The sequence below is a fragment of the Natrix helvetica genome (genome assembly GCF_964273705.1).
Source record: "Natrix helvetica genome assembly, chromosome: 5".
Classification (NCBI taxonomy): Eukaryota; Metazoa; Chordata; class Lepidosauria; order Squamata; family Natricidae; genus Natrix; species Natrix helvetica.
Genome location: NC_138551.1, coordinates 34,211,635 through 34,263,777, shown reverse-complemented (window position 1 = coordinate 34,263,777; position 52,143 = coordinate 34,211,635). Strand labels below are relative to the sequence as shown.

At 37.1% G+C, this 52,143-nt stretch overlaps 1 protein-coding gene across 3 annotated transcripts; it reads left to right on the top strand.

The window, feature by feature from the left end:
* The first annotated feature begins 17,859 nt into the window (after positions 1 to 17,859).
* ZBTB38 (zinc finger and BTB domain containing 38) lies at positions 17,860 to 51,923 on the top strand. 3 transcript variants are annotated; one of them, XM_081954770.1, is made up of 3 exons: positions 17,860 to 18,229; positions 26,669 to 26,809; positions 44,971 to 51,923. In XM_081954770.1, the coding sequence occupies exons 2-3, from the start codon at positions 26,762 to 26,764 to the stop codon at positions 48,544 to 48,546; spliced, it is 3,624 nt and encodes a 1,207-aa protein (XP_081810896.1). In that variant the 5' UTR covers positions 17,860 to 18,229; positions 26,669 to 26,761; the 3' UTR covers positions 48,547 to 51,923. The 3 variants fall into 3 exon arrangements, with proteins under 3 accessions (XP_081810896.1, XP_081810897.1, XP_081810898.1); XM_081954771.1 differs by lacking the exon at positions 17,860 to 18,229 and adding an exon at positions 23,143 to 23,494; XM_081954772.1 differs by lacking the exons at positions 17,860 to 18,229; positions 26,669 to 26,809 and adding an exon at positions 23,143 to 23,494.
* Positions 51,924 to 52,143: the final 220 nt, after the last annotated feature.

Genomic DNA, 52,143 nt, shown 5'->3' with positions numbered 1-52,143 from the left:
GGTGTAACTCACAAGCCTAATAGATATATCCTGAGAGATTCTAGGGTGTGGCTACTCTGAACTTCTTCCCCACTCCCTCATCTACTCTGGACTGTGCAGTCTCTTAATCTGGGCCTCTTTCTGATGTGATCTACTGCCTCTTCCCTGGGAAAGCTTTGTGTTGCCGAAACTGCTCTCTCCTGATTCTCCAGGTACATATTCCATCACAACTTGATTACCAACTAGGGATAACCCATGACCCTAGGCATTGTTTCAAATATATTCCTAAACTCATAATGTAAATAACTATGGGTTGGCAAAAAAAAAAAAACAATCCAATGAGAGTAGAGTGAGTTCTGACTTCCTGTTTGCTTCCTTATTGACTTTGCTTGTGGGCAGCTGGCAGGGAACATCGGAAATCACAGTGCCACATGGTGCTGCTGCAATGGCCACAATTTTGCCAACACAATCTTTCTGAAGATCCTTAGAATTCCAATCCCACTGGAGTAATGGCTCCTGGATTTTGGATACATTAAGGTGGCCCATTTGCGATACCAAAAGGTTTTGCCCTATAATGCACTGTTTCACCCAATTAAAGGTTACAAACCACAAACAGGAAACTTTTAGTTACATATAGATTGATGATTCATTTTATAGAATGAAAAGGAGGAAAAGTTGATAAGCCATTATATAATAAATACATAGAAACATGAGAGTCAGGACAGTGTGGTAGTTGCAGTGTTAGATTAGATTTAGGGACATTCAACTTTAAGTGTACCTTCACCCATGGAACTTATTAAGTGACTGAAGCTTAGACACTTTTTTTAGACCAACCTACTTCTTGCACTTTTCTGGGGATAAAAAGAGTGGAGATTGTCATGTAATCACCTTCATTTCCTGAGGCAATGGTGGCATATATTTTCAACAAACAAATAAAATGAGCAGCAATGGATGTGTATTATAATCCTATTATTTTATCTCACTTGTTTGACATGGGACTACATAGAAATAGCTGATTTTGATGCTATTAATAATCTAACCCTTATGTACTTTCAGGGGACAACATTTCTATTCACTATGAATTCATCCAACTATTCTTCACGGAACAAATCTGATTTAATACGAACACTAATAGCAGTAAAAACAGGCCTTTATTTCATTAATTTCACCTTCACTACCACTATGAGTATATTGATAATTAATATTATAAGACAGAATTACGAAATGAGGAAAGAAGTCAGATACTTCTTTCTTTGCCATCATCTCATTGGCTGTACTTTATTCTGTGCTTTTGGTGTTATAAGCAATGCAATACAAATATCCCAAGTGAAAACTCTCTGGATCTGGATCATCTTCAGGATACAAGCAGCAACTGCAGAATCAGTCCTCATCACTTTAGCTTTGATGGCCCTCAATACTTGCCTTGCAGTTTGCTGGCCTTTGAGATACTTGGCATTTGTGCACTCAGTGAAAAACAAAGTGACAGCTTCTATTTGGATTGGGACTATATTCAAATCTACATTATTGATCATTATTGAAGGTACAGACCAGAATCCAGAGCAAATTTTTGAAGAGGAACCCTCTTGCCCTACTATGCTTGGTGGCAATTTCGCAAAAATATCTGGTCTTCTTCTCATATCACTTCTTACAGCTGCCATAATGATTGGTTACATCTTATTGTGCAGAGAAGGAAAAGTTTCTGGTCATTTTAATTCTTCAAATAAGAAAGCCAAAAAAACAATTATTATTCATGGTTTGCAGATGAGTTTTCATATTCTTCCACCTTTGATTATTGGAGCCATTGGAAAAGGAAAAGAACACACAGAAATAAAATTTGGAGCTTTTGTGGTTTTTTCCTTTGCACAAAGTTTTAGTCCTGTGGTTTACGGACTTCGTAATAAGGAAATGCTGGAGAAACTATGCATCAAAAAAGAAGGAACTCAAGACAATAACTACTTGGTAAATAATAATAGCAACCCACTGCAGCTTCAAATGACTGAAAACCCAGTAAATGGAAGAACAACTTCTCTATGTAATGTATAAATGTCTCAAAGGATAGTAATATTGTAGCTAATAAATTGGGTGTTTATGTTTCTGAATGTGTTTCTGGATTATAACTCTTGGATACTTCAGAATTATATAAAACACATGCAATGATTCAACTCAATTGAATATACAGAGTTAAAAGGTTATATTGGGCATTTCAAGGCCAGTGAAATAGCCTATGCACAGCTCGGTAAAGATTCATGACCGACTTGGGAAAACAACAGTCATCTGCAGATTCCTCACTTATCTGAGAAGAGGGCAGACAATTTGTTGGTTCCCAGAAACACTATTACTAAGAAACTAGAAAAGTCTCCGTCTTAATCAAATTGGTTTCTAAAGTGAAAGTAATTCTGTTAATGAATATTCTCTATTCTTATCTCATTTCATTTCAATGGAGTATACTTTTAATCAAAAGCTTGGCTGACATACCCACTTGGGATCTTGGAGTGCTACATTTTTACTTTAAAGAAGGGTTGAGCAAAAATCCAGGTCCATGTAGAGCAGTGGTGGGTTTCCATTTTTTTTTACTACCCGTTCATTTATATGCCCTTGCTCGCTTGTGCATGCCATGCTTTTGCGCAGGCTCAGAAGTGTCCGGGCAGGTGGGCAGAGCCTCATACCGCCGCCACTACTGGTTCGCCTAATCCAGGCCAAACCGGAGCAACCCACCTCTGATGTAGAGTCCCAAGTCTCTCTTTTTTTTCAGCGTCAAAATATTGCCAGATCACACTGCTCAAATGTGATGGTATTTGATATACAATATTTTTCATATTGCAACTGGAGCAATATATTCTTTCTTTGGACAGTTTATACATTCAGCCTTCTAATCTGATGCTTGCAAATATCAATGCACCCAGGGGTACCTATAGTTAGTTGGTATCTACTTTTTTACTCCATTATGAGTTGCTTTAGGGCTGCTAACTCCCTTTCCTGCTTTTTCTTCTATTTTTTCTGGGCTTTTACATTGTACATTAATTGTACAAATCTACCATCATTGGAAAATTTAGGGAGTCATAAGTCTGAGGATCTCAATCTTGTCCTATTTGTATTGCTACATATTGGCTAATTAAAAATAACCGGGTAATTGCCATGTTACAAAATAATTGCATCTAATACTTTTTAATTTTCAAGGTTGCTTCTGAATCCTATAAGTTCCAGCAAGTAAGAATGGCAACGGGGTGTATCCTGATAGTTTGTTTCAAAGCACATCAGATATCTGGGCTTTGGAGTGGGAGAAAAGAAAGAGAGATAAAATAAAAATTATGCTGGAAACATCCTGAGGAAACTGAGTAGTAGAAAGCATCCTTGAGGATATTTTGTCTGTGTTGTCATGCTTTTGATTTATATTTGTCCTTGTTTTGCTTAATAAAATATTTGCTTAAAATACAAATGTTTCCTTTGGTTGCTCTGCTGTATGTTTTTCTCTCTCTCTCTCGGTATGTGTGTCACCTGATCTGGCTTTATGAAGTGTTTGAGCAGAGCAGGTATGTGTTTGCTTGTGGGATGGATGTTGTTCTAAATACCATCAGTTACTTTTTTGTCAACTATTGTTTTCTTCATTGAAACAGAAAATGTTTTATTTCATTTTATTAAGATCCTAATTCTTAGACAAGCTACTTTTATGCGGCCTCGTCAATTTGCTTTTCTTTTTAAATCTGCTTTTTATTGATAGGCCATGTGTCTCATGGCGGGTATTTTGGGAAAGCACTTGGAGTATACCCATCATTCCAGATGTGTTTAGGCCTCAAAGGTTTGGGAACTAGGCATCCAAAAGTCATGCACTTTCAGAAAGTATTCGGAATTGATATTTATATAATTAATTGTAACATTAAGGTAAAATTGAAACACTTGGTATAATTATGGATGAGAGACTGGTTAGAATGCAATATTGCAGACTGACTCTGCCCACTGCCAGGAGTTCAATCCTCAAGGTTGACTCAGCCTTCCATCCCTCTGAGGTCGATAAAATTAGGACACAGATTGTTGGGGGCTGTGTTCTGACCCAGCCTTCACAAGTAGCAATAAGACATTTACTCATGAGTACAACAAACCTCTTTTAATAACAGGACGGTCATAGTCTTTTATTCACAGGGATAAACAAATATAGCAAATGTAATTAGTCCCCCAAAACCTGGGTTTATCCAAGAAATCCAATTTGCTTGTATACTAGAAACAAATAGTTGTCTGCAACAACCGGCCACTCCCAAACCCCTCCTATTTATTTCCCAGCCAGGGAGGAGCTGGCTATCGTCTGCCTCTCCCTGAGGGCCTGTTTACTGCTTTCCTTTGCTCAACTCTCTTTTCCTCTCTGCACATATGCGCATCTGTGATGGGCCCCATCTGTTCCTCCCCCTCACTCAACTCAGGTCCCAAAGAGAACTGCCTCTCCACCTGGGGGACGAAGCAAGGTCCTGGCTCAGCCTCTGATGCTGTTTCCTTATCAGATCCTTCCAAAGTCTCCGAAGCTGGCCCAGGTTCTCCCCCCACCTCTTCCTCATCTGACTCTGCAGCTATTTTTGCTGGCAGCCGACAGGCCATGACACTCTTTAAGCCACCTAGAGCAGGGGCGTCCAAACTTGGCAACTTTAAGACTTGTGGACTTCAACTCCCAGAATTGAAGTCCACAAGTCTTAAAGTTGCCAAGTTTGGACACCCCTGACCTAGTGAGTGCTGTAAAGCATTATGAAGTGGTATATAAATCTAAGTGCTATTGCTATTTATTGACAAATCAGTTTTGTTCCTCTCTCATAAAATCTAAGTCCAATATTTGTAGCCACATTTGTAGTCACTACTGAGAAGGAAACTAAGAAAGATAATAAGAGTTTTTGCATCACACACAGCCTTGTCTAAAAGAAGAAGCTGCATGTGGTTAGCTTGCCTGCTGCTTATCTTCTTGCAGAGCAGGTATTATCTGAGATTCACTTGGAAGTGTATTGCTGAAATGTAACAAACACAAGCTGTTTGCATAGTATAAGTATAATTAGGAGAAAGGATGTAAATCACCCCATTCAGATCAAGTTTACCTAAGCCATGAAGATCCTGAGAGTTCAGGTTTTCTTCTCTGTGTGCTGATAAATAAATAAAGGGAGACTAGCATAGATCTATGCTCCCTCCCATATTTGGGCATACCAGGTGCTTTGACATAACACATACATACACACACACACACACACACACACACACACACAGGCACACACACACACAAAGGCACACACAGGCACACACACATATATACATATACATACACACACACATATATATACGCACACACATATTCATATACACATACACATACAGAGTTTTTTCTTTTGTCAAAGCAGCTAGTATGCCCAAATATTGGGGGGGGGGGAGCATACTGCTTCCCTTTGCCTTTCAGCCCCACTCCAGGAGCCTTCAGGCATAAAAACCATTTTATGTTGCATTTTGACAAAAGAAAAACCACTTAATGATTCCCCTGGCTCAGCTGATAAGGAAGGAGAGCTTGTAGCTTAGCGGTTCATATAACTGCCTAATATGTAAAAAGATAGATGATAGATAGATAGATAGATAGATAGATAGATAGATAGATAGATGATAGATAGATAGATAGATAGATAGATAGATAGATAGATAGATAGATAGATAGATAGATAGACCGGTGGTGGGATACCAGAGCCCACCCGCTTCGGGTTTCCATGCATGCGCACGGAGCGTATGGTGCCTGCACGACACTCTGGCAAGCAGCTGGAGCATCGCAGATGGGAAGTATGCATGCGTGCATGCATGTGATAGATCTGGGTCCCATTGCAACCGGTACAGTGCAACGGGGCTGATTATCCACCACATGCACGCGCACAGCACGCATGCAGCATGCACATGCGTAGTTACCTCCCGCAATGTTCCAGCTGCTTGCCAGAGCGTTGCGTAGGTGCCATACCTCCGTGTGCGTGTTTGCAAGCCCCGATCAGCTCAAATACTGGTAAGGAGGATGGGCGGGAGAGTGGGCCCTCCGGAGCATCGTACCGAAACGGTACCGGAATAGACAAAAACTGCACTAGTCCTTCTGGTGAATGGCTTCCATCCTGCCCAGAATGCAGTGCACTCCTGTTGGTCTTGCTAGATCATCTGGGCGTATTCAGAACATATGGGTATATACACACATAAATATATTTGATCAACCATAAAGAGTTGGGCCGCAAAATTATGTAACAATAGCGGACCAGAATGAAATGTAATAAAATTATATTAAAATAGTATAACAGAATAAAGTTGTTAAACATATGTAAAATTCTACTGAATGTGACGTAACTCATCCTGAGCATAATGTTTACTCCTCATTATTGCAAATCGTATTGTTGTAATTTGAGTGCATTAATAGTTGTGACACAACATTTTGCCACATTATGGGAAATGTTAGTCTTATTGTCTTACAAGAAAAAAGCAAGATAAAATTTATCTCAACATCCTTGCATATGTTCCAAACAGGGAGAGGTACAATTATCTTGATAATTGCAGAACAAAACATATTGATGATTTCTGTGGAATTAGAACTGCTGAGACAAGTTCTTCTGGAAAAAGGAATTTTGGCAAATTACCATTCAGAAAGGCTGAAGGAAAACACCATGTCTGGCTTTTTAAAAGGTTGACTGCTGAGCAGGGAATGTGTGTGGTTAATCATCTACTTGGTTCCCATCCAAATGCTCCTTGATATGATGTGAAAATAAACTAACTTCATTGTGTTTTCTGCCTCAAGAAACCCAATCTTAATCATTTGAAACAGGACAATATCTGGTCAAGAGGGAGACAAAGAAAGGCAATTTGTTGTATCTCTAGGAGATACCTAGAACATTGAAATTTATCCATCAAGACTAGAGGGATCAATCCAGTTGGGAAAACATGGCACAAAATCTCAGATAGGATTCTATAGTCACTAGCATTTTAAATATAGTAAGGCTCTTAAAAATTCAAGCAGAGATTTTAGCCACAAGTTCAAGTCAAAAGATAATATTTAATTATAGTTTCTATTTTATCTCTACTTGATTGTCTAAGCTGCACTCTGTATAGTAATTTGCCACATCTGAGTGCCAGGCCTAAAGACTGGCTTGACCAAGAGTATGTAACAGCTAAGTAAGATATTATAGTACAAAGCCACCAATAATCAACAAAATCTTAGCCAGACGTTTAATCATAAATTAACGGAACATTTAAAAACAATGTATAAAACTTTATTGATAACCTTCACTTCATTATAACCAGTCACTTCATGCTAAGAATTCTCTCTCTTTTTTTTTTTGCAATTTCCAAACATAAGAATTGGAGCCCATTTCCTTAAGATAACTATGTTCCTATTGACAATATATGTTCAGGTCCTTTATAATGCATATAAGGAGCAACAGAGCCTATTAAGCCCTAGAAGAACCCATGATACTCTTTCTGATTGGCTCTGTGACAGCATCAGAAATTCAAAAATGTTCACCGAAATTTATCAAAGCCCCCAGAGGGGACTTTATTTGCTCTGAAGCTCCTAAATAGAATATAGACCGGTAGAGACTTATTTTGACTTCAATTTTTGCAAATATAGTTCATACAGGATGTATGAACTGCAAGACTGGGATTAGGTCCATAATTTAAAAAGGTAAAGAAAAGATCTGGCTAATTATAAATGTATTACACTTTTAAACATAACTTTGTTGGAAAATACAGGGCTGGGTAAAGAATCTATAATAAATAGCAAACGCACATTTCAATACCATTAGTTATGATATCTTCCTGGGCTGTTTTCAGGAGACATGAATAATGCTTTATTGTTCACACCAATGTGAGTAGTTCCAAACTATAATTATAGGGGAAGATTGACCAAGTCTATGTTTGGTCCTAACGGGAGTATTATAGAACTCACCACTATAATATTTAACTATATAGAACTATCAGAATATATTTTCTATCAGTCTGGAGTGAGGTATCCTCAAAAGAGAAGATTCAATTATACAACATCACCCTACCTAGGCTGGAGATGCTGTGGAAAACTTGTCCCAGTGCTTGGAAGTTATGAGATTTGGAATGGCATCTTTAAAAACCCACAAAGAATGCTAGCAAAATATAATTTTTGATTAATCAGAAACACTCTGATCACCTTTCCCTCTAATGATTGTTTGATGGGAGCATGCCTCTTGTAAGCAAGTAGGTCCATGACATACAGTAAGTGGTCATCCTGGGCTTACGATATCTGCTAAGATTATGGCCAGGTAAACTGTTGCCCAGTTATATTTATGCATCAGTTGCAGTTCTTCATGGATTATGAGTTCCTATCAACTATGACAATAATACATTTATTACCAAAATAATATAATTTCACACAGAAGTCTTAGGCTGTTTGTTCCCCATGCTGATACTGGCTCTAAATGAAATTGAGCCGCCGTGGTGCAGTGGTTAGAGTGCAGTACTGCAGGCTACTTCTGCTGAGCACCAGCTACCAGCAATTTGGCAGATTGAATGTCACCGGGCTCAAGGTTGACTCAGCTTTCCATCCTTCCGGGGTGGGTAAAATGAGGACCCAGATTGTTGGGGGTGATATGCTGACTCTGTAAACTGCTTAGAGAGGGCTATAAAGCATGGTGAAGTGGTATATGTCTAAATGCTACTGCTAAGTGCTATTACTAGACCTGGTCTGGGGCAATTGGGAAAGAAGGAGGGCATTGGTTTATCACTTGTGAAGAAAAGATGTGAGATGTACTTGCAAGTGTATAGACAAGACACAATTCCTCTGTTTTCCAATCTTCCAGCAGAAGGGAAGACATTGCCTACAATGAAATGAAGCACAGCAGACAGCTTGCACAGCACTGTTTGTTCCAGATGAGTCTGAAAAACATTACTTTTGACACAGAACAAGGAAAAAGGAGGGGTGAATTCACAGCAGGTCAGGAGTAGGTTGAAGATAATGACATATATTCATGACTTCCAGAATTAGTAACTGGGCCATCCTTGAGCTAGGAGAAGCAGATGAAACCTTAAACTATTATAAGATACTCGGTGTGAGGCTGCCTTTGAAAATGACCCAAAAACCACAGTTGGTAATAATGTAGCTTGCTCATAGTCTTCTGATTCCTAGCCCTGGTTTCTAGCCACTGGACCAAACTGGCTCGGTAATTTAAAATTTTATACTTCTCTTTGAAGCTTAGGAAACAATGAAGAAGTAACTTTGAATATTGTGGTCAAGACTTCAGAGAAACAACTCTGCTGTAGGGTGTACATGAGAGATAGGATTGATAAGCAAATTCAAAGTAGGAAAAAGGCTATGGAGGAAAAATTGTGAAGATAGACCTGGGACTTCTCATTCTAGTAATCTAGACTGAGAATCTTATCTGCTCACATTTTCATGCTTTCAAACTGTTAGGTTTAGACTTTAGACACTGGGACAGGTAACAAGAGCTCACCCTGTTGCATGGTGCTTGAGTCTTGAACCTGGGCTGTTAGCTTTACAGCCCACAAGCCCAACATCTTAACTGCTGAGCCATTGTGCCCCTTAATTGAATTAATGTTTTAACAACTGTAATTATACACATAATTAAAATGTTTATTTCCCATAGATTTAGTAATTTATCCCTTTTGACAAACAAAGGAATATAGGTCAGCAGCGATTTTGGTAGGAGGATTTAGATCCCCAGTTTGAGAGTTTGTGTGCTGGAAGTTCTAACATATGGCATACAGACATAGTAATTTAGAAAGTCTGTACATTTGTAGATAGGCCGTCCAATTTCATATACTTGTAGTGATGATAGAGAATATAATGAAAGAAAAATGTGGAAATATAAGCATAGTAAAACACTGAACCTATTTCAAAATGGCCTTTTGTTACTTGTGGTATTAAATATTTCTGATATTAAAATGAATTAGGCAAGTCACACAGGTATAGCATTACAAGGGAGTGTTTAAGGGAGAGACGAGAGGAAGAAGTAAAACGAATATAAAAGCTTTTGAAGGCCTGGTATTTTAACATAAGTTTATGCATTATATATTGAGTTTATGCATTATGCATTATATATTGAATATATATTACATATAATACATATTATATATTCAGTCAAGGTTATGCCTAAGTTACTCCATGTTAAATCATCCTATTTGTGCCGAGACTCAGCAATTTAAATCAGATAAACATAAATACTTGTCAACCGAAGCTGAGGTATTGGCCACATATAGAAAGTGGTAGTTTAGTGATGCAGTTGAGTAACATTACTAAGAAACGTTTCAAAAGAACCCATTACTGGAATAAAGGAAATTGATGTGATCTGCACTTGAGCTGTAGGCAAGGCATCCAGACAAGGGTCCAAAGGTGAACAAAGTTTATCATTAGCATGCTAAAAGCACAAATCCTGAATATTTAGATCAGCATTATACAGATTGTGCTTAGACTACTATGGGATGGAAGCTGTTACATAGGATGGCATGCATAGTAGGTAAAACTAGGAAGTGGCAACTAACCAATGAATGGAATTATAATCTTAGGCTTCAGCAAACCGTACAAATAGCTTGGTGTAAAAAAAAATGTCTTGGGGCTCCTCTTTTGCTGAAGCTATCAACGAGATGCCGCAGTGCTTCTGCGCAGAAATAAAATGTTTGAATTCCACTTTCTTTGTGTCTGTGCGATTCATTGGCCCATTTACCCAGGTGAATGAACCCAGTGTTGGCACTGGGCCAATACTGTGGAGATGTCTCCTTCTGTTCTAGGTTTTAATGCTTAAATGTCTTAACCAAAAGAATCAAGTTAAAAGAAGGTAAACAGACCTTTTTGTTCCTTTTTTTACTTTATACAACTCAAATAATATACATAATTCTCTCTCTACTGTTTTTCCACTTCAGTCTGATGATGTGGGTTGGGCTGAAAGAGGACTGGTTCAAAATTCACAATTTTTATTTCATTCTAATCTTCCTTTAGATTAGAATTCAGGCTTCCACTTTCTGTTAAGTGCCTTAACCACTGTACTAAACTGGCTCTCACCTTGTTAATGACAAAAAGACTCAGATGTTATGCAAATGTATCCTAAAAACCACACATGCTGTGCCTTAAAATAAGGTGACCAACCGTCCTCCTTTAGGGAGGACAGTCCTTCTTTTGTAAGTTCTGTCCTCCCTCGAAAAGTGTCCTCCTACATGTCCTCCTTTTTGATATTTGAAGGCTAATCTGTTGCGCGTTATGTGACGTATTTTATTAAACAGTTTTTAATGGTGTTTTTTTTTACTTCATCTCAAGTATATTGAACAGATATTGAATCTTGTGTTGAATTTTTATCTAAAGAAATGCTAGACATTAAAATAGACGACAATTGTCTCTTTGAAGAAATTAGAAGACTGAATGTATATTTAAATTCTGAAAAATTAATACAATGGGAAAATCAACATGTTGAAATTGATAAAAGATGGGTGGATATTTTCAGCCATTTCAAAAATGAACATATTCCATGTGAACATTTATTTATACTTGTTCAATTTACGTTGTGCTGCCCTGGAACTAATGCAGCAGTTGAAAGAGTTTTTTTCAATTGCCAATGATTTTTCGACAAGTGAGAAATCGAGATTGAATGTTGATACTCTAGCTGCAGCACTTGCCGTAAAATTCAATATGAAGGATATTTCTTGTTCAGATATTTCCAATATATTGTTAGAAGATGATACATTGACAAAAAATATTAATTCAATGGAAAAGTACTCATTTAAATAATAATTAACAGGCATGTAAGCATAATTACAATATAAAATGTTGCAAATGTTTTTATTATGCATATATCATATTTTAGTGTATTATTGTTGCAATGAATAAAATATTTCTTTTATTTACGATATATTTTTTCCAATTTATTTGTCCTCCTTTTCATTGTAAAAAAGTTGGTCACCTTACTTAAAAGCCATCTGGAAGCTGTCTGAATCCCACTCTCTCATGTTGCTGTTTCTTTTCTATTTTCATGTGGCTATTTTGCTAGAGAGAAAAGGTTCTTGACGAACCCATTTCTTCAAGCGGGGCCTGGCTCTGACAAGGCTCTGCATAAAGAACTCTCTGACAAATTGAAAGACAAAAAAGATAAGTATAAAAAGTGGAAAGGGGGGACATAACTAAGGCAGAATATCAGCAAATAGCCCGAGCATGTAAAGATGAAGTGAGGAAAGCTAAGGCTCACAATGAAGAAAGGCTTGCCACAAAAGTAAAAAATAACAAAAAAAAGCTTCTTTCAACATGTTAAAAACAAGAAAAAAGTTAAGGAAACAATTGGTCCATTGCTGGGAGAAAGTGGCAAGAAGGTGACAAGCAACAGGGAGAAAGCAGAACTATTTAACTCATGTTTTGTATCTGTCTTTACACAAAGGGATAAAACAGTCCAACCTATCAAAAACAGCACCACAAAAATCAGATTAGGAACACAAGTTGAAATAGGGAAGAAAATGGTAAGTGAGCACCTGACTACCCTAGACGAGTTCAAATCACCAGGACCGGATGGATTACACCCATGGATTACACCCAGGGTTCTGAAGGAACTGGCAGACGAGATCTCAGAATCACTGAACTACAGACCTCTCAGCCTGACCTCAATACCAGGAAAGATTCTGGAAAAGATAATCAAGCAATGAATTAGCGAACACCTAGAAGCAAACAAAGTAATAGCCAAAAGCCAAAATGGGTTTGTCAAAAACAGATCATGCCAGAATAATCTTATTGCATTCTTTGATAATGTGACAAAATTAGTGGACCAGAGGAATGCCGTCAATATAGTTTACTTGGACTTCAGTAAGGCATTTGGTAACACAGACCATAACCTACTACTAGATGAAGTAGAAGAATGTGGGTTAGACAGCATCACCACCAGATGGATTCGTAACTGGCTGACCAAGCACACTCAACGTGTAGTCCTCAATGGAACTGCATCTTCATGGAGGGAAGTATGCAATGGAGTACCCCAAAGCTCTGTTTTGGGCCCAGTACTCTTCAACATCTTCATCAATCATTTGGATGAGGGAATAAATGGGGAACTCATCAAATTTGCAGATGACACCAAGCTGGCAGGAATAGCCAACACTCCAGAAGATAGGCTTAAGATACAGAAGGATCTTGCCAAACTTGAACATTGGGCACTATCTAATAAAATGAAATTCAATGGTGAAAAGAGTAAGGTTCTACATTTAGGCAACAAAAACAAAATGTACAGGTACAGTATAGGTGGTACCTTGCTCAGTAGTAGTAACTGTGAAAGGGATCTTGGAGTCCTAGTGGACAACCATTTAAATATAAGCCAACAGTGTGCAGCAGCTGCCAAAAAAGCCAACACAGTTCTAGGCTGCATCAACAGAGAGAGAGAGAATGAAGATCACATGAAGTGTTAATACCACTTTATAATGCCTTGGCAAGGCCACACTTGGAATACTGCATTCAGTTTTGGTCACCACGATGTAGAAAAGATGTGGAGACTCTAGAAAGAGTGCAGAGAAGAGCAACAAAGATGATTAGGGGACTGGAGACTAAAACATATGAAGAACGGTTGCAGGAACTGGGTATGTCTAGTTTAATAGAAAGAAAGACTAGGGGAGACATGATAGCAGTGTTCCAATATCTCAGGGGTTGCCACAAAGAAGAGGGAGTCAAACTATTCTCCAAGGCACCTGAGGGTAGAACAAGAAGCAATGGGTGGAAACTAATCAAGGAGAGAAGCAACTTAGAACTGAGGAGAAATTTCCTGACAGTTAGAACAATCAGTGGAACAGCTTGCCTCCAGAAGTTGTGAATGCCCCAACACTGGAAGTCTTTAAGCAGATGTTGGATAGCCATTTATCTGAAACAGTATAGGGTTTCCTGCCTAGGCAGGGGGTTGGACTAGAAGACCTCCAAGGTCCCTTCCAACTCTGCTATTGTATTGTATTGTAAGGATTAAAAGTAGTCCTGTCTGGTCCCAACGCCCCCTTGGCTGGGGTTGAGCCTGGCCTCCAATCCCCGGTGTCAGCACTGATAACAGAAAGATGAAAGGCAAGAGTAAAATCATACTGTATGTTTATTCCTTTTCTGCTGACACTGCAACAGAAATTACCTTGAGATATATGAGGGTGTAGGCAAAAAAAAATTGGACGGCCACTAGATAACCAAGTGGATAAGTTTTCTGTACTGCTGCTTATGCCCTCCAATGCTTTGAATTCCAACAGTCCAGCTATGAAGGAGAAGCAGCACTTGCTGGGGAAGCTGTCATGGCTCCCAAGGATTCTGCTTTCAATGCATATGGTGCTGTTCAAGGATTGGCTGACCTAGCAGTGCCATCAGAACTAGAAATAGTAACAGGAGAAGCAGTGGTTCCTAATAGAGTAACAGAGTTGGAAGGGACCTTGGAAGTCTTCTAGTCCAACCCCTTGCTTAGACAGGAAACCCAACACCACGTCAGACAAATGGTTATCCAGCATCTTCTTAAAATCTTCCAATGTTGGAGCATTCACAACTTCTGGAGGCAAGCTGTTCCACTGACTAATTGTTCTAACTGTCAGGAGATTTCTCCTTAGTTCTAGGTTGCTTCTCTCCTTGATTAGTTTCCACCCATTGCTTCTTGTTCTACCCTCAGGTGTTTTGGAGAATAGCTTGACTTCCTCTTCTTTGTGGAAGCCCCCGAGCTATTGAAGCACTCCTATCGTGTCACCCCTAGTGCTTTTTTTTGGTTGCTCTTCTCTCCCTCATACTCTCTTTTGTACTGGGCACAATTGCTTCTTTTGGGATCCCATCACTACTGGTAGTAAGCTACCAGGTTGAAAAAAAATCAGGTATAACTGCTAGACAAGCTACAGAAAAACTGTCTTGCTGCCATCTAGTGGTAATGTAGAGTTTGCAGCCAAGGGACGCCAAGTGTGGTTGGCATTCTTGTGCATGCAAGTCTTACGCCTATGCTCTTCATTTATTTGTTTATAAAATTTATCGGCAACCCATTTTACCACACATAAATTTTAAATCTTATATATTTACTTATATTAAAAAACATAAATAAGTTACAACCATTAAAATCCTTAAAAACGGGGGGAGGGCAGGAGCAGGAGGGGGAGGTGGGGATCTGTTGTTAATTAACCACTACCACCACTATGCTGTTCTCCTTTGGGGCTACAAGTGAACTTCCAGAGCCAGATCTTGAGGCCTTACGAAAGGATAGGAAGGTTGAGGCCAATCCCACATCGAGGGGCAAGGTGTTCCGGAGGACAGGAGCAACATCAGAGAGGCTCAATTGTTGTCCAAGTTGAGGACTACCTAATACATCCAATTTTCCCCACAACAATCCTTTGAGCTAGGTTGGGCTGAGAAAGAGCAACTGGTCCGAAGTCACCCCAGTGGTTTGTAGCACCTTAACCACTATATTGTTTTAAATTGAAAATAATTGTATAACACCATCCCACCATCTCAGTAGGCCTTACTAAAGACTACATCTGTCAGGCGTGGCTCTATCAATAACCAAGAAAGAAAACTCCATTGTTTGTGGAATTAGAATACTTTTACTGGTTATGAAAAGATAGCAGCAAAAGTATTCTAATTCCACCGAACAATGGAGTTAGTAGTTTTCTTTCTTGGTTATTGATGGAGGCATGCCTGACACATTAGTGATAATCATGCTAGAAAATAATCACTTTCGATTTAGGCAGCCACCAAAGAGCCTGACACCATGCAGAAAAAAATGTAGAAAGGAAGGAGGGGTCAAGTTCACAGGAACTAAGAGACTAATTTTGTTTTCAGAGTACAAAAATCAGATGTGAAGAATATACACAAATAAGGTGTAAAGAATACGAATTCACAAATGCAAAAGGCATCTTCTAGTCTAAGAGCAGAAGAATGTCTAAGTTGAAAAGTAGAAGATATTATTTTTAATTAAATGTTAGGGATGCCTGTTGTTTATAACATACTCTGACAAACTACATAACTAAACAGATGCATTTGAGTTTATTTTTATAGCCATCAACCTCCAGGTCTGCCAAATAAATTTCAGTATATCTGTTCTCACAAGAATAACCAATGAGATGTCACACATCCTGCTAAGAGAGGCTTTAAAAAAATATTTTAAGAATTATGTTGCTATCCAAAAAAAATTATCATGTCTTTAACTGTATTTGATTATTTTGCAAACAGCAAGCAGAAAAACTAAGTCCTTTTTTAAAATCTGATTTTAAAAACATTATTTTCATTAAAAATAAATAAGTTGATATGTTGCAAAGCAACAATGATCCATTAGCATTTATTTATATAAAATAATGCTGTTGTATTTTACAAAGGTTCTCTAAATATTCTTAGAAAACAAATTTATGCCCCACACATGCCCAGAAAATGGGTTGAAGATACTGGTGGTGAGCAATCTTACTTGTTTGCCTTGTGCAAATGGAACTTATCATCGACCACACCATTCATAGCAGTAGTTTTGCAACAGCAGCCATGATCTGCTTTCAAAATTCCTTATGTACTTCCCAAATTTTTCTTACTTCTGGTTTGAATCTCTTGTTACCCAACACCATGATCTATTCTCATGACCAAGGTTTGCGCTATGTGATGGCAAATCTATGGAATGTGTGCCAGAAGTGGCACCCAGAGCCAACTCTCCAGGCACGCCAGCATCACCCGTTGCTGTTCTGGGTTCCGGCGCACCAGCCAGCTGGTTCTTCATGCAGACGGGCGTGCCGGAAACTGGAAGAGCAGCCGCCAGTGCGTATGCGCATGCTGGGAAGATGATCTGCCAGTTTCTAGTGTGTGCATGCATACAGGTCTTCAGGTTTCTGGCATTAATGCGCATGCAAAGACCAGCTGGCCGGTGCTCCTGTGCATGTCAGAAATCATATTCCATGCACAGGTGCACCAGGCAGCTGCACTTTCAGTTTCTGGCACTCGATGCCAAAAAGATTCACCAACACTGGACTAGAGGAAAACTCTTCTGTTTTTATTTTCTGTCTTGAGAGGTCTTATTGCCTGACAAAAGCATCTTGAAATCTTTTCTTCTGAAAATGTTCTCTTTCCCTTTTCAGATATAGAATCTAACCAGATTTGAAGTTGACTTTTATTAAGGGAAAAAGGCAGACATGTGTTATAATCCATACTGGGGAGTGGATATTTTCTTCCACTGTATCTAAAGGCAGCAAGCTAGCTGAGGGGTAAAGCACATTCTGTGTGACCCATACAATCGTGTCCTCTAAAACGTTATTCTTCTAAGGTAACTGCCTCACTATGTGCAACCCTGTAAGTCTCTGAGCCAATTCAGCAATGGAGATTTCTACAGGTGGTCCTCAATTTGCAACCATTCATTTGTGACTGTTCAAAGTTACAATAGCACTGAAAATAGTGACCAGTTTTTACACTAAGACCATTGCAGCATTTCCATGGTCCAGAGGTGGGTTGCTCCCGGTTTGGCTGAACTAGTACTGTATTTTGGCCTGGGTCACAGAACTGACAGCGACCCAGGCTTGCCACCCCGCCACCCTGAACTGGTTCCCCTGTTGCCACTGCCATTGCCAGCATTTTGTTTAATAGTGCGCAGTTCACTGTCAATTGTTGTGCGCATTGCGAAGCATGCACGAAACGAACCGGTAATAAAACCGGGAGCAACCCACCTCTGCCATGGTCACGTAATCAAAATTAGGGTGCTTGACAACAGGCATTTATTTGTGACAGTTGTACTGTCCCTGAGTTCTGTGATCCACATTCGTAACCTTCCCAATTGGCAAAGTCAACGGGGGAAATCAGATCTGCTAAACAACTGCATGATTGGCTTAATAACTGTGGCAAAAATGTTCATGAAATGGGACACAACTCACTTATATTTTCAAAACTTTGAAAATGTTAGGCTTACAGATGTGGCATATTTCCTTTAAAACTTTTTATTCCATGAGTATTAACTTCATTCACTATATCAATATCTCATCGAGTTGAAATGATTAATTAAAGAAATAGAAATAAAGCAAATTTAATGGGGTTAAACTATTACATTCAAACAACTTTTGGAGCTCTATTTTGACGTTTTTAGTAAGAGTTTATAGACATGACAGTTTGTTAGCAGGCAATTCCCTTGGCTTGTTTAAGAAGGAAAATGAAAGCACTTAATATAGCAACTGCTTCTATAATACTGCTAGTTGGTGGTCTTCTGACTGTAACAACCAAGTAGGAAAGCCTTTCAATGGCGCTGCTTATGACTTGATTTTTCTGGAAAGAAAGAAAAGAAATACTGTTATTATTCAGAGACAAGTAAGTGTTTTGCTCCTTTAAGGTGTTCGTGGCGTAATTTTTGCTTTGCTGCTATTTGCTTTCCCTAAATTTATTCCACTAGGTCTGTTTTGATACTTAATATTAGCAAACAATTGTATTGTTTTCATGTCCCTGCAAGTTTTACATGATATTGCAGTACTGTATTATTTTAATTTTTGAAATCTACTTGCATCTTCTACTTTTCTTTAATTAAAAACATGACTTGATATGGCTTTAATAATAAATATATTTAATTTGAATTTGTAAAGGGGTGAAACATACCATGCTAGAAACTCAGAGATTGAATATTCTGGTCCTGTCATAGACAAATCTATTCAAATGACTTTGGCCTAGCCCCTTTCTCTTAACGCTAGTAAGACTAGTTACTGCATAACTTTTAGGCTTTCTTTTTAACAATAATGGTATTGAAGAATTTAAAAAGTAATTGCCAGTGCCAGATTCAGGCATAAACTAAATAATCTACAGTTTAGGGCCCCACAATCCTTCAAAATTTCAGTTTGGGGTTTGTTTGTTTGTTCTTTCTTTCTTTTTTGCTTTTAAATTTTTATGTGACTTTTCATGTGTACCATAGTTTGTAAAATCTTATGTAACAAGTTTTTATTTGTAGTTTAAAAGCCTTTAATGTAATTAATTTAATGTTCCCGGAAAGTGATAAACTGTGTAGCATATCACAAGCAGATAATCCATGGTTTGCTTTTGAGAAATCAAGAAATGAAATGTTTTAAATGAAACATTATATCAGTTTTCTGATTTTGCAAACGAATTCATTATTTCTTATATTAACAAAAGGGTTTGCGATTACTTGTTTTGTCAGAAAAATAGAATTCTTTATTGGTCAAGTGTGATTGAACAAACAAGGAATGGTGCATCTGCTCTCAGTGTACATAAAAGACATTGTATCTTGTATCTAAACAAGTAATAATTATTTGCATTGCAATTAAATGCATTCACTTGAAAATAACTTGCATTTTTCACCTTAAGTACCATGTTATTAAATAAATAAAAAGCATATACACATTTTCAATTTTTTGTGGTGTCTTTGGTTTGGTGTGAACCTCTGTGATATATTTCTGCATCTTGTATCATGTACGGTAAGTTTGTAATAAGAGACCTCTGAGCTTCATGTAGCTTAGGGCCTTACCAAGTGTAAATCTGACCTGGTAACGACTGATTTTAGACTCTTTAAGAAAAATACGTTCAAAGGATATTATAAAAATATACAACACAAATGGCTAGTTAACTGTAGTTTCATAATGTGTTTGATGATCTCATGTAATTGATACCTGTGTTGGCCCATCCCAATGCTGGTTTGTGTTACCCAGAGTGATGGGCCAATACATTCAAGCAGGGTAGACGAAAGAGGAATTTAAGTGGTACTATGTCTGCAGTGGTTAACATGATATGAAATTAAAAAGGTTTATTGTGATACAGAAATTCTGTTGCTGCAAGTTATATGTAGTTTTATTTTTCTCAACCCATTTAATTTTGACACTGTCCCTGGAATAAATGTCCTCATTTTATAACATTAAATATCTGCTGTGCTAAGTCTGCAGTTGTCAAAATGACCCTGGGAAAATTTTATCTATTCTACATACGGTAATACATTGGTGTCGTCAGATTATGAGTTACGCATCTCAATTCTTCCTCGTATTCTTGAAATGCTTCCAGTGGTGATGTCAGAATCTGTAAATGGAAATAGTATATAATTAAAATACTGGATTTTGTAGAGTTTGATATTCAAATCATGAAGCTGAGGACAATAACGAAGTTCAGAGCTTCTTAAAAGAGGCAGGGAATCGGAAATTTATAAGACAACCCCACATTAGACTTTTCTATAATATTGGAGAACATATTGTAAGCAAGGCCTCAAACTTTATATGACTATGCTATCATTTCTATTTTAAGCAGCAATAAAGAAAAAAGGGCTTTAAGATTATTACTTTTCTGTGCATTGCAATCTTTACTTGTTTAAGTAGAATTCTTCATTTATAGTATAAATGGAAAGCTTAGGCTATTCTTAGTTAATTCATGAACAATTATGTTGAGCAAATATTTAATGTTAATTATTGTTGTTGTTGTTATTATTATTATATAGTTTATTCATTAAACATGAAACTCAGTCAACCATACATTCAAAAATGCATCACAAATACCATTGACTGGTGTTAATGGTTGATACAGGTTGCTATCAATGTCCTAGGTATCAACCAAGTACCTTCTTAAAATGTACAATGTTCTGAGAAGCAGAGTTTTTTGCAGTTCCGCTGTGTTATTGCAGGAAGCTGCAGTTTCTTGATGTATTTTATAAAGTTCTTGGACATGGTACCATGTGCCCTAATGACAATGGGTATCACTGTTACATGTTTCAACCATAATCATGTAGTTTTGATGGCCAGATCGTGATATTTTGTGATTTTTTCCAATTCTTTTTCTTCAACTTTGGCTCTATCAATAAATTGCATGTTTCTTGATATCACGGTACCAAGAGACGCCAGAGTCAAAGAAAAAGAACTGGAAAAAATCACAAAATATCACAACCTGGCCATCAAAACTATGCGATTGTGGATGAAACATGTTGATGTTGTTGTTCTTGTTGTTGTTCTTGTTGTTGTTGTTATTATTTTGGAAATAGGCATTTGTACCAAAAGGGATTTCCAGATTAACTATACTAGTGTCATAAACACATTGATGTTTGATATAAGATTCAATGGATCTCAAACATTCAAAAATTATTTTGTAGAGAGTTAGAAATAAGAGCACTTTTGAAAGATTCCAGTAGACTTCTGTTTTGTGAGTTGAAAGAGAATAAAGCCTATAACCCTTTGTAATCCTTAGTAATAGAAAGGATTTCATTCTTCTCTAGTCAGGTAGAATTTTTCTCCCCTTCTATTAACTGTTTAGTCTTAGTGGTCATCATAAGCTGTTCCACTCCTCCCTATTCCCCCCCCCCCCGAGAGGAAATTCTGGAAATATATAGAAAGCAAGACATTTTATTATTCCAGACAGTTTTTTAAAAATACTTATTTTTTGCTCCTCTATTTCCACCATATATATTTTATGCCATGTATATGCTTCTTAAAAAAAAAACAAATTTATTTGTAAGATCCTGTCTTTATTTTAAAAAAAATCTTATCCTGCTGCCATTCGGTGCCTCTAATGCAGTGAAACAAGATAATATGCTATTAATTTCAAAAGCCAGAGAAAAGCTGTTTCAACAGTGTGTGTGACAGCGATTGGCTTTAGTTTTTGTGGTTTAATTATTTTTTAAAGCGTTAGATCTGGATTGTTAAAACTGAGAGTACTTCAATGGCTGTGTTACTTCCATGATGCCAAAATGTCAACGTACCACAATAGCAGAGATAAGCTTATGAATAAAAAGAATGTCAAAAACAACAACAAATAAGAAGCAGCATCTTAGTTTAAGAAGCGGGCATGCAGTTTGGAATTCTACTGTGAATTCAGCCTGATTCTGACCAATCTGCTTTTTTTTCCTTTTCTGCTACAAGGAGCATGTATATCACTTAAGTCGTCTTAGTATTTTATAGGTCACTATTTTTTTCAGGAGTAGCGTTTATGGTCATTCTCCATGGCATAGAACAATAAAGAAGACTGATTCTTCATTTTCTAGCAGCCGCTGATTTTCGGAACTCTTTAAAGATGGAAAGGCGTTTTGAAGAATAAGCTGTATTGCAAAATAGCTTCCGTTTATGCCTTGCAGATATATTTAGCTGTAACCTTGCTTGTGGTTAAGCAGGTTGCAACACAGATGTAAACAGCTGATTCTGCAGCCGGACCTGATGTGCCTGTGATTTTGTCAATAGGCTCAGCATTTCAGTAATCCACTGCAGAATTAGTGCTTCGGGAAAGGTGGTCTTGCCTCTTACACATGCCTAACAACAGCAACAGTGTAAATTATTTGTCATAAAGAAAATATCAAAACAGAACAATAGTATTACAGAGCTAGGACCTAATACGTACTATGTGAAATCTTCATTCATCAAGAAGGGTATTGTGGCGGATTTTCTTTCCGATCCTTTTTTCTTTTTCTTTAAAAAAAGGAATCTTCTGTTTTTCTCAGTAGGAGATGGCTGTGGTCAGTAGAAAGGGATCTGCAGACAGGTTTTTGCCAGAAAATCTGCCATATTTCAAGGCTGCATTGATGAAGAAACTGGAGCTTTGCTGAACACAGCATAGTAACAATTTACCTTGCATCATCAGTTGATGGCAGGGTCCGCCCCCCCCCTTCTTCTCCTTTGTTCCCTGCCACACGGTTGCTCTAAGACAGAGCATATTTGCAATGTCACTTAGCAATATTAATTAGATACTGCGTTTAAGGTGAGCTGTCCCTTGCCTTTTCTCCTAGTGGATCTGTGCTGCTGTAGCTGTCTCCGTCTCATTCTGTTGCAAGCCTAAAATGGCAGGCAGGATTAATGCAGCTTACACTGCCTGCATGGTCTCGAGACTGAATTCATTACACTATGCCTAGTATTTCTAAAGGGAGCATGTAAATGCTCTGCGTGCCATCTCATGCCATAGCAAGGGCTTGTTCTTCCTAATGGAGATGGCTGTATAAGTAGGCGTTTTCAGAATGTCATTTTTTGCACGGTTAGTTGATAGCTCATTTCAAAACCAGCATTGGTTCTATTGTTATTATGATTATTTTAAAAAAGAATAAAGCGGATGCTGCTTCCAGTTGGTGTCACCCTTTGCCTTGGCTGCTCTTTAAATAATGTATGCTGTATTGCTAATTAATGGCAATATCAAATTAAACCCTTCGAAACTGACATGTTTCTTATAAAGCCCGTGCAATCTATTTTTAACTCTTACTGCGTAAGAGGTGTGCATAGGGTTGCTGAGTTTTTCTTTTCAGCAAGGGCAATCATCCTGGGCTGATGTTCAAGCAGATGTGACAAGGGGCCTTTGCAGTCAGTGGTCATCTTCAAGACTCGAACCTTCAGAAAAGGAGAGGAAAGTCCTGTGCTGCAGCTTTAAAAACAAACTAGCACCTTTTCATCACCACCTTGGATGAGAAGATCTCTCTGCATTCCACATCTCTCCTTCCCATTGATAAACTCAGCTATCTTGGTCACAGTCGGTTCAAGCAAGGTGTTTTTTAAAACAGCATCTTTTTTCCTTTAGGGTCGTTTTTTTTTAGTAGTTAAGCTTTCACGGTCTCTCCATTGCTTTAAGCAAGAATTGCTGAGTGCACTACCATGCTAAGACTTAACTAAACCACATAAACAGGTAGGTGAAGATTTGCATGTTTTCTTTTACCAATTGTTATTCCACAAAGGAAGAATATGGAAATATAGACAACTGAGCTGATAAGCTATTAAATAAGTATATTTGGTAATGAGGTAATTCTAAAATATTTTCTTTGCAATTATTTGAGAGATAGTTTTGTCAGTTTAAAACATACTTCTTCCAAAATTGAAAATAGCATTTCTGCTAGGTAATCGGGGCGTGGCACCGCTTATGCAATAAAATACTTTTTAAAAAGCTGGACAATTTTAAAAGATTTGAAAGTCAACTATGAAAATGAATAGGCTTTTTGCTAAGATACAAACGTCTAAGTTGTGAATATAGCTGTGATAAAAATTAAAAATATTCAAATTTTGTACTAAAAAAGCGGTCTTTTGGCATTTATCATGAAAACTAACTTAATATTTATTGTTCTTTTATAAAGATTGCTGACATAAAGTAAGGATAATTTTAAATACAGTATTTTTTCTTTTTGAGATGTCAGCTATTTTTAAAAAGATTAGCACTTATATGTATTCCTTTGAAATGAATGCGAATTAGAACTGGACATACTTAGCAAATTAAAACAAAATATGTAGATATCCTAATCTGTAAGTTAATTTTTAAGTCATTTTATAGACATTATAACGTACACTAACATAGCTGCTTTATAATATAGTTGCTTCACATCAATATTGGGCCAACCTGTTACCTTGGTAACCGAATTCTGATAAAGGATGCAATAACAGAGCTGCAGAGGCATTTATTATTGTTTATTATTCCTCACTGCAAATGATTATTTCATAACATTTTTACATGGCTATGATTTTTAACTGATAGATTTTAGCCAGTAACTAATATTTTCTGTCATCTTAACGATTACTTAAGCAATGCAACAACGCTAGTTATATTCTCACAAAAACAAACACCATAGTATGAAGGAATTCACTGTGACACAAATGTAGAATATTTATTTATATTTAAAACAGATTCAGTACTGTAGAAGCAGAACTAAATTTAAAAATAGCTCAAAACTATAAATTGGTTTAAAGCTTTCTTCTCTCATTATTTGTCTTAGCAACAATTTTACAGATTTTTATTACCTACCCGTAACTTAATCTGACATTTTAACCAAGCTGAACATCTTGTACAATGAAATATATGAGGTGAAAGCTGTGATGATGCAGTTTGTAATTTATTGTAACACTAATGCAAGATGAAATTGACAACAATACAACACGTAATGAATAACATTTTTAATAGTATCTGTAAAATTAAACCTAAAGGTGAAAGGTATTACTTTTAGTATAAATATTTCTCCACTTTTGATATAGATACTTTAGAACATGTACTTTAAATGAAGCACAGCTCTTAGTAAAGATATTTTCAGCATAGAAGCCATCTTTTCAAATGCTTAACTTCAAAATAATCAAAGATTATCACATTCAGCACTCAGTAGAGATGTTTAGTGGCAGTATTAAGAAATACAGTTCCATCAAGCACAGATATTTACAGAAAATATAAACAGTAAATGACAATATTAATTTGGTAAGATAGCTCACAATGAACATAATATTTTTGTTTCAGAAAAATACTAATATACCTGTTTAAAATGAAGCCATAGAATATGCATATTACAGTACTCAAAAGGATGTAAATGGATGCATGCACTAAAATCAGGCATCTTTATTCACTTTTTAATAATTCTTTCAAATGCTAACTTTCAGTACTAAGATTGTGATAGGATTGATTACATTTTTTCAGGATGGATTATTTTGATCGTTTACTTTAGAAAATACAATGTAATTAACAGGTCTTTGATAGTGTTAAGAACATTATTATTCGTTTTATGCGTAGATTTTTTCCCTTTTAATAAATCTTAGACAACATTCTATGTTATTGTATTACACATTTCTAAAGGAGAGCAGGAAAATAAGGATTTATGAAACACTTCTTGATTTTCATTTCATTTCATCTTTGAAGAATAAATGATGGTGCCAGAAAAAATGCAGCTCTCTTTAGATATGAAGTTTTCATAGGGCTACTAGCTCTAAACTACAGAAATCCAGATAACCATTAGATGGCAGCGAGAGTTTTCTGTACCTTTATGCTGCCATATCTAATGTTTATCCTGATTTTGCAGCCCAGATAGGTTTGTTGACATGCATTGCTGAGTCTCATTTTTTTAAATATTACCAACCAGTTACTATCCATTCCCTATCCATCCCTTTTTTTTCCCCTCAGCCATTTTAGCCCACAGTAGTACTAATGACAGTGTTAAATCATGCAGTAACGTGATTTGTTTATTTATGTCTTTGGATGCTATTTATGTGAACCCAGTTACCAAAGTTTATAAACCACAGCTTATGACTTAGTATGAGATGCGAATTATGTAGCTTAGACAGACCGTGATAAACAAAATTGTGGCAAAGTATCGGTATGATAAGTGAGGCAAAATATTGGCATGAACTATTTTCATCCAAAAGGCTGTAAATGTCTATTCATTTTCTAAATAGCCATTTAGTGTTGGATGGATCATCCCCATCTACCAAAGTTATTTCCTTTAAGATCCAGACAAAAGGAGAGATTGGATGATGTCCCAGTTTCTATCTCCATGCTATATGTACATGCTATTTCTTGTACAAAAAAGGGTTAAAGATGGAATAATCCAAAGCTTTGGAATCATCCATGCTAATTATTCCCAGTATTGTTTCAGTAGCTCTGGAAGCTTCTATCCTATGTGATATTTCATATAGACAATGCTGACAGTTTGATTACATCTGTCTCTTCCTGATTTTTTTCTACATTTTATCCAGTTACTAAATGGTAACTATTTTAGATGTTTGCTAATGTTTAATGTCAAGATAGATATTTTTGCTGGCTGCTGGCAGATGTGCTTGCTTTGATCTGAATATAGGAATTGACGGGCAGTGTGCTGGTGCAAACTAAACTGGAAATTACCCATCATAATTTTCCAACAGAAGAGTTACGGGCCTAGTATGAAGTTCGAACTACACACTGAGCACTCAAGAGTACTCAAAGGACCTCAGTCACAAAAACATTCCAAATTATTTCTGGTCCAGCATATATCTGAAACAACGTTCAGAGACATGTATCATGGATGTTCACTGGGAATTAACACATCCTAATTGAGGAACATTTCTTTCGTACTGTCAGAGCTTGAAAAAATGGACTGGATTGGAAAAATCTCATGAAGATGGGAAAGAATATAGCAATGAAGCATAGAAATAGAGGCATTATTTGAAAAAGATGAACAACTCAGAATATTTGAAGATGCCATGTCCAAAAGAAGTCCAGGTGAGGACAGCTTGGGTAAATACATATATATAGATAGATAATCTATATCAAATAATCAAGCAACGAATTTGCGAACACCTAGAAGCAAACAAAGTAATAGCCAAAAGCCAACATGGATTTGTCAAAAACAGATCATGCCAGACTAATCTTATTGCATTCTTTGATAATGTGACAAAATTAGTGGACCAGAGGAATGCCGTTGATATAGTTTACTTGGACTTCAGTAAGGCTTTTGATAAGGTAGACCATAACCTACTACTAGATAAAGTAGAAGAATGTGGGTTAGACAGCATCACCACCAGATGGATTGGTAACTGGCTGACCAACCGCACTCAACATGTAGTTCTCAATGGAACTGCATCTACATGGAGGGAAGTATGCAGTGGAGTACCCCAAGGCTCTGTTTTAGGCCCAATACTCTTCAACATCTTCATCAATGATTTGGATGAGGGAATAAATGGGGAGCTCATCAAATTTGCAGATGATACCAAGCTGGCAGGAATAGCCAACACTCCAGAAGATAGGCTTAAGATACAGAAGGATCTTGACAAACTTGAACATTGGGCACTATCTAATAAAATGAAATTCAATGGTGAAAAGAGTAAGGTTCTACATTTAGGCAACAAAAACGGAATGCACAGGTACAGTATAGGTGATACCTTACTCAGTAGTAGTAACTGTGAAAGGGATCTTGGAGTCCTAGTGGACAACCATTTAAATATGAGCCAGCAGTGTGCAGTAGCTGCCAAAAAAGCCAACACAGTTCTAGGCTGCATCAACAGAGGGATAGAATCAAGATCACGTGAAGTGTTAATACCACTTTATAATGCCTTGGTAAGGCCACACTTGGAATACTGCATTCAGTTCTGGTCGCCACGATGTAAAAAAGATGTGGAGACTCTAGAAAGAGTGCAGAGAAGAGCAACAAAGATGATTAGGGGACTGGAGACTAAAACATATGAAGAACGGTTGCAGGAACTGGGTATGTTTAGCTTAAGAGAAAGAAGGACTAGGGGAGACATGATAGCATTATTCCAATATCTCAGAGGTTGCCACAAAGAAGAGGGAGTCAAACTATTCTCCAAAGCACCTGAGGGTAGAACAAGAAGCAATGGGTGGAAACTAATCAAGGAGAGAAGCAAATTAGAACTGAGGAGAAATTTCCTGACAGTGAGAACAATTAATCAGTGGAACAGCTTGCCTCCAGAAGTTGTGAATGCCCCAACACTGGAAGTCTTTAAGAAGATGTTGGATAGCTATTTGTCTGAAACGGTATAGGGTTTCCTGCCTAGGCAGGGGGTTGGACTAGAAGACCTCCAAGGTCCCTTCCAACTCTACTATTGTATTGTATTGTATTGTATTGATTACCAAAATCTGAAATAATTAACTCAACAAACTAAAATAAGTTGATTGAAAACTGGTTTAGAAAAAGAGATTTAGAACAAGCTAAGGAAGATATGCACATCCTTAGGAAGGAACAATTGGTACATTATTTTATGTGTTTGTTTAGCATATTTAAGAACTGTCAGTCTTCCTCACAGAGGGACGCTGAGCAATGTATAATAAATATTAAAAGCATAAAAACCATATATAACATTTAAAATGTTAATTTTCAGAAAGCTAGTACATCTGAAATTATCAGAGTATGAAGTTTAATGGAAGATATGTTTAAGTAGTTTTCTATTCAGAACTAAATAAAACAAAATATAGGTAGTCCTCGACTTATGACCACAATTGAGCCCAACATTTCTGTTGCTAACTGAGACATTTGTTAAGTGAGTTTTGCCCCATTTTGGGACCTTTCTTGCCACAGTTGTTAAGGGAATCACTACAGTTGATAAATTAGTAATCCAGTTGTTAAGTGAATCTGGCTTCCCCCTTGACCTTGCTTGTCAGAAGGTTGCAAAAGGTGATCATGTAACCTTGAGACACAGCAACGGTAATAGATATGAACCAGTCGCCAAGCATCTGAATTTTGATCACGTGATCATGGAGACTTATGGAGACTTACTTATATTAGCAAATATAAATTGCTTATTTGAAATTAGACAAGGCTCAGTGACTAAGACGCTGAGCTTGTTGATCAGAAAGGTAGGCAGTTTGGCGGTTCAAATCCCTAGTATAGGTCTCCTGCATGAGCAGGGGATTGGACTAGATCAGAGGTGGGTTGCTCCCAGTTCGGCCCGGGTCAGGCAAACCAGTAGTGGTGGCAGTGGGAGGCTCCGCTCGCCTGCCCGGAAACTTCTGCGCAGAAGCATCACACATGCATATATGGGCAAACCACTAGTAAAAAAATGGAAACCCACCACTGCACTAGATGACCTCCAAGGTCCCTTCCAAATCTTTTTCTGTTACTTTGTTACTGTTACTGATATATAGTGGTCAAATCAATAAATCTGATGGATGAATCTTATGAGAAAAAGATTAATACATGCATTAGTACATGCTGAAAAAGCTGTATTAAACTGAAATGACCAGTAAATCATAATAAAATGAGGAGTATATTTCATGAAGCCTATTATGCAATTGAGTTGGGTGCAATTGCATTAAGTCTATGTTGTCTTATGCAATATAGCTGTAAAATTCTACTTAAAATTTTTTGTAGTGTTGCAGTGTTTGCAGTGTTGCAGTGTAATACTTTGCAGTGTTACAATAAACTACCAAGTAGAAAGTACAACAAGGCTAATGTCAGGGTTCCAAGTAACACCCCCAATGAAAGAAGACTCCAAGGCTTGAGTTTCCTCAAAGTTCCATTTTATTAGAGATGGCACATCTGGGAAAACCCGAATCCAAAAGCTTCCAGGTTTTCCCACCCAGTTAAAAGTTCAAAATCCTGCCCCCAACACTCACAAGTCTATCATATGGTCCAATCAATCATTGCCACAAAGAAAAATTCCAGCCATTCACATCCATTCAGATGCAGGGACAAGGCGATCTTGACTTTCTGAGAAGCAATGTTATTATGGCTACATATCACCCATACTATGAATAATCCCCCCCCTCCCATTTTCCCACAGTAGAAAATGTGGCAGGCCTGAAATCCAGAAGGCAAAAGATGGCTTCCAGGTCTGACAGCTAATTTGCTGGATCTTATGCTAGGGAGAGAAAAGCAGTTTAATTCCAGAACCCAGTTAGAAATAATGCAGGTTTATAAAATAAGAACGAAAGGCTACATGGCTTTGGACTTAAAAACTGAAAAAGTAAACACCCACAATATTGCTCCCTTCAATAAAGGATAAATGACTTCCAGTAAAATACAAACCAACCTACTTTTACCAATAGCATCTCTGTCTAGGCAATTAGCAAAGGGAAGCAGCAAATAAAATCCAGAATTAGAGGTAAGAAGATGTGAAATATCTAATAAAGAAATCAAGAGAAGCTGCTGCACCAGGGATGGGCCCAATCCATGGGGGAAAAAAGTATAGTGTTAGCCAGCAGCACAGAAGGCATAAAGATGGAGGGAAGCTACATGAGATGAAACATGGATTTTCACACAGCTACTAAAGGGAAAGAAACCCATAGACTGTAAGCATTCTTTCAGAACAAAGTATGATGCTCATGAAATATCCAAACCATAAAGCTAGGTTTAATAGTTAAGGAATACAGACCAGAATATGGCAAGGTTTCTTATGTTTTTGCATTACTAGTTAAGCATGCAAGTATTAGAATTCTAAGCTTAGAAGTATTTCAAATACTGCACAGGAAAAACTTAAGACAACCTTTGTGCGTGGTGATCTGAAAAAGAAGACAGACCAATCACCAAATTTTAAAGAGCCAAATAAAAACTGGTGTGTAAATTGCAAAAAAATCCACATACAGGCTAAAGCTAGCAGCCAAAGCATGGTCTGATAATCCTAATCAAATGTTGAAAACATGAACTTTGATTAAGGAAATGCTGGTTCATATTTACATATGAGCCATGGAAAGATACATACTCGACATTGCAAGACAAGATAGATAAGACCTGCACATGGATTAGAGAACAAACAAAAGTATACGATGCCATCAAGAGAGTAAAAGAATTTAAATGGAAATGGACTGGTCACACAACAAGAAGAACTGATGGCAGGTGGACCAAGGTAGGTATCCATTATTTTCAACTGAAATAAGAAAGGACAAAAGCACAGAAAGCTTGCTTAGTCAAAAACAAAGATAATGTGGCTAATTAGGTTGCTAAGTCTCAGTGAAACTAAGAAGTATCCCCATGAAAGTTGGATGCCTAAACATAGATGGAAAGCAAAACAAGTTGTCATGTATACGACGGCCAAAGGAAAACTATTATGCATTGTAACTTTGAGTAAACCTGATCTAGCCAGTGCAGTTGGACTGCTACATAGAAAGGTCAGTGAGCCAACACGAGTGGACTGGACAGTAGTAAAATAGGCATATACTTAAAAGGAATATTTCATCTTTATTTAAAAATGCCTATATCTAACAATATAACATTTATTAGCTATATAAATTCAGATCGGTTGGAAAATCTGACAGGAACTCGAGAACACTTATTCTTTTATAGGGGTATGCTCACCACAAAGTATTGTAGCCCTTTAATGGCTACATAGATGATTAATACTGTGCTGTGGAACAAGCACGTAGGCAATTTATGCGACTATACAAAGTATTGCTAAACTTCAAAAATAAAAGAACCAACCTTGTTATCTGGGATGTATCAAAATTGCAAACACAGAGGCCCCATATCATGCACATAGACATTAAATCTATTACATGAAGGACATGCGAGAAAAAGGGCAAATAAAACTGATATACAGTCCTCAACGCGACTACAACAGAGCCCAAAATTTCCATTGCTAAGCAAGACAGTTGTTAAGTGAGTTTGCCCCTTTTACGATCTTTCTTACCACAGTTGTTAAGTGAATCACTGCTATTGCTAAGTTAGTATCACGGTTGTTAAGTGAATCTGGTTTCCCCATTGACTTTGTTTGTCAGAAGGTTGTAAAAGATGATCACATGACCCTGGGGTGCTGCAACTGTTATAAATACATGCCAGTTGTTAAGTTGTTAAGTAGAAGCCCTCCAAATGTTTTGGGTTACAGCTTCTGGAGCCTGGCCAATGTAACCAATGGTAAGAATTGAGGAAAATATAAGATAGATACAGTGGTGGGTTCCGGATCCCGTTGCAACTGGTATGATTGCAACGGGCCCCGGCATCCACCACATGAATGCGTGCAGTGTGCACCTGCGGCCTTACCTCTTGCAATGCCTCCGTTTGTTTGTTTGTTTGTTTGTTTGTTTGTTTGGATTTATATGCCACCCTTCTCCAAAAGGACTCAGGGCGGCGTACAACATTAAAAAACATATATCCCAAAAGTTAAAAAAAAATTAAATCCATATCCAAAAACAAACCGAATTAAAAGACAATACATTTAAAATAAGTTAAAATTAACAGGCCAGGCCGGCTTGCTGGAAAAGCCAACTTTTTAGGGAGCGTCGGAAGGACCGGAGGTCAGGGATTATGCGAAGCTCCGGGGGCAGCTCATTCCAGAGGGAAGGCACTCCCACAGAGAAGGCTCTCCCCCTGGAGATCACCAGCCGACACTGTCTGGCCGACGGGACCCTGAGGCATTTTATGTGAACCTTCGTGATTCTCCAGCTGCTTGGTGGAGCATCGCGCAAGCGCAGTGCGCTCTGTGCACGTGCACAGAAGCGCAGAAGAGCTCAAATACAGGTAAGGAGCTCGGACGGACCCTCCGGAGCATCATACCAGAACCCAGGCAGGGTGTATCAGGGTGTACCGCCTGCAAGGCAGGGTGTATCAGGGTGTACCGCCTGCAACCCACCACTGGATAGATAGATAGATTGATAGATAATCTGGCTAATTTAGCTTCTGGCTAGTCATTTGTATTATACTTTGTAAGCAATGGGTACAGTTTACTTTGATATGCCAATCGGATTTCTATAGTTTGCTCAACAAAGCTATGGTTAGGACAAATCATTATTTTCTGCTATGTGCAAACCCACATCCCTTATTACCTGGTAAGGGCAATGGCTTTGGTAGTCTTCTGCACTATTATGGTATGTTCTGTCTCTTTATTTGTGAACAAATAAAAATATTATAAAACGCCAATCATCTTCCATTGGCCTCCTTCCAAATGAAGTTATATCGAGTTTGCAGTCAAACTCCTGAAAATGTAGTGCAATAGCAATAATAATGATACAGATAATTTCTCCCAATGTATCTCAGTAGATGGAAGAGCCCTCATTGAGCCATACAATCTCAGAATAAGCCGGCATCATTTATGCCATCACTCAACATATTCTTTGCTGCAAGAAACCAATTTAAAGCATCCCCAAAAGGTGCCTGTTACTTGAATACATCAAACAGGAAGACATTTTTTTCTGGAGGCAATTGGTTCTATTCTCAAACTGGTCTTCCTATTTGGAAGTTTGTCCTGATCATCAAGTAAAATCTGCCTCCCTCAACAACCTATTATTAATAACTGATGGTTATTATAATAATAATAACAGCAGCTCAGAATACAAGATTGTAACCTATCTAGTGGTGAGATTCAATTTTTTTTGCTACCGGTTCTGTGGGTGTGGCGTGGTGGGCGTGGTGTGGCTTGGTGGGCGTGGTGTGGCTTGGTGGGCGTGGCGTGGCTTGGTGGGCATGGCGTGGCTTGGTGAGTGTGGCAGGGGAAGGATACTGTAAAATCTCCATTCCCACCCCACTCCAGGGGTAGGATACTGTAAAATCTCCATTCCCTCCCGATCAGCTGGGACTCATGAGGCAGAGAATAGATAGGGGCGGGACTAGTCAGAGGTGATATGTACCAGTTCTCCAAACTACTCAAAATTTCCATTACCGTTTTTCCAGAACTGGTCAGAACCTGCTGAATACCACTTCTGAACCTTTCCCTATATGGTTATATGACATTTAGAATTCTGAGGAAAAACATAAATCTCCTGTAGGTTCTCTTCCTTGAAAAAGATGGCTAAGCAACATAGTTTCAGGGAAGGAATCAGCACAGGATTGGAAGCATCTTCCATTCTCAGAGCCTGGTGGTTCTGGGTGCCTCTCAACTGTTGTTTAATGGGTGTTCCAAGTAAAAATACAGAGAAGATGGCTGCCTCATTTCCAGGCTGGAGGAAATTTGGTATGTCTACTCTGTTTCTGCTGTTCTCAGAGGTGCAGCAGAACAATTTAGTAATGGTTATACTTAATTGCACAAATAAGTCTCAACTCGCTAAATATTTATTTATTCATTTATTTCCCATCTTTGGTTTTTTTTACAAATAACTCAATGCAGCAAACATACGCAGCATACCTGTCTTGTATTTTCCTCACAACCATCACCTTGTTTGGTGGGTTAGGCTGAGAGAAAGTGACTGGCTTTCTTGGCAAAGATGGGATGTGAATTCAAGGTTTCCCATTTTATCACTGGAAGGAGACCAGCACACACTGAAAGAATGGAAAATCTGTGGCCCTGAACTACATCTTCCATTATTCATCACTAATGGCCTGCTGATTGGATTTGCTTGGAAATGTAATCTCTTACTCACAATACCGGCATATACAATATGCTTTATCTATGCTTCATCTCCCAGACTTTCCAGACAGCAAAAGGCTGGTAATTTAGGTAGATGAATTCCCATAGATCTGGAAGGGCCTCCAGTTTGGGAAGACTGATGTGAGGATGCTCTGATGGTGAGGAAGCTCATATTTAAAAACTTACTCAGAAAATAAATTAACAGCATAAATAAACCATTATTTAAGCATGCCTTAGTTCACCAGTTTGATATGCTTTAGAAAATATTATTTTACTAAGTTCTTTAATGAACCAATATTTAAGCATAATAGTGATTATTCATATCCTATTTTATTTTGTAGCTGAAATCATCTCTTCCTAGGGGTTAGATTCCTATATTATGCTCAACCATTTTTTTAAACGACTGAAAAGACATAGTGGCCTAACTCATACATTTTATACAATGTTGATGGTTCACACATTACTGTAAACTAAGATTATGAGAACTAGGCTGCAGAACTCCAGAAGTTCATTGGTGGGCACCAAAGAGTTATTTTTCTGTGCCCCATTGTTGCCATCTAGTTTTTCTGTCCAGATCTCATAGTAGTTTGGGGGGTTTTATGGACATACTGCACGGTCTCAGCCTTGGCAGTTTGAAGATATCTTTGAATGTGCATTTTTTAGATTTGTCATAATGTAGTCTAAGATCTTACCTCCATTTTGTGTGGTTTCTTAACCATAATTTGCAGTTTCTCCCTGCATTAACAAGACATAAGTGTTAGTTGCAGTTTAAAACCATGATTGGTTTCAATTTCTAGTTATTATTAACTTGAAAGTGATATCTGTTTTACATGTCACTTTAAATCAGCAAGTAGAACTAGTTCTCTCAAAGACATTGAAAATTAGCTGAACGCCAAATATACTTCAGTTTTCTTGATTTTTAAAGTGGAATTACAGGACTTACTACCTGCTAAGTACGCTGGGCTCCTTATCTCTAATTACCCTCTACTAGTGTATGTGTAAATTCATGCTATGTCAAAAATTGCCTTGCAATTTCTCCTGGGTTTATTCTCCTGCAAAACAGATTTCTACTTAATTTTGTTCCTGTTGTTTGGTCATGTTCTCACAGTGCTTGAAAATATTTGAATTTCTTTCGTAGTGCTTTAGCCTGAGTTTTATTGTTGAGATGGTCAACAGTGCCTGTTTTCGTTTACATATCTTTCCATTACTCTGAAGTCTCTCTGATGGCCCACGTGTTCTACTATGGAGGATCCCAGCAGGAACAGTGTCCTTGTAGTGCCTTTCCATGTACTTTGCTGAAGTAGCATCAGAAGCCGAGCAGGCTAAGGCACTCACCTAGACACCTTGCTCACCTCCTAATTAAGTACAAAAATACTTACTCAGCCTTTGAGAAATCTCCAAAATCCTATTATTATTATTTTTAAAAAATCAAAAAATAATTTCTCTTTTATCAGATCAACAGAGAACTAGTAGCAAGAATGCAGGAATTTTTTTTTTCAACACAGCAGTAAAGTTCTAACAACTTCTCTTCAATACAGTATGTTCTGATAGCACAGACCTTGAAACTTTAGCCACTGGAGGAAGTGGAAAATATGTAAAACTATTTTGCAGTTTGCTCACCAAAAATAACTCTAAACAGACTTAAAATCTGGACAGTGTCTGACTGTGAAGGAAATTGTTGTTGCCAGAGTTTTGGAAATAGTTTTTCCTATATATTTAATGGGAGAATTGTTTAAAGTATTGAAAAGGAGTATGAAAAAAGAGTTTCAAATATGAAGAGGAAGGTTTTAAAAATTGCATATATACATAAAAGTAAAATTGATATAACACAGAATGCATATGATTTATAAAAGGAAAATGCAAAAAGATACATATTTGCAACTTTTCTTTTTAGATAAGTGGTGATTGAGACATGAAGAATAGGGCAAGATGTTGTCAACTTCTGAGGTACTCGTATACCTCCGAACATGCTATACTTTTGCACTGAGGGTTTTAATCCTAAGCAATTTGGGGAGTTGATTTGGGTTAAAAATCAAAATATAAATATAATACAAAAGCATGCATGTAGGTAACATGAATTTAGCTTTTTAAGGAACCCTGGGCAAAGTATAGAAATATAGAAATGTATTTTGTGCCCAGATATAATACAGGTTTGTTGATTTACAGCTGACTTTGTGCAAGTCCCCATTGCAATCCTATGGCAGAAACAGTTATGGATCAAGCGGGAATGCCATTTTAAACCCCTTCCTTATGTGGATCACCTGACCACATAAGCCTATAAAAGCAGATGAGAACTGAAACAAGACACTTCAGCCAAAGTTCCGCTGCTGATGTTATCTAGCCTGGTGACAAAACGTTCGGAAACTAAACAAGCTCAGAGAACAAACCAACAACAACATCTACCACCTAAGCTACAAATATTTCCCACCAGTTCTAAACCCTTTCCTCCTATTTTGAGTGACGACTCAGAAAAAAACATGTGCAACTGCTATGCTACTACATATATTGCACACATACAGTATCTAGAAAAGCATAGATGCCACATGAGGTGAGAATAAAAACACACACATAGACACTGATAGAGCAACACTGATTAGGTTGCGTACATATCCTGAGCAGTATGAAGGAACAAAGTACACACACACACACAACTTTGTTTCACCAAGCAGCATGAGATGGAATGTGATGCAGGGAACAATGACAAAAAAAGTAGCCAAAATTTGTTCATGCTATAGTTAGGTGCAAGTGTAGATACAGTTTTTGTCAGTAATGACTAATTGGGTGAAAATGTTTTATTAAAAAATAGAGTGACTATAATGCAAAAATTCAACTTTATAACTGTCAGTGGTGTTAGCTGAAAAACAACATTGCAAAGATGAAAACCATATTGAAACTTCTACTGTGGAAACAGCAAGATATATTCTTGGTATTGGAGTTACAAGACACGTGGATTAATTTTTTCATGTCCTTTGTTGTATATACATTAGAATACTTGCCTGAGTTGCATTCTCAAGTGTATCATTGTGGGGGGGGGGAGAGAAAAATGGAAACTGAGGGTAGTAAGCTACAGTTTTCTAAGATCGGTTGCCTGTGCTTTCTGACTCATTTCAGTTAATATAATAGAATCTTAAAAACCTTAGAAAAGTTTCCTTTTGAGTCATTTGTAAAAATTATGTATTTGGTAATTATTAACACACAGAGAAGAAAATATGTTCATAAGACCCCACCAACCATTTATCCCAATGTTTTTTAATGACCAAAAACATATTATATTCAGGAAGCCGATAGATTGTGCTATTTCTAACATGTATCGTTATCCTCAACAATCAAAATTACACTTTTTGGCAAGATGATTTGATTTATTATCTTACTTGAATCTTTCAAATCTCCTCTTTATCATTTTAATATTGCAATGATTTCCAGATTCAGTGTATGAAAAACTGTCAGAATATTCATGAACTGGAATAGGACATAGCAACAGGTCAGCCATTGGGGACTGGCTGGAATAGGGCATGGTAACAAGGCCAGCCAATGTATAGGCAGGGCAACTGGGTCAACCAATGGGAACTATTTGGTGTCTGAGAGCCATGCCAGACAGATCGGAGCCTGGGCGTCGCTTACCTATGTAGCTCTGAGTTTGTGCAAGAGAACTAATTAAGCTCTGCAACTCTGAACTGAAACCAATCTCTCCTGTGCCTGTGTTTTGCCTGTAACTACTACCATGTTGGAGAATCCACTATTGGTATTGTATATATTCCTTCCTGTGTTATTATGTATATAAAGAGAAGTTAATGAATCCTGATGAATCAGTTATCTGTGTGTGCTTTCTGGATTTGATTTTTGCAACAAACTGACAAAAACGATGTTCCCAAATCAAGATTATAAGATGATTCCAAATTCCAGTATTGTTGGACATGGGAAAAATTTCCTTTTGACATCTTCCACACCACTCATAGGCCCAAATTCCATGGTCATAAACCAGTCCTCACATTTATACCTTTGCAGATCTGCAAAGCAAAGGAAAGCTGAAATAACAGCATAAAATTGTGATGTTTCACTTAGCAGCTATTTTGCCTAATGACTGAGTTGCCAATCCCTATTGTGTTTACTAAATGACATCTACATGTATGATACTAATAATACAATTACAGTATGCATTGTTGGACAAGAACTTAATATACTGTCGCCAATATGACTAAAGATATACTGGCTAGGGAATTTGAAATTATCAAATATGGAAGAACTAAATTAGGAAAAGTTGGAACATAAGTTCTTTTTATACATAGAAGTTCTAGTGCCCAAATTTACTGCAATAGAAAAGAATGGAAGAAAATGACACTAGCCTTGACAATAGTTAATCAGACAGCAATTATCTATTGCCTAAGTGTAGGTATCGGAGTAAGTATCTGGGACATCAGAACTGGGACAAGTGTATACCATCTTATATCTTGCAAATATAAAGAAACGAGAATTGCAGAAGTAGGTGGTGAGACAAGAATTAGAATAGGAAATTACTAAAGCCTCCCAGCCATAAAACCCAACTTTGAAAATTGTATGTTAAGTATCAGCCTATAGATGGGGTAGGAATCTATATGCCAGTCACATACTTGGGTTTAAGTATCTGCCAGATCTGCCCCCATGCAAACTCCTGGTGAGCAGCAGGGCTTCTGCAGTGTGGAGATTTGAAAGGGTGCTGATATGTGTGACAAAACGAATATATCCAGAACTTGTGATCTGCAAGTGGGTGAGGATGATACACATTGCCTGTTTTAATCTGGCATCTGCTATTTCAAATTCATTGCCTTTTAGAGACTCTTAGGATGTCCTTGGAACAGGGTTAGAATAGGTGGTGCCTCCTAGATGAAGTAACTAATAGGGGGTTAGTTTGATACCTCCCATGTGGAAGACTTACTGCCTCTGAGATAATGGGTAGTGAAGTTTAACAGGTTTTATATAATTTACCACTACTTCAAGGGGAAAATAACATTTTAACATGGAAAGACTAAAGATGAATTGAAGCTGATCAGGTACAGAGTTGGGGGCGGGGGGAGATGAAGGCAAAAGCATGAAGATAAGAGGTTGCCCTATTTGAGATGAAAGTGGAGAAAGGAACTCTATTTTTGTGTATATACCTTGACTTGAAATTATGACATATTGCATCTATTCCTCTTTCTTCAGTTAAAAGTTTGGCTTCCAATGAAATAATGTTATAGTTTCTTGCTAACTTACTATGCACCTGACCTCCTACTGTTGTAATTGGTACTATTTTGGTTCATTGCCATCTTGACTTTCATTATTTTTACTTATTTGCCCTCTTCTTTCCTCTAGAATTACTTAGATCTACAAGGATTTTTATCTTCTCTGTCCTTGTGGTCACAGTTTACTGTGTTAAAGCATTATCTTGTTTTGGCTATCTTCCAGCATTTCATCATCTTAAGATTGTCTGACTGCTGGGTATTGACTGACTTTTCACTTGAGTTTCATTGCGGCATGAAAGGTAGCTGTTTTATTATTTTGTTCCTTACGATGCACACTTATATTTCGCAGTTATAGTACTTACTATCATCATTATTAGGTAGCTTAGGGCTATTAGGACTTCTTTGCTACAAGCAAGTAAATATAACGCATCAGAATTAAGCTTAGAGTAAATAAATATATTCATTACTTTAAGACAGGACAAAAATCTATTCTGCAACCTTATACTAAGCTTATACCTATTCTTACAGATATAATTTTCATATGTCATACATTTTATTTTAATTCTGGTTATTTCATTTTATTTTAGTTTCTTTATGCTTATATTTGTCTATGTGCCATATTCGGTATACAAATTGCAACAAATGGACCCAATATTCATACAAATATTTTGAAACTGGGATCTCTATTCAAAGATCATAACTAAGGAGCAATTTATGGGAAACACTGCTTAAGTCAATTTCCTATAAGGGATTTAAATACAAGGTTAACTTTAAATGGAAATGAATGAAGCTTCAAAGCATTTGAGTCATGACTTGACAGAGTCAAAAGTTAAAAGCAAAGACATTCAACTCTTTTGTTTGTATGCTTCATAATGTTCATGTGGACTCTGTTGGAACTTTCTTTTTAGAGAAAAATAAAATCAAACTATCACTTTTAGGGAATTGGTCTGATGTAGAGGATCATTATGATACAAAAAATGTTGAGACTTTAGAGAGGGTGCAGAGAAGATCAGTAAAGATGATTAGGGAGCTGGAGGTTAAACAGTTGCAGAACTGGGAATGTCTAGTCCCGTGATGGCGAACCTGTGGCACAAAGAACCTTCTCTGCGGGCATGCCAGCCATCAACCCAGCCAGGCCACCGTGCTGGGGCGCAGCTCCTGCCAGCCAGCTGGTTTTTGGTTCTGTGCCATGCATGCATGGCGGTGGGGCCTTCCCCAATCTCTGCAATTTTTCCCCCAGTGTGCCCTACCTTTCTCCCCCCCCCCAGTGCGCACTAGCTTTCTCCTGCATTTCTGCTGTCCATGCCTTCCCTGATCTCCGCAGGTTCCACTCTCTGCAGGTGCCTCTCCATGGCAGGAATGCAGGAGGAAGCTAGGACGTGCTGGGGATTGTGAGGTCCCCCCATGCCCCATTTTGGGTGCTGAAAAGCCTCCTTTTTAGGAGGGGCAGGGCACATGTGCAGGAAACATGCACACAGTGGCAGGGCACATGCACAGGGGGTGTTTGCATTGCATTTGGGGGATTGGAGCACGTGCACATGCATTCGCTTTGGGCACTCGGCACCAAAAAGGTTAACCATCACTGGTTTAGTCTAACTAAGAGAAGGACTGCAAGTGACACAATAGCAGTCTTTCAATATTTGAGCAACTGCCACAGAGAAGAGGGGGTCAACCTATTCTCCAAAGCATCTAAGGTCAAAATAAGAATAATGGATGGAAACTCATAGAGATACAATCTAGAACTAAAAAGAAATTTCCTGATGGGGAGAACAACTAATCAGTAGAATAACTTGCCTCCAGAAGTCATGGGTGCTCTATCACTGTAAGTTTTTAAGAAGAGATTGGCAGCCATTTGTCTGGAATGGTACAAGTCTCCTGTTTAAGCAGAGGATTGGACTAGAAGACCTCCAAGGCCTCTTCAAAATCTGTTATTCTTAATTCTCTGCCTTACCAGAGAAGGAAAATACAGTCCATCTTTCTTTAACTATAGAACTGTATCTTCAGAGCTAATACGGCTATCTCATCAGTTGCAAAACAATAGCTCTTACACACTTGCTGAATCACAGTCCCATGATGGCTATCATGACTCAAACAGTTTGCAAATCAGAACCCTGAGTTTTGTCACTGTTCTACCAGCCCATTACCCATACGCTGTAACAACTATGGGTACTCCATCTTCTTGTTTCATCAGGACAATTTTTGTAGCAGTGCAATCTGAGACAAGTATATGGATGAAGATAATTTGTGGATAATTTTAATAAATGTCAGTATCTGATAGTGGTATTTCATCAGTTATGAGTAAATAGGAAATATAAAATATTGATTGTGCTCATAATTTATATAAGGCAAATTTACTCCATAGAAAGTCTTGGCATTACAGTAAATAAAGCAGGATTTGTTAGTTACAAATGACTAATACATAATTTGGCAACTTAGAAATAGATCACTCATGTTACTAAAATTACATTTCTTATTTTCTTTTTCCCAATAGTCTGATATAGTCTCCTTTGAGCTGAGCTCCATCTTGTGGTCACACATACAAGACCAAGATAATGCAAGAATAAGAGATAATAGGGAAGTAGGGGCATAACAGGAAAAATCCCATTTAGAGATTCATACAATACATTCTGTTTCAGGTAAATTTAAGGCATTAATTATTCGAGTGATTCAGCTGGTTCAGACACTCAGAAAATATCTGTGGTCAAACATGCAAGTTGTTTTCTAGACTGAATTCAGGAGGAATCTGTTTTTCTGCTGTGTATGGAAGAAGCGCTGTGCAGAATTGATTAATTGAGCAATGAACATTCCACTCAACACTCTTTCTATTGAAGATTCTTTTTTTCATATTGGCCTTCAAATGTGTAGAAATAGATAAATGATGGTGATGAAGAAGATAGAAATAGATAGATAGATAGATAGATAGATAGATAGATAGATAGATAGATGATAGACAGACAGACAGACAGTTTCCAATAGAAAAATGAAAATATGCAATGAAAAATATTTTGCCTCCAGAAATTCTAGCAATCACCCATTGTTTTTCACCCAAATAGTTGTTAAAATGGAGATGCATACATTTTGTGAATGTAGGTGTTACTGTAAAAAGAAAGTTATAACCATCAAAATCATTCAACGTTCCTTGAAGATTGTTTATGGAGTTTATTAAGGAATGATGTAGCAAATAATTTCAACTGTGAAAATAATGATATGCTACTCCCAAAAATGATATACAGCTGATGTATGGAGAGAATAGGAAGGCAATAAATTTATAAATTTCATTAGTTTACAATGTCAGAAGACAAAGCTGACCGCCTTCATTACTGGGTTAAACTAATAATCAAAGAATCAAAGGCTGTTTTTAAAGAAATCAGTGAAGTGGCATGTGTCTCCAGACTTTCAAATAGTTTAGGACTTCTGGCTGCCTGCCTATTTATCGTCTGTTTGTTTGTCCGTCTATCCACCTGATTGCTAGGAGTCACAAAATCAATCATTCATGGTCTTCAACGATAGAGGAATATCATAGGAAGGACAGGGATTACATATCTCAGAACAATAATTAAAACTATATTACATCATAGCTTGCTTAAAGAAAAAAATATTTCACTTCTCACTCTACCTTTCCTAATACCTATTATTATTTTTCTGCTGTTTTGTAGATATGTTTTAAGCTATATAAATCATAAATGTTAGCTGTAATTGCTGCCCTACTCCTGGGGCACATTCAAATGGCCCCTTTTCTTTTGACGTTTGTTAAAACTTGGCCTTTTTTTTCCCCATGAACAATGAAAAATTATTGCAGGCAGTCCTCATTTGGTGACAACTGGGACTGGCAACTCAAACACTAAGCAAAGTGGATGCTAAGTAAAACTGTGACTGTGCTTATTACCTTACTTCAGTTTTTCTTGACTTTGCAGCCCTAAGGTCATAAATATGAGGATTGTCATAAAGTTACTTTTTCATCACTATTGTAACTGTGAATTATTGCTAAACAGGGCAGTTGCTTAATGAGAACTCACTGTAATTCTATTTTGCAGATTGTGTTTCATTTCAGGGTCTTACATAGGTGATTCTAGGCTGGTTGGTTGCATCTTGACTTTTATTTTTATCCTAATTATAGAGGGGAAAGTGTATGCCACTGGGGTCAATCCTGATTGAAGCAATTTGTAAGTCCTGTAAAATGAATGAACAAATAAATAAATGAAATCTCTCTTTAGTGGTGTTTGTGATATGAAGAGTTGCAGCTGCTTTAATAAGTTTCGGATACATGTTCAGAGCATATTCTCACATGTTCTGAAGCTGCAGAGCCCTGAGCAATATGGGAATTGTTTTTACAAGACAGGCAACCAAATAAATGCGATAAATAAATATGAAGATCTCCCCTCAATTCAGTCATTCCAAATCTCCCTTTTCCCTTTTGTTTAACTTTACACTTCTTCCCCTTGCCCACCGGAAACACTCTTATTTAGGCATATAAGAGCTGGACTATAAATCTACAGGCACCATTAGATGGCAGCAAAGGGTAAGGCTTTTCTGCGTTTCCTTCTAGCAGATCATGATTGTCCAAATGTTACTCCATGTCTATGTATCATGGCTATGTTGAAGCTGTGGTACAAGATACAGGTAGTGATGGGAAATCTACCTGGCCTACTTTAACCAAAATTATGTTATTAATACATGGTCCTATAAAGCCTGTCTAGAGCTATTTGCCTACCTGTTTAAGCATCATGTATCAAACTCTTTTATTTTACCCCCTGGTCTATGAGAGTAAGGAAGTCATTATATTCTCTCCACATACCACCATCATGCCTAGAGGGTTGAAGCTGTTGGGAAATGCAAAACTATGTCATCATGACATAATCACAGATTTCAGCAATGATTTGTATACAAGACTAACTGTTCATTGATGACCAAGCAGAAATTCTCCATAGCAACAATTCAGATTTTGTTTTGTGGCAAAATAGTCTGATGAATACACATAACATACACTGAAATTAGGGGGGGGGGAGAAGGCTAGCATTTTAATGATAGTGATGGATACCTTTCTGTGATTTTTAAAAAATTGTTCTTTGGAAAAAGAAGTGACTGGTGGTTTATGACTTCTGCTGCTCAGTCATAACAGGGTCACTGCTCTGGTATAGTTGCACTGGAGATCAGATTCCTTGTTGACTTTTTAAAAAGTCCTGAAAACAGAACTATTCTTGAGGTATCCTCTGAACTTCATGTTTGTCTACTTTTTCTTTATTGTTCTTGTTTGTTGTTTACTGGGCTTCACTGAAGATTTTTATGATCTCATTATGTTTTAATTACACTGCAGATGTTTTACTTTGTACATACTGTGGGTATATATTGTATGCAAATGACTGAGATTGATTAGTTTGTGATGGGGTATATGAGGACCAGAAGTAAGTTAGCATTTGAACTTGTTGATTTTAAAATCTCTTCTTTATTTAAACAGATGACCATCATGTCCCACTTAAAGGATCTCAAAGATGACTTCCACAGTGACACCGTCCTTTCCATATTAAATGAACAACGCATTCGGGGCATTTTATGTGATGTCACCATAATTGTAGAAGACACCAAATTCAAAGCCCATAGTAATGTCCTGGCTGCTTCAAGCCTTTATTTCAAAAATATATTTTGGAGTCATACCATCTGCATTTCTGGACATGTGTTGGAACTAGATGGCGTCAAGGCTGAAGTATTCACAGAAATACTTAATTACATCTACAGTTCTACAGTAATTGTTAAAAAACAAGAGTCTGTTGTGGATCTTGCAGCTGCTGGCAAAAAATTGGGAATATCTTTTTTAGAAGATCTTACAGAAAAGAGCCTTTCCGGTTCCCCTTGTCTGTATTCATTTTGCAATACTGAAAAAAATGATGTGAAAGAAGAAAAAAGACAGGAAGACTCAGCTGTTACAAATGGACCAAGAATCACGAATGCATACTCCATTTTTGAAACTGAAAATAGTAATAATTTGTTTTCTCCTCTAGACCTGAGGGCAAGTTTTAAAAAAATGCCTGAAACAAACAAAGCATCCAATAGTGATCTGGACAGGACTGATGCATGCAAAGAGGTTGAGAGAGCCAGCACATTAGCAGAACATTCCTATGCTGTTACAACAGGTTGCAATGCTTTGCAACAAAATTCCTTTTATTATGAAAACACTCCACTTTATAAAACTGGTGAAGATTGTTCTAAAACTGCCGAGTCAGTGCCTCTAGTTAAATTAGCAACACAGTCATATAATGCACCAAAGGCTAGAATTAACTCCCAGATCACAGATGCTCCTACTGTAAAGACATCAACCCACAAGGGAAGCAGTTCAGCGGCTCCCCATAAAGTCATTAATAACCACAGCCATTCTTTTCAAAAATCCCAGCCGAATAAAACAAATATTCTCTCTTCGAAGGAAGATGAAAATAAATCTGATAACCTTTCTGGATCAATAGCCACAGACATTCCACACCCTTATAACTGCAATTGTTGTACTAAATCATTTAATGATAAAACTCAGTTAAGCACCCATCTTAAACTTCATTCACAATCTCAAGAGACTTCAGTTTGCAAATACTGTAGCAAACAGTTTGAAAATATTGCTGGACTAGAGACTCATGAACAAGCATGTAGGGGTCTGAACAATTTTTGCGCTGAAAATGAACAGAATAGTCTAGATAATTTTGTTCCTTCAAATGAAAAAATTGGCACCTCGTATGTAAGCCCGGAGCCCACAGAAACTGAAAATGAGTTTACTGATTATCCTGCCACAAATGGCGCAATGCAAGAAACAGACCATTTTGTTAAAGTTGTTGGTGGACAGATACTTTATACTTGCAGTGTTTGTAAACGTACCTATGTTACCTTGTCCAGCCTCCGAAGACATTCAAATGTTCATTCTTGGAGAAGAACTTATCCTTGCCATTACTGCAACAAAGTCTTTGCATTAGCAGAGTACCGTACCAGACACGAAATTTGGCACACAGGTGAAAGGCGATACCAATGTATCTTCTGTCTTGAGACCTTTATGACATACTATATACTCAAGAACCATCAGAAATCTTTTCATGCAATTGATCACCGACTTGGTGTAAACAAGAAAACAGCTAATGGTGGCTTGAAACCAAATGTATATCCTTACAAGCTTTACAGGCTTTTGCCTATGAAATGTAAAAGGGCACCATATAAAAGTTACGGAAACTCATCATATGAAAGTGTACAAGTTAATGAAGTTCCATCTAGCACATGCATTATTCAGAATACTGTCACTTCTGAACTGGCATCCTTGAATTTTGAACACAGTATGTTGCCAAGTTCCAGCATTTCTTTGGATAGCTCTTCATGTGGTGATGGTACAGCAACCTCTGAAAATCCTCCAAATGTTTCTTCCTGGAAAATTTCATCAAGAACAGATCTTAATAATACTCCCACTAACAGAAGGACATTATCTTCTGTTGAGGATTCTGGTCCTCAGGAATATGATTCCTCTCATCAAACAATTAGTAATAGCAATTCCCATGAGAATTCAACCTCTGTTATTAGTTATAACAATTCAGCATCTTCAGTTATAGTGCATAGTGGAAGAGTTTCATCTGTGATAATGCACAGTAATGCTGTCAAGGCAGTAGGAAAAAGTGATAAGGAAACTTCAGATATTGCAATCAGTCAAGGAGCCAGCAATGATTTTATACATGAGTCAGACAATGGCAATAGTAGAACAAGAACCAATAAAGAAAAAAAAAAGGTGCCTCTATATGACAGAGAAGCAACTTCAAAAGAGGTAAAATATACAACAAATACAGGGATAGCTTCTAACACACCTACACATATTTTTGAAACTTCAGGCAAGACTGAAACTTATATCGCAAAACCTGCACTGCCAGGAACATCTGCTGACAGCAATGTTGCTCCACTTTGTCAAATAACAGTTAAAATTGGAAATGAAGCTATTGTGAAAAGACATATTTTGGGGTCCAAATTGTTTTACAAAAAAGGCAGAAGATCTAAATATGAATCCAAAGACGATCAGACAGTTCAGGTTGCAGAACGGGAAAAGAGAAGCCTGTCTCGAGTCTGTCCATCAGACTATATTGAAAGTGAAATGGGCGATGATATCAGTGACCATGACTCTAATGATAAACCTTGGCGGCCATATTACAATTACAAACCAAAAAAGAAATCTAAACAACTAAGAAAAATGAGAAAAGCAAAATGGAGAGAGAAATACAGGAGCAGAAATTCCTGTCAGGAAAGCGAGAAGGCCTATGTCACCACTTATGCTCTTAGGAATATTCCTGAAGAGAAGGTCTGTAATCAAGAAGAGAAAATGTCAGATCTTAACTGTAAGCTCTGTGACAGGGAGAACACATCTACAGAAATATCCCATGATCACTCACACCGGGAGACCACAGAGTCTGAGTCTTTCACTTGTGATTTATGCCAAAAGCATTTCCAGAGCTCTTCTACCCTAAGGATGCACAAGCGGTGTCATACGGGGGAGAAACCCTACCTTTGCAAAACTTGCGGGAAAAGTTTTTCAATCTCCAGCAATTTACAGAAGCATGAACGCACCCATTCTGCTGTCAAGGATTTCATCTGTCAACACTGTAACAAAGCATTCAGCCTCAACGAAACACTCAAAATACACGAGAGAATCCATACAGGAGAAAAGCGCTACCACTGTCAGTTTTGTTTTCAGAGCTTCTTATATCTTTCCACCAAAAGGAATCATGAGCAAAGGCATAAACGTGAGCACACTGGGAAAGGCTACGCCTGTTTTCAGTGCCCCAAGATTTGTAAGACAGCAGCTGCTCTTGGGATGCACCAGAAGAAGCATTTGTTTAAACCACCCAAGCAAGAGGACAGAAAAGATTGTTTGTTTAATGAAAGCTCGAAATCGTGTAAAAGTCAACATTTCTTTGATTCAGAGAAACAGGAAACAGCTAAACCTCTGCTAACTAAATGCATAACTGATGCAGAGGGTTACAAAGCCAGTAATATTCAGAATACCACATTGGATGTTGGACTCTGAGTAAGAAAAGGGTGTGGCAAGAAGGAAGAGAGAGATGAAAGGCCATAGATGCAAGTAATTAATGCAAGAAATAAATAAATAAATCCCAATTTACAGAAGTTCTTAAAACTTGATATATATATTTTTCACATAAATATATTGCATACTTTACATTTTAAATGTGCCATACAAAGCAAAATTTGGAAACTATAATGAAGCTGATAAAGCCTAAAAAAGTATGAGATATTAATATCACTCAGAAGAAAATTTATGTAGAAAAGAATATGCTTAACTGAAATGTTTAAAAGGATATTATAAAGAATTTAGTTGAATTCAAAATATAACTTGTTAATGGTATCTATCATTTTGGGCAACTAAAAAATGAGAGATATCCATTCAGAACGTAGTAGGGTTAAAGTGTTTTCTGCTAGAAGAAATTACATTCTATCTTCCTAACTAGAATTTGTTCAAAGGTCAACACTGTTCTAAAATTTTAATTTAGCCCTAGTTTAATGTGTACACAATAAGTATCTGGTTAAGATTCTAGCATTTGTTATTTGAGTAGCCCACTCACCCAATCTGAAGTCTGAATATGCTGTTACAGAACAATTTTGTAAGAGGTTATGATTGGTTCGTCACACAGTCAGATGTATTATTATAATAAATATTTATATTCTTAACATGTACCACAATGTGTCATGAGCTCATTATATATTAATGCTATCATCTTTGCAGACTGATGTGCAAGTGAAGTTTAAATGATAGCATTATACACAATTCCTCCATAAGCATAGTTAGTGCAACTCATGGAATAAGGTCTCTGCCTTGAAGAGACTTTTCTTACCATTAGTCTGTGGCTCTACAAGCATCAGAACATTCAGACTATCAATTCAATGCCCATGTCTGTCTGCTTTATACAGTGATTTCTCCCCATTGACCTGGTCCAGGCGTGACTTGTCCTCTGACAAGAAATAATTTGCAAGAATCCAGTACAGGAACAAGTGGCTGGATACAATATGAAATTTCTCCATGGAATCTTCCTAAATTTACACCTGTTTCAAATTTGATCCTAAATATACATTCAAGGCCCAAAAGGGGAAGAGGCACCACTGATCTTATTTTAAGTATACTACTGCACTCTTGAATGTGAAGATAGTTTTGGTACCTTGATTTAATCCAAGACCAACACTATCATATTTGGATTTACTGAATTGTATTCCAAGTTGACTTTCATAGAGTTTTACATAGTCATCCAGCTAGTTTGTGTACTGTACCATAGAATTTAGATAGTCCAATCCTAACCTCAAAGATGTATAGAACTGTCTACCTGAATAATTTAATGTGGGTTTTCAATATTACTTTATATTTGCATACTTAATGGGCACACTGTGCACAACCCTCTCCTAATATATTCAATAATAATAATGCGACCAAGCATAATATACTGATTTTTTTTTACTGCTAAAAATTAGGACTGTTGTAAAAATGCATCATTACCCAGAAATGGATTAAACCTGCACAGAAATTTTGGTAATTCTGCATAAGGTGGTTCTTCTGTTAAGCTTTTTGAAAAGAAATTCTTGTTATCATCTCCTCTGCTGATATTTCCTAGCTATGTCTAAAAAGGGTGTGAAATATCTGCATTATACTAAGAGAAGATTTCCCTACCCAAAAGGCTATATAAATGGCAAATTGAAAAAAATAAGCTTATCTGAAGAGGTAACATGTTTCTAAGAGATCATCCTTTTATACATTAGTGGTTTGGGTTGCATTCTCTATTCAACTTTGTACCAACCAGAAAGTTAATCAAATATACTTGAAAGAGTATGGGTTATTGTTTTCCTTTTTTCTCTCTCTCTTTTCTTTCTCTTTTTTTTTTTGAGCACGATGGGGTTTTTTTTCCATTTGAAATTAACATCCTTCAAATAAAGATATCTCCAGCTTTATCAATCAACTATGCTTATTTGTGTTGATCAAGCTAAACAATTAACATATATTAACAAGAAGAAACATAAATCAAACTGATATGGGGAAAAAGCAATTTTTTAAAGAAAACTATTCTGACTGAGTTACTTTATTAGGCACGTTGGTGACTAAAGAAAAGAGAACACTGAATCAATGAAAAAGAAAATTGAAAAAGAGTATACCAACCAGAGGGCAATACTGTATCCATTAAATCACAAATTAATTATTCACAGTAACGTACAATTTGCACATTATATATTATGCAAATGATAGGTTTCATAATTTTGCATAAAATACAAGACAAATTATATAAATTGTCACAAATGATGAAAAACTGATATAACTTTGTCTCATTCAGTCTATTTTGAATACAGTTGATTTGTCCATTATTTTGGAGAATGTTTGGACCAAAACATGGCCTACTGCATCTAAAATCCTCTAAATAGTGGTCCTTTAATTAAGTTTTCTCTGTAAAACATACCCAAATGTTTAACATTTGGAGAATGTAGAAAACGTCACACATTTTATTATAGAAAAAGTATTATTTAAAAAATATTCTATTTGGTACATTTAATTTTGGCCTTTTATGCTCACATTTCAACATTATATAACACAAATTGTGATAATGATAACGTATTTATTCTTATTTGTCTGATGTCATTTTGCACGTAACTAAATAGAACATATCCCTCACAATATAAGCACTGAAAAAGATCTAACTATATACATAAAACATTTTTGATGTGAAAAATCTATCACTTAGAAAATTATAATTACTATGAGCTGTTTAAAATAAGTACTTTATGAGACTTTGTAAAACAATATTATCTCAATAATTATAGACCAAAGCCTACATTGGTTAAAATTTATATGTAGTGATAATTGTATAAATATTTTCTATAGCTGTTTAATTCATATGGAAAATAATAGCTTCTGTTACATGAGGGCTTTGTATATTTTGATAAAAACATGGTAACCTTGTAATTCTGCTTGTTCACTACAGTTTATAGAAACCAATTTTAATATGACAATATTATGTTTATAATTCATTATTGGAATTTTATTGATCAGCCTAATGGACAAGTATTACGACAAACATAGAATTAAAGCAAATATAATTGTTAAGAACAATGTTTACTACATAATGGCATATGCATTTTGTTTTAATAGAATTATTAAAAACTGGCATTCACAACTATTAAGAGAATCAAACTTTTTTCTCTCAACAAAATATAATAATGACTTCATCAAAATAGCCAAATTCTTTCATTCATTCTGTTTTGTCTCTTCCTTCCTTCCGCAATTTATCTATCATACCACTTAAAGCATGCAATGGTTGTCATACAATGATTGCGTCATAATTGTGCTAAATTATTTTGGCAGCAGTTGATAAAGCTTACTCAAAATTCATCCTAAAACCTAAGAAAACCAAGAGTATAGTTATTGTTTCAGATTTTATGAAAGCTTTATATACCAGCATATGTGAAAATCACCCACAATGCAAATATGACCATACAAGTTACATGACTATCTTAGAAAAAAGTTAATCACTCTTTTGCAAAAACATAATCTAAAAAACAACCGCCAAAAAACAGGTGGGCGTGAAGGCTGATGAGAACCAAGGATTATGAAACTACATTGGCATATCTGGGA

Excerpts from the sequence above, each read along its gene's own strand:
- ZBTB38 (XM_081954770.1), top strand. The coding sequence starts at position 26,762 with ATGAACAACTCAGAATATTTGAAGATGCCATGTCCAAAAGAAGTCCAG. Across the intron at positions 26,810-44,970 it reads CATGTCCAAAAGAAGTCCAG|ATGACCATCATGTCCCACTT; the intron begins GTGAGGACAGCT and ends TTATTTAAACAG.